Source organism: Marmota flaviventris, chromosome 1, assembly GCF_047511675.1.
Source record: "Marmota flaviventris isolate mMarFla1 chromosome 1, mMarFla1.hap1, whole genome shotgun sequence".
Classification (NCBI taxonomy): domain Eukaryota; kingdom Metazoa; phylum Chordata; class Mammalia; order Rodentia; family Sciuridae; genus Marmota; species Marmota flaviventris.
The window spans coordinates 143,860,631-143,932,030 of record NC_092498.1 but is presented as its reverse complement, the minus strand read 5'-3'; positions in this window follow the sequence as shown (position 1 = coordinate 143,932,030).

Genomic DNA, 71,400 nt, shown 5'->3' with positions numbered 1-71,400 from the left:
GGCTCTAGTATCATAGAGCCAAGTGCTCTCCCCCATGGCAACACCTGAAAGGTCAATGCCCTGACCTGATTGCAAGACCTGAATAAGGTCAGCAAGTCTTGAACTTCCACAGATTATGTTTCTAGAACATGTGTTCTAGAAGATACCATGATCATGCTATTTGACACGAAAGAGGATGTTCACAGTTAAGCACTCTCCATGAAGTGTAAGGATTTATAGCTTCTGGAGAGGACCAGCTTCTAAGGTGGGTGTAGTTCACTGCAGGGGATACCAAGAAGGTGGCCCTTAGCCAAGGCAGTAGACTGCCAGATAAGACTGCAAGTTTACACCCCAGTCACAAGTCCCCACACATCAAAAGAACTAAATGTGACCTTAGCTAAGTACTATGTATTCCTCTATGGAAATATAGGAATAGGATAAGTGGGGACACTACGTTGATTCAGAACAGCTCACAGGTACAAGCTTCCCAGTGATCAGTGCAGACATGTCCCTATGACAGCACCCCTTAAGGTGCACCCACTGGGACCCGACTAGGGCCACTCTCTGGCATGAGTTCCTGGGACTGTTTATAGGTTCAGGATTTTTCCCCAGGGTAGATACTAAGCTTAGTTTGAATTAAAATCCATTAGGTGTCTCAGGACATGATTTCCACTTGGGCTCCCAAAGTCCTCTAGAGTGGTCACAGGCCACCGCTTCTTGCAAGAAACAAGTTTATACAGCTCTTGGAAGTCATAACTAGTTTGATATCTTGCCCTTGGGACAGGAAAGCCAACTATGTCCTCCAGCAAATCCTGGCGACGCAGCACCAGGAGACTCGGAGTCCTAACCGCCCATTTAGGTGCCCAAGCGACCCCAACCAGGAGCCCAAGTCGTCCTTTTGGGGTACTTAGGTCAACCCTTAACCACTGCTTGGTTTGAGGATACAAACCATGGCTTATGAACTTGGTCAAGCCCCAGGAGTTTAGGTGGAATTCCCTTTTTTGATATGGTTCTTACGGAAGAATAACCAGGAAGACAGGTCGTCTATGGAGAGTCATCAAGAGACCAACTTCAGCCTGAATAAGGACCCTCAGGGGATACTGGCCCCAACTGCTTTAGAGGTGGAGTTCCCCGGTGGGTTCACTTAAGGGTAAGACTTGTTCTAGACGATCCTCCACAGGTTTCTCTAGGTTTCCCCAGGCACTGTGCCGAGGACCAATTATCTCATCAAGGTTGCTCTACCAGGAGACACCACCTGGTTTATAACACACAGGGGCCCCCGTTTAGTTATTCAGACAAACGGGGACCTTTCCGGTTCAGAACTCCGCATCACCCATTGTCCCCTCTGGAGCATGTGGGGGGACAAGACTAGGACAGCCTCCCTGTATCAGCATGAACCAGATAAAGATAGACCCTGGCCCCTTAAATGGGGATAGATTGCTGGGGGGAGGGGGGACACAGAGGGAAAGTTGGTTGACTCATGGCCAGAGAGCCGACCCCAGGAAACCTGGGCTTTGCCACCCTCAGCCACTGTCAGCTTTGCATCATTGATGCCAGGGTGCCCTGCAGGTGTTCTCTTGAATACCAGGGACTCCTCTTCACTGGGCTGGATGCCCAGGGACAGCATTGACACTCCCTGCAGATAGCCCGCAAGGTGAGCCAGAGGGGCGAGCTCCTTCTGCTCAGTGGGCCCGTCAGACCTTGATGCTCCAACTCCCTTTCTACAGGAGAGCCCCAGGGAGACCCTTGCCCCTGAGTTCCCTCGCCCGACTCCATTCTGTTTCCATTATTGGGAAGAGAGTGTCCCCGGAGTCCAGCGTCACCTGCTGGTTTCAGGTAGGACATTCCCCCACCCTCGCAGCCAAGGCGCCCGGTTTCAGCCTCCTGCTCCCAAATGCACTCCTGCTCAGAGCGGCTCCGGTTCAGAACACCCGGAACAACACTCAGCCATTTACTGCGCCACACCACCCCAGCACACTCTGTATCCGAGTCACAAGCCCACCCGGGTCTGGCAGCTGTGCCCAGGTCCAATGCTGTGCCAGCCCAGCCCACGGGGTACTCAGGTAAATAGGCCGTCCTGTGCCGAGCCCAGGGGAGTGACATGGGGTCTCTGTTCATGGCCCATTCAAATCAGTCTGAGGAATGGGGAGAACTCCTGAGATTCTGGCCATGTCCCTCCCCCTGTCAGCAACTACCGAGCCTGGTACTTGGCCATTCCCGCCTTTGAGAGCGATACCAGCTGTCATGCAGCATTAACTGGAGGGACAGTTTCCACTTCTAAGGGACTCAGTGCACTCAAGGATGACTTGGCATGACACATGACTTGTGCACCCTCATGACCATTGTCAGCTGTAGCCAAGAGAGGCAGGCTGAGGCAGGAGGACAGGGCCTCCACAGCCACTTGGATTCCTGCCAGAGATGACCTCCTATATGGAAGGCTATGTAACTTCCAGGTGCAGGAGTAAGCCCCCCCCACCCCAGCTGTTAGGCAGTGGAAGATGGGGACCAACAGATCAACGGTCCTTGTCGCACCTTTAGGGTACTTGCTGAATCCCAGATGGCCCCATTGGGGAGCCTCGTCGGATTAGTCCACCTTGTTTTGACATTTAAGCCACTTCCTCCTGTGCTCAAGGTCACCTTGACAAACCCGTATGCCAGACCCCTAAACGCTGGCCAGGTTTCACTTTCACAGGTCGAGATTTAAGGACACTTGCAGTAGGAGGCCAGGGCACTGGTCCCCCTCAAGGGGAAGCAAGATCCAGCATGGCAGACATTCTTCCTGTAGCTTGGAAGGTGCAGGTGACCTCGTTTTGGGATTGGTGCATTGAAGGGCATCTCCCCACCATCATAAGATTGTTCTGTGTTTAGTGGACTGTCCTGATAGGTAAGAAAGCTCACTTACAGGGCATCAGGGTTGTAGAGGGAAGTCAGGATCAGGACGTCACATGCCCACTGTGTAGTCCTGGAGGTGTTGTATGCCTAAAGCCTCAGGGGCTTGGCGTTTTCTCCAGTAGCCAGAGAAACACTGATTAATCCTTTAAATGATCCCAGCTGATTGCTAACAACTTCAACCAGGAGCCTGCTCAAGGTTAGGAGCAAGGTCAAAGATAATCATCATCCTTGACCTTTTATAAGGCCAAGGGCTACAGCTTCTTTAGGAGACAGCTCGGTTTAGAAAGATGGCATAAAATCTTAAGAGGCCCACATACCTGCAGAACCCACTCACCAGATCCCCGTGCAGCACAGGTCAGGTAGGTATGCCTTCTCATTAAGGAAAAGGCTTCTAGGATTTGAAGCCAGCTCAGCCCAGGACTTGTCCTTACTGTTTGACCTGGCATCTCGTTTTAGTGCCAGATATGAGATGAACTGAAATCCCCTTCAAGGGCTGCAATTGGGGGGAATTTATGACCTCATAGTTGATGGTCAGGAAGTGTCCAACATGGACAAGTCCCAGGCACAACCAAAATTGGTATAGAAGTCCTCACAGCTTCCTCCTGGCTCTAGGGCCTCTGTGGTGGACAGCTTTGTCCATTGCTGAGAGGTGGCAGGGCTTATGTGGAACAATTGAGCGTCCCCATCAGTGTGCAAGTTGCTTAAGAATATCCTTCCATGTGCACCCTCTTCCAATGGAGGCTGGCTTCCTTCACCATAATGAATAGAGCCCTCGCTGCAGCTGGGCATGCAAGCCCATTGTGTGATTAACCCAGTGCCTCCTGCGCCGTTATTTGTTCTAGTTAGAATAGCCAGAGACCCAGTCGAGCCCCACGATGCTGGATGGGCATCATGAGCACCCCATAACACCGTCTGTCCCATCACCGTTCTTGCCGGGACCCGATTCAGAGGGTCAGACCCGTGATCTAGAGCATTTAGAGGTGAAGATGAACCTCAAGCTTCCCCCTTGCCAAGGTAAGTTGCAGGTTTTTCTCCTGGAGCTTCTTGTAACTGGGAGTTGATCCACAGGTGGGTGGAGGGGCGAGCATGAGAACCAGCAAGGCTCCCAGGAGCTCCAGGGTTAACCCACTGCACCTGCAGGTTTGTGGTCCCCGATTATTTACTGCATGTGTGGACTTCACTAGCAGGGCTTGCAGTACTGGAGCCTTGAGCTTGGAGGAAGGCTAACACATTGACAATTAACCACTCCGCCCCCGGCCCCCAGGCCAGCTTCCCCAGGGGCTTAAGTCGTGGGGTTTGCAGCCCAGAAAGGCAAGGCTACCTCCTCCCAGAGCAGGTGCCCTGTGCCCGGCCCCCTCCCCTTCTTAGGGGAGACCTCACTTGCTGCAGGGTCCCCTGTTGCTTGTAAGTGGAAGCTTTAGTTTTGAGCCATCTTGGGCTGCCAACTCCCTTTCCAGCATATAAGGAGCTGAGATTGCAAGATGGGAGAAAATATTCAAGTCAGAAGCAAAGAGGCAAGTGGAGGGACTTAGGATCCAGCCAGGGCTTCCCCAGTAGCTGGGGTCACTGTGCAGACCCAGGAGGTGATAAAATGGCCACCTTAGGCTCAGCCCTCTGAGTTCTCCCCCAGGTTAGCTCCTGGAGGTGAAGCCAGGCCTTCCCAGCTTCAGAGAGTCAGCCCCGTGATCTAGAGCGAGACTATCATTTGAGCAGTGCTGTCACTCAGGCAAGGAAGCTAGGTACTACAGTCACTGTAGGGCTAGTGGGGGGGCAGAGAGGCGAGAGCTCTCCAGGGGCCCACGGGCAACTCGAGTTGATGCTCCAGAGCAGGCCAGCCCTCCTCCAGCAGGAAAAGCTTGGAATGTTTCCCCCTCCCCATCAGTCCCTAAGCCAGAACCGGCTTCAACTGTATCAGACTTGGAAAGAGAGATGCTTATGAAGCCAGCTTCACGGGGCTTAGGACAGACACTTTTTGAAAAAGAAAGGAACCCTGCTAACTAAACCCAGGCCAGAATCCTGCCCTGGGCCTTCTCTCTCCTCCCCCACTCCAGTTGGTGGGCTCAGAGCCCAGCGTCCCTGCAAGGGTAGAGAGCAACAGAGCTTCAAGGCAAGCTGCATGTGTGAGGAGCCCAGGCTAGGAACATGGTGTTTGTGAGCTCAGAGCACGTCACCTGGCAGATCAGCCAGAAGGGCTCCTGTTCTCATTACCCACCCTCCTGCGATATGCCATTATGTCCCACAGGGATCCTGCAGGTAGGCAAGATCAGTAAGTCCCCCTGCAGGTTAGACTTTGAGCAACTAGACTAAGAAGCAGAGAAGATGCTTTTGAGAGTTGAGTAAGAGGGAGCTTTTAGTAGCAGACTGTGACCCCCCGCCCCCCCGATGGCTCAGCTCCCTCCCCTCTTGGTCCTTCCCCCTCCCTAGACCTTGGCTCACAAGGATGCCAGAGCCCAGGGAAACTTTGCTCCAGAGACAGACCGTCCCTGCAGTGCTCAATCCCCTGGATTCAGATTTTAAACGTCCCTCCCGTCTCTAACAACCTCAGTGTTCTTTTTTCCTTCCCTGGATCAGAAAATGTTGAGCTTCTCATTTTGCCCAAGCAGTAGAACAGCAAAAGAGAGAGAGAGAGAGAGAGAGAGAGCCCAGCAAGACGACCCGCACCCAGTCCCACCTCACAGCAAGAGCAGAACAGAGACAGCCCCTGAAGCCAGAGAGGGTCCTTTTAACCCTCCCCACTGGTGTGATCCTCACGCCCACTGACTGGCTGCCCTCCTCCCAAATGCCCATCAGTTGGCCCCAGGAGCAGCTCCTGGAGGTATTCCAGCCCAGGTGCTGCTTGTACGCCCAGCTCCCCCCTGTTGCCTGTGATTGTCCACCGCATGGCCTTCCACTCTCGAACGTATTCCATGAGGACAAATGGCCCTCGAATACAAACAGCAGTTGACTGGGCTCCCCAGAGCCTGACCAGCCCCCGGCTAACAAAGCCATCTCAGCCCCTGGCTCCTTCCTGTCACCCCAACCATCATCCTCTAGCCACCTGAGTGCTGTTTGTTCCTTTAACTTAGGGTGCTCTCTGGATAGCTGGAGGTGGGGGTTTTCATCTGTGCTTTGATCTAAGTCCTTATTAAACTATCGTACTTTAATCCACACCACCCTGGGTCCAAATTCTGGCTGGGACGCTATCACTGAACTCTGGATTGGTTCGTTTGCCTTTTCTGGCCTCAGTTTCCCCATCAGGAACCAGGGTAATCCTCAAAACCTAGGGGTGGCAGAAAGATTGAGTGAGTTAGAGCAACAGGACCTGGTAATTAAGTCCTTTCTGCGGGTCGGTTCATTGCATCCTTGTATGTGTTAATTTGTTTCAGGCGGGCACCTCGAGCAGTTTCTCTTATTCCTATTACAGGAATCAAAAATGCTAAGGTTAAGACGCACACAACAAGCTCACCTGATAAGAGAGCGAAAGGTCTGGCTTTGAACTTGGGTCTAGCTGTTTCCAAAATCCTTACAATACAGGAGCTCATATTGTATTTCTGTGAAACCGCTTGAATTGCAAGGGCGTCTCCTAGTTGCAGTGCACAGGAATTTGCCCAAGTCCAGGTTTCCCCTAATTATAACCCTTCTGATTGTGTGCCCTTTGATCACATCACCTCTCAGGACATCCTATTTCTCGACTGAAGAGGGGACGTGGGGACATGATATAGTGGATGAGCCTTGTGGGTACACACCTTCCTAGAAGGTGGCTACAGATCCTTTTCAGAACTATGCAGGCAGGACACCAGAAAGGTGGCCATTCCAGTTCTCTTGTTGTTAATGATTAAACTTAAGTAGTCTCAGGAGAATATGGAGTTTAGGGGAATATGCAGTAAATATGAGAGTTGCTACGGCTGTAGCGCCGAGAAGCAGAGGTTTTCAGATTTTTTTGTCTAGTCCTTCTATAGTGCCCAGAGTGGTGCCTACACATAGTAGGTGTTCAGTAAACACTTTGTCTTGGTAAATAGCAAGGAGCCGAGATCACAAGAGATAGTGCCCCAGAAGGGATCAGGAGGTGAGCTTTGACACCAGAGAGATGTGAACTCAGAGTCGGGCTGCATCCAGGTTTGCCTGGGACCATCCCAGGGACATGGCCTGGGGAGTCTTGCATCCCAGGAAAACCCTCAGTCTGGGTATAAGAGGAGAGTGGGTCACCATATCCATGAATCACTAGATACTTGACCTTGTGACAGTTCCTTCCCTTCCCTGGCCTCAGTTTCCTAGGCTGTAAAGAGGGGTGGCAATATTAAGTCCCTCGTGGGTTACACGAGGATGAAAGGAGATAATGCCCCTTAGTGCTGAGCACCTACTAAGTTCTAACAGGTAGTTGTTGTTCACATCACCATTACTTCTACTGACTTCTGGGTCTTGGAAATGTATCTCGCTTCCTAACAGATGCTCCTGGGCCTATTTGAATTAAGGTCCTTGTTTTTATGGGAGGAGGGAATTGAGCCACAGGAAAGCCCAATACATCAGGGATGGTGTGTCTTGGACATTTCCCCTGCAGAGATGGGATCTCCCTGCCCCCAGGCTGGGCTGCGCTCTGAGCAATCATATCTGGCGGCTCTGTGCTGATTGCCAACAGATGTTCCTCTGATGAACCTCACTGTAATCTCGGGGCCTGAATATAGTGCCAGGGCGTGATAAGTTTGAAATGTCTGTCATCGTGGCCTGCGAGGACCGTCTGCTCATTTTTCAAGTCTGTCTTCCTCTGACGGTTCCGCGAAGGGGGATTTATTTTCTTCCATCCCTCCTTCGCCCCATACACCCCGAGCCCCAGTTACTGTCCAGATTCAAAGTCTGGTGTCAGAACCTCTGCACAGTGCTCGGCCTCTTCTGATGGGGGGGATGACAGAGGGAGGAGCTCGGGAGAAAGTGTGATTCAACCTTGGCCTAAAATCAAAATTTCCAGGCTGCAGGAGTGCAGATTGCTGACTTTCTGGCGAGGAGCTGACTCCTGGGGGACCCAGGAGCAGGAGGCAGAGTGGGCATTGAAGAGGTGGTGGGAGGCAGCTGGAGGCTCAGCGGGGAGCATCCATTTAAAAATGCACTGCTACATCGATGTTCATAGCAGCACAATTCACAATAGCAAGACTGTGGAACCAACCTAGATGCCCTTCAATAGACGAATGGATAAAAAAAATGTGGCATTTATACACAATGGAGTATTACTCTGCATTAAAAAATGACAAAATCATAGAATTTGCAGGGAAATGGATGGCATTAGAGCAGATTATGCTAAGTGAAGCTAGCCAATCCCTAAAAAACAAATGCCAAATGTCTTCTTTGATATAAGGAGAGTAACTAAGAACAGAGTAGGGACGAAGAGCAGGAGAAGAAGATTAACATTTAACAGGGATGAGAGGTGGGAGGGAAAGGGAGAGAGAAGGGAAATTGCATGGAAATGGAAGGAGACCCTCAGGGTTATACAGTGGAGGGGGTAGAGAGAGAGGAGGGGAGGGGAGGGGAGGGGAGGGGAGAGGTGGGGAGGGGGGAGGGTGGAGGATGGGAAAGGCAGCGGAGCACAACAGACACTAGTATGGCAATATGTAAATCAATGGATGTGTAACTGATGTGATTCTGCAATCTGTGTATGGGGTGAAGGTGGGAGTTCATAACCCACTTGAATCAAAGTGTGGAATATGATATGTCAAGAAATTTGTAATGTTTTGAACAACCAACAATAAAAAATTAAAAAAATAAAATAAAAATAAAAATGCTCTGGGGGCATGGACAGGAGAGAAGGAGCCAAGGGTGGAGAGACATTTCCAGGCCCTGTCTAGTCATGTCTGGCTCCTCTCCATGATCTCTGAGCCCCACATGGAAGGTCTTACCAGTTGGGCCAGGTCAACAAGCTTTACTGAAGATTTTCTATGTGCCAGGCACTGGGAACATAAAGTGGAGTTAAACCCAGAGCTTACCATGAGGACCACTCAAGAAACAGTTCACAGAGAGGGGGTTGGACATCCCACCTGTCATGGTCAGTCCATTGGCCGTTGGGATCCTATCAACGTGCAGCCAGATGCTGGGTGTGATTTCTCAGAATACAGGATCCCTGTCTTGAATGATAATGAGAACACAGGCTGAGCATTCCTAATGCAGATTTGACATCTGAAACGCTCCCAAACCCCAAACTTCTTTTGATTGACTTTTTAAAAAATTATAATTTTGAATGTACATTCATTGGAACCATTAATGGGTTTCATTGTGGCATTTTATACATGCGAACCTGTGCTTTGATTGTATCCACCCTTCCAATTTCCATCTCTCACTCCTCCTGCTCTCTCTGGTCCCCTTCCCCTTTCCTATGAGTCCCCTTTTACTTTTATATCATCTTGTTTTTATTTATTTTTCTCTATATTGCACCTAGCAGAGAAAACACAGTATTTTTTTTCCTGGGTCCAATGAACTTTGCTTTACATATTAATCTCCAGGTCACCCCACTTTCCTGCAGATGACAGAATTTTTATTCTCTTTTATGGCTGAATAATACTCCACTGTGCATACAGACCCTATTTTCTTTTATCAATTCATCTACTGAAGGGCATCAGGGCTATTGTGAACAGTGCCGCTATGAATACAGTTATGCAGGTAACTCTTTTATGTTTACTTTGACTCCAAAACTTTCTGAGTGACAACATGATGCTCAAAAGTTTGGGTTTTGGAGCCTTTCAGGTTTGGGATTTTTGGAGTAGGGATACTCAACCAACATGATTTTGGAGTCACTGGGCTCTAAAACCTGATTTTAACACTGCCACTAATGCGTGCATACATCCAAATGCCAGTTAATTAAATTTTCCAGTTGTTAGGATACTAGGGGAAAAACATCTATTTCCTTATAATACACTTAAAGATGATCTATTTAGCTCCACACTTAGGGAAAGATTGGAGCTGGGGTTTTCATCATATAATCAGAGCGACACCGAGAATTCAAAGAATCTGTTGCATAGAGATTTCTCATTTTGTTGGAATTAACCTGTGGTCTGTGGTCCTCCTCTCCACAATAAGCCCTTCAATCCTCTGATATTCACTTGGGGGAAGTTTAACCCAGGTAGAATTCACACTGCCCGGCAGCCACCCCAAAGAAATGACCTTAAAAGGACTTATTCCCACATGGAAATATCATTGCCTGAGATATTTGAGGACAGGAGAAAAGCTAAAAACCAAATGCTTCAATAAGGAGAGAGAACATAAATAACCCTCTTCGTGCACTTTTCATGAATTAGACCTGGGGTCGGCCATCGCTTTCTGCTAAGGGCTGCATAGTGAATATTTTAGCTTTGGGAAGCACTTAATCACATCTCTAACCCTTTTTATTTTTTATCTAGAGACAGATCTTACTAACTTACTGAGGATCTGGCTAAATTGCTGAGGCTGACTTTGAACTTGCAATCCTCCTGCCTCAGCCTCCTGGGCTGCTGGGATTTTAGGTGTGCATCACCCCCAGCTAGTGTGTATATTTTTAACCCTTATCAGTTTGTTTTTAGAGAACATAATAATTTAATTTGCTGATATATTTATTGAAATCTTGCTATTCTTTCTTATAAATCCTTCCTTTTCTTTGCAGAAATTCTTCAGAAATGTGTTAAGGGGGTGTTTGTGAGGGATACCATTCTTCAGTTTTTGTTTGAAAACATGTTTATCTCACCTGCACCACTAATCAACTGGATTTGTAACCTTAAAATGGTGATTATCTTTCCATTAACACTTTGAAGAAATTTTATTATCTCCTGGGGTTCCTTATTGCTATCTAAAAGCCTGCTGTCAGCATAAAAATTTTTGTGCTTTAATTAACAATTCAATTTGTACTCATACCTTGAGACTTGGCCAAATGAAGGAATCTGCTGTGTAGATAATCTCTCTTTTCTCACTGATTACTTTGAAGATATTCTCTTTGTGAGGATTTCATTATGTGCTTAAGCACATGATAACACTTAGTTTTTAAAGATTTGTATCTTCCCTCAGTTCTGGAAAATTTTAACACTCACATATTTGATTATTTTTAAAATTCTTTTTAATTTGACTTTCTGGAAATTCTTTCTGTCCTCTATTACACTTCCCCCCCCCCATCCTTCCTAACTATTAACCTGCCTATCAAATTTTCCATATGTCTGTCTCTGTGTGCTATATATATTCTGGTTAATTCCTCAGTTTTGTTTTCCAGTTTACTAAGTTGCTCTTTAGCTGTGTTTAATCTTTTCAGATTCCCATCCATTCAATTTTTGTGGAGTATATTTGGAACGACTCTGAGTCCCATGTTATGCTTTATCTAGTTGAGCTGTTCTTTTTTCACTGCATTATTTTATTGTGGCTTCTCGTTGTTCTTTTGTTTTTTATAATTTTAACATGTTTGTCTAATAGTGCTAAATAATTTATGACTTTGATTTATCACTACGTTGGTCTATTTTCTGCTGACTCAGTTTCATAGTGCTTTATTTTATGTGTAGATTGAAGTGGTGTGTGAGTGTGTGTGTGTGTGTGTGTGTGTGTGTGTATGAACTCATCCTCAATTGGAATTTTTTGCTCATGCGCTTATCCACCTCAGTTTCTGGATATGTGCCTACAGTGTGGATTTGCCTTTTTTTCCCTAATTCTCCAAAGTCTGCCCCATGGATTGGGTGAATTTGGACTATATTCCTACATATAAAGGATCTGATGTTTCATTGGAATTTTAAAAACATCCTTACCCAGAGTCCTAGGTAGATCTAGATCTTATGCCGCTTCCCTGGGTGGGGGCTCTGTGTTCATGGAGAACACAGCTCCCTTAAGGGCCTCAAGTCATCTCAATCCCAGCTCCATTCCCTCTGACCCTAAAAGCCTACCTCTTCTGTCCCCATGTGGCTATTAGAACCCTAGATTCAGGTCATTCTGGGCTGTACCAAGCCCAGCATCTCCTCAGGCTGCTGTGGCATGGGCTCCCATGATGACTCCCATGACTTGGAACTCAGTCTCCATTTCTGTCACCTGGCAAGGCTGGCTTCATGAGCTCAGCCATCACCCTCTTGATAGTCTGGTTAATTCTACCTTAGACTCTGAGTGAAGCCCAACAGGACCACAGGGCATGTGTGGGAGCAGAGGAGCCCCATGGAATATGTGTGCCTTCCAGGTCCTGATGCTCTCATATGGTGCTGAGAAGGCCCCGTGAGCACAGGGTTCTGTTGAACCCAGGAAGGGTCACCAGGTGAATGTGCTGAGTCCACAGCCATGGATAGCTGGAAAATGCCACATTTTTCCATGAAATAAGAAATTACATCAAATGCACAGAGAAGCCAATGGCACACTAAGAAAGAGACCAGCAAGGAAGCCCATCCTGGCCTCTGCCCTTCATATCATCCCCTGTGTTCACCAAGCACCTGTGCTGATGATGGTGACATCAGAGGAAAGGGGAAAGTGGGGCACACCTTAGTCTCTTTTCCTTCCTTCCCTTCCTCCCTTACCTGTAAGCTGAAGGTACAGGGGGTTGGTCGAATGTGCACGTATCGGGACATCAGGGCAGGACAGATGACCCACTTCTGACTTTCTGCTCCTCGGACATCTGGTGGGACGCACACACCACATGAGCTCTGGAGCACAAATTGCCAACTCAGGTGATTCTGTGGAGGATCCCCGGCTCCTGCCTCTGCATTGAAAGTTGACATCCTGTGATGTGAAGATGGTAAAATTCATGCTCATGATTTCAGATTCATTTTTACTTTTTTTTTTACTTAGAATAATATCAAATAGCAAATTTAAAAAAAAAAAAGAAAGAAAGAAAAAGAAAAACACCAACACGCATCAAGAAGGAAATCACAGAGGAAGGGAAAAGCCTTAACCTGTAGGACCTCTCAGCTTTTTGAACAAAGACCCTGTATTTTCATTATTCACGGGGTCAAGCAAATTATAGAGCGGCCTGAGCACTTTCCTGTATATTTTATTTAAATTTCTTTTTTACTAAAAATCCTTTGTCGTTCAGTCTCCCGTCAGCATTGACCTTGGTCTTTCAATTTGCTTCTGTTTCCCGCCTGCCCCCAACCCCGCTGCTCACCAAGCTCTCAGGTCAAGATCTGAAAAAGACCCCGGATGGGAACTGAGCCCAGGCTCAACTCAGGCCCCGGGAAATGCAAGGGTGGCCCTGGCAGAGGGCTGTCTGCTCCCCTTTCCTAAGGAATGGCCACCCCTTCCTGGGCCTCTGTGGTCCCCTCCTCCACTCGCCTCCCTTTCAAGAGCAGTTCCTTTTCTGGCCAGCTCTGCACCCACAAATTCAAGAGGGGGTGATCGTGAGCAGATGCAAGAGGGGGTCAGGGGCTAGGGGTGTCAGGACGGCAGCTCTAGTGGGAGTCTGCCTGAGACTTGTTGTGACTGAGTTGTCCCCAATGACGAGTCCAAGTGCCTTCCAAATAAAGGCATGGAATGGAAAGTTCTGGAAGAAACAAAGGGGAGTGGGGGAGGGGGAGGGGAGGAAATAGGAAAAATCATCCCCCCAAAAATGAGGGGCTGAATTGGACCTCAGTCCGGCCCCTGTTCCTCAGCCCAGGGCTCCTTTAAGGAGACCCCAGCTGGTCTCCAGACGCACAGGGCAGTTCCTGAGAACTGGGTCGTGCCCTAGCTCCAGGGGACCAATAACTTCTGCACCTGGAAAACCCATACCCAGCTCCAAATTAATCTATTTAATGAAAGAAGCAGGAGGAACAGGCTTGGGTCCAGCGCGGTCTCCCAGCCCCCCTCTGGGTTTCACGCAGTCCATCTCCACCTACATTTAACACGGGATTGCATCTCTGGAGTCCTGATTCTGGAACATTCCAGGACTTGACCTGTTCACATCCTGTGGACCTGGAAGATAGTGCATCTGCGAGTTCTCAGATTTCACCCCTTACAACCTTAATTAAAACTATATACCATGCCTGTCAGAGACCCTATGTCAACACTCAGTACCTCCCAGACCTCCCAGGCCCCTCCTGGCCTGCAGCGAATGACTTCCTGGGCTGGGCCCGGTCTTGGCAGGGGGACTGTGGAGTTGGACAAAGAAATAATATGCATTTGGGAGCTGGATCAACCTGAGTCTGAACCCTGAGGATATTCTCTTGTGTCTTAAGTGTTTAGGGTCAGATGATCTCGTCTCTCTGAGCCTCCGTATTCTCATCTGTAAATTTGGTCCCCACAAGACCTACCTAAAAGGGACGTCAGGACGAGGGGTAGGCAGCGTCGTGGTGAGGACAAGCTCCCTGAGGAATGGCCAGCAGGCAGCGGGCTTTGAACCAGAATGTGTCCGGTGAATGAACGATTGTGGCGTCAAAGTCACCCAAAAGCATTTCCCACCCCTTTCCTCTTCTTTACGGCTCTCCTAGTCTGAGCTGGACAGTTAGGAACCCACTGCTTCCATGAAGACACAAGACTCCATCTTTCCCTCCTTGAAATGGGGAGAAATAAGAGCGCCTGCCTCCTCGTTGGATTATGAGGGTAGCGTGACATCTGAGGTAAAGCTCTCTAGGGTCTAGAAGAATGTCCTTCACACCTGCTAGTTGCCTTTACCATTTTCCATCTGGTATGTGGAAGGGATCCCTGAGCACCTGGGTCTCCCTGCTTCCACTCTTGCCACCCACACCTACTTACTGTTTATAACAGCCAAAAAATTTCTCTGAAATTGGCTCTCTCTGCCTAAAATCCTCAAAGGTTCCCCGTGGCCCTCCTAACACAGACTTCAAGGTTTGGCCACATCTACAACTGGACCCCTCTCTCTGCTTCCCGGCCCTCCAGTTGGCTTCTCCTATACTTAGTGCCACAGGGACTTTGCATATGCTGTTCCTCTCTCTGCCCCCTTGGTCTGTGAATTCCAGCTCAAATGTCCCTTCTGTGGCAACAGGGACTATGGAAAAGTTCTCTGCTACTTACACCCTGAGCGTCACACACCTGTTCTTTGTAGTGTTGCCTCTGTGTGACCTGACATTTCATGGAGTGGTCGATGCCTGCCTCCCTCTCTGTATGATGAACTTCACGAGAACAGGGGCCATGCCTTGTTTGCTCTTGGAACCCCACGGTATTCACTACAGCTCTGGTGTGGCTGGCTCTGTTTCCTATTGTCAGGCCCTAACTCCTTGTTATGGATTCCAGGCAGCCACGAGTCGGTTTGTGCTGGTTTGGGAGGCAGAAGCTATCCACCATGGCTGGCCTAAGCTCAACCCTTTCAGATTCACTCAATGAACAGGCCCAGAGAGATCCTATTACTGCCTGGGGACACACAGTGGAGGCAGGGCAGAGCTGGGCCAGAATTCTGCCTCCTGCCTCCCTTGGATGGTGCACAAGTCACTGGGAAAATCACACTGGCTTCCTTCCAGGCCAACAGCCAGCGTTTGATGACTGAAGGACAAGGACAGCAAGAGAAGTGGTGACTCAGATGACCTGGGTATCTGCCCTCAACAAGTGGTGCTTGTCCTGCCTGGGCAGCAGGGACTGTGCCACCCCTGACCTTGGTGGGCACGTCCATAGGCAGAGGCAGGATCATTAGAAAGCAGGGCAAAGACCCTGAAATAGAGTCACTTGAGCCACTCCATGGAAGGAGTGGTCACTCAGCATGTCCCCAACTCCTCAGGGCTGTGTCCTGCATCCTGGATGTAGAGGCACAGTCTTAGAAATGAGGCTTGTGTGTGCCCACCCTGTGACCTGGGCCAGGGTCTTGAGGGACGCGGAACAGACCTGTGGCAGACCTCTGGAGAGGCCTGGGAACAGCCACACGTACTGTCCTCACACTGAGCCCAGGCGGAGCTGGTGTCCTGCCACTGCTCTGCTGCCCCAGGCCCACGCACACCCACCAGGTGACACCAGATCCCGGGGGCAACTCATTCACACTGAGGTCGGCCTGCTACTTCCCCGCGTGGTGAGTCGGTGTCGCGGTGACAACCTGTGCAGGCTGTTTACGTGCCCATGCGGGCGGGCGGGGTGATCTGCCCTCTGGCCTCAGTCCCCCGGCCGACTCTGGTGGCAGACGCATGTCCTCCTGACCTAGAGCTAAAGCACCTGTGCTGCCCTGGGAGCCGAGAGTCCCCCCTTCCCCAAACCCATGCAACGTGCTCTGTGGGGGCAGCACCTGGCCCCTCACGTGGGGGACGCCTCCTCGTTATCCCCAGCAGACAGCTGTCCCCCGCTGCCCTGTCCTCCCTGCTGAGCAGCTCACCTGCAATCTTACAGTCTGGGACATTAAGTTTTCTAACCTTCTTTTGGTGACACTGGGGATCAATCCTGGGGATCAACCCTGGGGATCAACCCTGGGGATCAACCCTTGGGCACGCTGCCACCGGGCTCCCTCCCCAGCCCTTTCCTACTTTTCTATTTTGAGTCGGGGTCTCACCACGTTGCACAGGATGGCGTCAAATTCGCAGTCTCCCTGCCTCAGCCTCTCAGGTCAATGGGACACGGCGTGCCCAGAGCCCCTGGCCTGAAGCCTGTACTCTTGTGTGACCACAGACTTACAGGAGCTGTAGGGAGGAGACCCCTCCCAGCTTCCCGAGGGGACAAGACCAAAGCTCAACCTGACCACAAGAAGGTGGCCAGCACCCCCACAATCCCAAACCCCCAGTCCTGCAGGTGCCCTGCGGGGTGGCCCCTCAGTAGGCCTGGCGCAGACAGAGGGTCATCATCAACAGGTGCCTCCCTACCCCGGCACCCACGGATCTGTCCATCTTCTCTCTGGCCACTTAGGGAGCCTTAGCCAAAGGACCCTCCAGCACGCCCCCGGCTGGGATGGGTGCTTCTACTCTGGGTGATTCTCAGGGAGCCCCCAGGCTGCCGTGGGGCACAAGGGCTGGCTCCTCCCCAGCCGAGCAGCACCTGTGTCTTTAGCCGCGCTCCTGACAAGTCACCTGGGTTGCTTCCGACTCTGGGCTGCTGTGGACACGGGGGCGCGTCCCTGCTTCCTCTCAGGGAACTGCTGCTCCTGAGGCAGAAGCCGCCCCTCGTACAGCCCACGCACACAGTGTGCCCACGAGCTTCCAGAGTGCGTGGCCAGCACCACACCCCATCACCTCCAAACCAACCCTCGACCCTCAGCCGTCCCCCAGTGTCATCTTCCCAGCTCAGAGCACCACTGAGCCACGTCCGGGCTCCAGGACTGCCTGCTCTAGACCTTTCTTTAAATGAGTCCATGCGGCCGGGTCTGTGTGGCTCTCGCTCACCAGCTTTCCAGGCTTGACGAGCTGTCAGCGCCTCTTGGTTACCGTGTACGGGTGGCCATGATCGTTGCCCACTTATTGACTGGCGGACGTGCCCATCTCTGTGGGCACACCAGGGATCACTTCTCTGGCGCCGACGCCCAGACAGCAACCCCGGGTCCTGCGGTTGGGCATGGTCACTCCCTTTCTGAATGGTTGTGTCAATTTCAATTCCCACCAGCACCATGCGAGGACCCAGCTCCGGCACGTCCCAGGCATGTTCCCATCCCCACTGACTTGTGTCCCAGACATTGCATGGTGGGAATGTGCGTGTCACTCCCAGTGCCAAGCTGGCTCCAGGCAGCTTCTGCCGAGTCAGCCGGGCAGTCCCCCGGACACCTTTGGCAGGGTGTCCAGCCCAGGTCCTCTCCGCGGATGCCACCTGGTCAGTCCCTGTTCCCTCTGCATGAGAAGCCGGCCCCCAGTGTGGTGGCCAGGCGGGAGGTGAGGCTTGGGATTCTGCCCAGCTGCACTGCACAGCTGGCTAATGGGAACCGGGGCAGCCTGAACTCCCAGTCTCCTTCCAAATAAAAACATGCTGGGCATGGACTCGTCCCTCTGTCCTGGGCCCTGTCCTTAGAGGCACTGTGTGGCTGCCCCGCAATGCGCTTCCCTTCACGGTGGCCGTCCTGTCCTCAGACTGCTCTGGTCCTGCCGGCAGGAGGGGCGCTGTGGGCCGGCAGGGCTGAGCTCCCAGTAAGCAGCGCGTGGTCAGCATCGTGGCCTGGCCTTGGTAAGCTCTGTGTCCAGCTGAGCCTCAGGGGATGGCTGAAGACAGGCACATTCAGGGGGCTGGACAGGTGCCACCTGGCACGTGGAGTGGTGAGGACAGAGCCTTTCTCAGGGCTGAGGAGCGGGGAGGCCACCTGACCCATGGGCCCTGGGTCCCCAGGCTCCGTGGGAGAGCACGTGGAATCCTGAGCACACACCCCAGGGGCCTTGGCAGGAGCAGGGCAGGGGTCACGCACACAGGGCCTGTCACACAGGCAGGATGCACCAGTGAGGATGAGGAGCATTGGCAGTGCTCCAGGGGACATGGCGGGCCTGGCCAAGGCGCCCAGCAGCCCAGACACAGGCACATGGTGCAGAGTGCAGCCCTGGCACCGTAACCATGGCTTGTGCTGTCTGGGGTCTTATGATAGGGAGAGGGCGGATGTGGGGACAGGGACAGAGCAGCTCGTGTCCTCAATGCTGACGCCTCCCTGGGGCTGTCCCATCCACTCGTGGCACTTCACTCTGCTGGCTGCACAGGACACAGCATCACCCCGGTTCCTCTCCCCACCACAGCCTGGCTGAAGCCATCTGCAAGTGTGCCCTCAAAGTGCCTGGCACCCCCGTCCATAGCTGCCACCAGCCAAGGCCACAATCAGCTCGGCCTGTGACTGAGGCTCTCAGAGACCGTCCTCCAGCGCTCTCGCTGACCTGAGGGGTGAGGCTGAAGGATGGCGGGAAGTGCAAAGGGTCACCGATGCCATGGCCACCGTGAGGACGATGCCAGGCGCCAGTGACCGCAGAGCCATGGATGGAAAGTACACGGCGCTGCATGGGGCAGCCCCTCAGGCAGGGCAGAGGCAGGGCGCAGGCCTGCACCGGCAGCCACGTGAACCCGTCCTGCAGCCACACGACCCCCTCCTGCAACCACATGACCCCCTCCAGTGGCCACGTGACCCCTGACACCATCAGTGCTGCAGGGCAGGGGAAGGTGACCTGGGAGAAAATGTCGTTGGGTCCAGTGACTGCCACATGGAAAAGAATTGCCTCTGACCTCAGCTCCGCCATGCGCCAGGATCCACTCAGGATGGACAGTGCGGCCACGCAGGAAGGGCCGGGTGTCCGCAGCTGGGAGGAGGCCAGGGCTTCCCAATCAGGAGATGAAATGACAGTGATGACGTTAAAATGAAGAGCCTCCTCATCAAAGGACGCCTGGTGGCAGAAGCTGCCCATGGGACGGGAGTCACAGCCTACAGCACACATCCGCCCTGGGACTGGGACCCAGGACACATAAATCACCTCGGTAATGAGAAGATCCGAAGGAAAATGAACCAGAAAAGTGAACTCTAAAAACCGGGCGAAGGGCCTGCAGGCCCCCCATAGACCAGATGCGGGGTCCACGTGGCTCACAGTATCTGGAAACCTCGTGAGTCCCCAGAACCACGAGTGACAAAGCCGTGCCCCCCACACAGCCGAGAGGGGAAAGCAAGCGGCTGGCGCCCCCTACACCTGGGCCGGCCTGACCATGCACCCCTAGGACTGCTCCCCTTCCCACACCTGCCTGGCGACGCCCAAGCTGAAGGTGCGACCGAGACCCACAAGCGACCCAGGCACATGTGCCCCCGTCATCTGTTCTTGCTCAGAAATAGCCAGAAACGCAAGACGCCCAAAATGCCCGTGATGGAGACCAGAGAAGAACCCCTGGGGCAGGGCCGAGGGCCTCTGACACGAGCGGTGACCCACTTATGAACCACACAGACGCAGGCAAGAAGCCGGAGGTCAGTCACAGAGCAGCTGCTCCTGGGGACAGGGCAGGGCGGGCACGGGGACACCCAGCGTCCGGGCAGGCGTTGGCTACACCCATGCAGAACGCACACAGACTGGCACCGGCACCTGCACCTGCGCCTGCACCCCCTGCAGTGCTTCAGGCGTCAACACGGAGGGCCCAGCCATGCCCGCCTCAGGACAGTGCTTCCCAAGAGGGACCACAGGTCTTGGGGACCCAATGCCTGGCCTCTGTGGGGCACTGCATGACCCAAGAGCCCTGTGTTCTGTGGCTCCTCCCAGGAGGATGGGCAGCGAGAGGGGCCAGTTCGGGAGAAATCGAGGCTAAGGGACTTGTTCTGGGCCTACAGGGGTCCAGAAAAGCCCAGGTACCTGGGCTCCTGCTGTGGTCCTATAGTGACCAGCTGGTGACCGGGGAGCCCAGAGTCCCCAGTCCTCAGCCTCCACATCTGTAAAATGACAGGGAAGAACACGGGGATCCTGGGTGGGTTCAGCCCAGCAACACAGCCCCTCTGAACACAGGGAGGACCGCAGCTGTCACCTGGCCCTTCCAGTGGGGAACACTCTAGCACCCACGACCCCACTCAGAACGCTGTCCCCTCGCAGATGCCCACAGCAAGCTGCTCCTCGGGGGTGGCCGCCTATGGCCAGCGGGAAGCCACGTGCGGGGCTCTGGGGCTGGCCACGGCTGGGTCTCTGTCTCCTGCTCTAGGAACACTGCCCCTCCCTCTTCAGACAGGAGACCAAGGCCCTGAGAGCTAGCACTCAGGACGTTGTCACATGGCCAAGCCGAGCTGCAGGAGATGGTGGGAAGTGGAGACGTCACCCGGAGGACGTGGGTCGCTGTCAGAGTTCCTGGGGCTGCAGAGCGAGCGGGAGAGCAGCATTGGGCCAGCCCCCGCCACTGCCTGGGCTCTTCTAGGAGTCTTCAAGGTCAACCTGACCGTGATTTCCACCTCTTGAGCCGACTTCAGGATTTAACCACAGAAATACGTTCTAGAAGTCCAATGCAGTCATCAGTTCCCAACCCTCTGACCCCCCAGAGCCAGAGCTGGTCCATGGAGAACCCCAGGGTTGTGTGTGGATCCTGCGAACACAGGGAGCCAGGGGTCACCCGAGGGCTGGGGAGCAAGGCCCAAGTTCACCTGCACTGCCGGCTCCATCACAGCGGCCAGTGCACCTCGGGGTGTCCCCTGCACAGCCTTTGCTGTCCTTGGATGATCAGAAGGGCCTGCACTAGGTGAGTGTGTCCATCTTCTGTGACCACGGGAACAAATGACTCCACCCCAGTGGCTTCAAACAACAGAAATTCTCTCCCAGTCAGGAGGCCAGAAGTGTGGAGTCAGGTCATCAGCAGGCTCCAGGGAGGACCCGCCCTGCCTCTTCCCGCCTGTGCAGACCCCAACATCAGGGGGCGTTCACAGGGTAGGGGTCCTCCCCCAGGTGACAGTCAGAGGTGAGCTGCCTCCTCCGCCCCAGGTGTCCCTTGGCCTGTGTGCACACTGCTCCCTCCCCTGGCTCTGGTGGCCCCCAGGGCGTCCCTCCACCTCCCTCACCTTCCCCTCATAAGGATGTGCCTCACCCCAGGAGGCACAGTGACCCAGGGCCTTGACTTAATCTCATCAATGGAGACCCTTTTATTCTCCCAAATAAGACGATTTTGGTAAAGGTCCATATCTCTGGAGGGGTCATCATTCGAGCCACTGTAGTCACCCTGGGCTTGCTGGGCATCCTGCAGGGGCCTCCTGTCCGCCAGCCCTGAGCCAGTGGCTGGAGAACTTGTGATGGGCACAGCAGAGTGGCCCCTGCCCTCACGGTGCACAGCCCACCCAGGGGCTGGTCAAGGACCAGATGATGAGGGTGCCGAGAGGAGAGGGACACGTCAGTGGCTGTAGATCCCAGAGGAAGGTCAGGGAGGGCTTCTCAGGTGATTTCTACACTAAGTCCCAGTAGGTCAGTAGTGGCCACACTGAGGGAAGGCTTTACCTTGGGGCAGCAGGAGCCCCCTAAGGTCCACAGGTAGGTGATCAGCAGTGCCCAGCTACCAGGGACTCTGCCTCCTGCCCTGCACCCTGAAGTCCAGGGGCGCTCCTCCCACCCACCTTGGGCAGCTCTCAGCAGGGACCCCACCTGGCAGAGCACAGCCCTGGCCAGTCTGAGCTGCAGAATCCTTGCCTAATGTTTGAGCCTAAGTGATCAGTGTGCAAACTAGGTTGGCCTTGACCCAGGACTGAGGGGGCGTGGCGCTCACTTGCGCTGTCACTTCTAGTTATGTAGTGAGAGACAGAAAGTTAGGTGTCCGCTTCTCAAGCAGGGGACTGGTTCCAGCGTCTGCACCAGAGGAAACACAAGAATCTGTCCCGGCAGTGGCCATCACTGTTAGGAGATGTGCTTGAACCAGGCACCAGAAACCAGGTGGCCCCCACAACAGCTGGAAGCCATGGGCTGATATCCCCATGTGACAGAGGAGGAAACAGGCTCAGAGAGGTGGTGACCTTGCCCAGGTACAGACACCAGGCCACATGTGCCAACTGGATTCGTTTTGATGGAGTCAAGACAAAATTCTGCATGGAACCAAGCGTCCCATTCCTGTCCCCACCCCTGGTTTTTGTGTCCTGGTTTTGGGTACGCTTTTATGAAGCAGATGTGTATGTTCAGCCTTAGGTCATCAAACTGTTTGCTGTAAGCATTGAATATACTTACTTCAAAACAGTCATCGTAGAAACATTTTCTTCAAAAATTTTGAGTCAAAAAGTGAAACTAACAACAGGTTTCCACTATGATGTATAATTCTAATGTGCCAATTTAAAAATGTGGAAAAATTAAAAATAGAAAAATGGTAACACAATAAATAAACCCTGAAGTCAGGTGCAGGGATGCACATCTAATCCCAGCTGTTCGGGAGTCTAAGGCCGGCACTGACGCTTCAGAGAGTAGCCAAAGCTATGCCTAGAGGGAAATTCACAGTCCCTTAAATATCTACCTGAGACTTCCAGTTCATCTTCTGTGTGTTATGTGTTGCCACAATAGTGTTGCTTAAAAATCGCACCCTGTGGTTCCAGGCTGTGTTCAGTCAGGACTGTGGAGGTGGGTGGAGTCCCCAGCTTGGCCACTCATGCTTCAGTCTTGGGCTAATGAGGCAGCTTTGCACCTTGGCTGGGCCCGTCCCCATCTCTGGGCTACTCTGATGACCTGGCTGCACCTGTCACCTAGAGGGTGCTTCCCTGCCCCTCTCCTCTAGTTACCGCCTGTTGGCCCTTCAGGTCTCAACCCCACTCTGAGTGGTCTCCATTGGACCCCCAAGACCCAGGTGCCCGCCCTCTGGCCTCTACCGGGTCTAGCACCACTAGGCACCTCCTCCCTGCACTGTGGCCTCTGGACTGTCACCAGCTGTTGGCTCCTGGAGGGCAGGAGCCTTTCTTTGCTGGCCCCTCAGTAGCCCCTCACCTGTCCCCTTGAGAAACAAGGCATTCAGAGGCTTTTCGTCACCAAAACCAGGAAGATTCTGGGTGAGAGAGAGCCCAGCCTCCACCATGACCTGTCCTCTGCAGGAGCATGCGTACTGCGAGGTGACCCAGATGGTGCTCCTCAGAGTGACCGTGACATGAAGGCAGAAGGGCCTGTGCTCTCTGGCCACCCTGCTTGGTTACTGCTTCTGAGTGGACCTGGAACTACCTGCAGGTCACAGAGTCCCTCTGACAGGCAGTGGCCAGGCCAGCAACCCAGGCTGAGCCCTCCCTGCCAGGCCAGTCGGTGACCCCGGGCAGCCCATGTGCTCCTGCCCACTCGCCTCCCCACCCCAGCCTGCCCAGATTCTCTGCGGACTGGATATGGTGCCTGTCCCCAGCTTAAGAGGTGCCCCAGGGTTCCACGGCAGCTGGATCTGGTTCATCCCAATCCTCTCAACTCAGTCATTTCACACCCCATTTTCCCTGGGAAACCTTTGAATTGAGAAATCTGATTTTGGGATTTAGCCTCATATCTCAGTGTCCTCGTTCCTCTCCAGTCCCCCAGGCCAGCTGCCCTCGCTCTGAGTGCTAAATCAGGGAGGCCCACTGCCCTGCCTGGCCCCCACCCCCAGCGGTGGCTGCCTGGCTGCCTCATTCCTGGGGGGACCTGGGAACACCGGCTCCTCCTCATTCCAGCCCCCAGAAGCCGCTAGCCTCCAGTGTCTGAAAAGCAGCCCCATTCCCAGTCACTCCCCTGGCTCAGGCGGGCCTCCTGGGGCCTGCACATGCCCCTTCTCTCCTGCCTCTGCTGGCCCCAGCCGAGTTCCAATGCAGAGGGGTCAGGAGACAGGGCCCAGCCAGAGCCGACATTTCACAGTTGACCCCAGATGCTTGGGTTGCGTCTCATCTGAGAATCTCGGCTTCTAGAGCCAAAGCCAGCAGCCTCCCAGACAAGATCACCCCTGAGGAACCTAAGTCCCTGGGTGAGAGATGAGGCTCTGCCCTTCAACCCAGAAGCACAGGCTGGGAACTCTGCCCTGCCTGGGATCTGGCCCCTGGGTTCCCACGAGTCTTTGCACCTGAGGGAATGACACCGGCCCTCCTGGGGCCTTTACAAGGACCCGGGGCTGTGCACTGAGCTCCGTGGGGAGCATCTGAACCCCTTGTCCCATGGATTTGCTGAAGTCCAGGCTCCGTGGACCCATCCCCAGACCAGTGGTGACACTGTGTGGTGTGGGCAGGGACAGTGCTGTGTGCCATGGAGGAGGGGCCGGGCCTCCTCCAGAGCAGGTGATGAGGAAGCTCCGGGAAGCAATGTTCTTGCTGCGGGGGAGACACAGTCCCTGCAGGGGACATGGCCAGGAGCCCCAGCCCCTCTTCTCTGTCCCCACCCCGCGACAGAACCCTGCTGGCACCTGTAGGGGAGGAGCGCCATCAGCCAGGGCTGCTCCCATTGAGACCCCCTGAAGCCCCAGGCCATGTGTGAGGCTGCTCATCCCCTGTCCTCGGCCGGCATCCCGAGGCGGGGATGCTCACCACTGGGGCTTGGCTGAATCCACTCCTGAATATCAATCAGGCCGCCATGCCCAGCCAGGGGACCCAGACTGACTAATAAGCAAAGCTTTCACCCCAAACTGGGTCTGGGGAAGGGGAGCGGCAGCGCCAGGCAGCCGCCAGGTGTGGGCACGACGTGACCGGAATGGGAAGACCCCCGGGAGCTGCCCTCCACAAGGAGGCCCGTGCCCAAGCCCGTACTTGCCTGGGGACCACCAGGCAGCTTGGGGAGCAGGGTCCCCACAGGCAGGCGGAGCCAAGGGAAGCCTTCAACTCGGTCCTGCCTGCGAGGGGGACAGAGGGCACGGGGTTCCTGGGGGTAAGGGCAGCACCATCTGAGCAGAGGTGGGGGTGCGGCCTCTGGGGGATGCTTGGTGCCCACCCTGGGGTCCAGCTGGCGTGTGCCATGGGGGAGCCCTGCAGAATCCTCCCCACCCCGGCCAAGGGCCAGGGTCACCTCTCCAAGCTCCTCCTGACCACAGCTGCTCGCCCGACCCGCCACCCCAGGAGAGGTGGGCTGCCTGGGCCAGGACCCTGGGCCCCCTCATCCTCCCCACAGCCAGGACTGCAGGGGACCCGAGGGCTGTCATCAGACAACTGGACCCCAGCACTGCTGCTTACCAGCTCTGTGACATCTGAAGAGCTACCGTGCCTCAGTTTCCCCTTATGTACAATGAGTTGGGGAACAGCCATCTCGGGAGTCACTGGGATGACCACGTGGCTGTGTGGCCCCGGCCAGATGCTGTGCCTCTCTGAGCTGGGTTCCCATGTGTGGGAGGGTGGACTGAGGAGGTTGGAATGAGATGTATAAATGCACGCTGGGCACTGGGAGAGGTCCCTGTCCTCACCTCCCACTTTTAGTCTCCTCCCTGTCTCCCTGCTGAGCGGCCGACATCATTGCCTGCCCCAGGTGGACACACTCATGCTCCACACCCCGCGAGTCGGGCACCTCTGTGTTCCCATACTTACTTCCAATGAGGCAGCAGAGACCCAGAGAGGTTAGGAGACTTGTCCGAGGCCACACAGCTGGTCGAGCCAGGGTGGAGCTGGGCTGGGGTGAAGCTGTCCACCCTCACTCCACAGCCCTCCGCTGGGATCAGCCTCTGCCGCCTTTCAGACACAGGGAGCCAGCCCCGCCTGTCCGCAGAAACCCCGGGAGGCTCTGGGAACTGGAATCTCCCCGCAGGCTGCTGGAGGGCCACTCTGTCCTCACGTGCGGGCAGCGGCTTTTGGACTTTTTACAGGAGCTTCTGGGGGGAGTTGCAGAGAGAAGCTCAGCTTGGAGGTTCCCCTGCCTGGTGAGGCATCTTGGTGGCTCCGTCCCTCCCTGCTAGGATGAGGTCTCCTGTCCTGCCTAACGGGGGGGGGGGGGGGGGGACGGGACACAGCAGCCGGACCACAAGAGAAGAGGTGGTTCTGCCTCTGAAGCCAAGGACTGGGACGATGACCCGAGAGGCCCCTGAGAGGTGTAGGTGGGGCTCAGGTGGGAGGAGGGTGCATCTGCCAGGGACCATGGGGACCTCCCAGCTAGAGTGGCTGGGCTGCGTCCATCGACTGGCTGCTGATCAACAGCTCCATGGGGCTGCGCCTGCCCTATCTTACAGCTGGGAAGTGGGTTTCCCGGGGTCACGCAGCCAGAAGGGGGGACATGGCACTCCGGCCAGGCCTCCAACCCCCAATGCCAGCTCAGCCCACAGACCAGGGCCTGGGGGACTCCCAGGAGAGTCCACACCCAGCTGCCCCAGGAGCCACAGACTGGGGAGCCTATGTTCTGAGGATGACAGAGGGCAGAGAGGGCTGAGCTGGGGGTCAGCAGCAGCGGCCGGTGTCTATACGTGTGGGAGGGGCTGGGGGCCATCGTGAACTTGGCCTCCGCCCGCCCCAGGCCAGCTAGTCCAAATGGCCAGGACAGGGAGGTCCCCACGGCCCCTCCCCAGCAGCACAGCATGGAGGACAGTGTAAACGCCAACAGCCTTGATCACCCAGGGAGGTGACTGGGGCAGCCACCTTCATCATGGACAAGCCACATCCACCAGCTCCCTCGACAAGGACATCACGGGATCTTGAGATGTGGCTCTAGAGAGCCTCCCCAGTGGCCCAGGCCACCCGCTGACAGTGGGCCAGGTGTGACCCCATGAGTGGACCCTGAGAAATGCAACAGTGGTGTTTGGACTCAGGTGAGGCCGGTGTTTGGGGCCCAGGTCATGCTGAGGTCAGTTTAGGTGGCCTGGCCTCTCCCTCCTGCACCATGCAGTGGCATCTCCCTCACCCTGTGAGGACACTCTGGGCCTGTGCTCCCTTCACAGAGATGGACCCATCTACTGTCACCACCACCATGGGAGGCAGATGGTGGTGTCCCAGACAGAGAGATGGCACAGAGAGGTGCTGTGACACTTCCATGACCACACAGCTCCCCTGGGCAGGATGGGGATTAGAGCTGGAGAAGTCACTCCCAAGCCCTTGCCCTGGACCACCGCATGGTGACACTGGTGTGGCATCACACGCCTGTGCATGCTCCCAAGGGAGCCCTGATCTGTCCCTCGGTTCTAGAGCCCATCAAGTAATAGGATTCAGTTGGATGCCATGGCACAGATCTGTAATTCCGGCCACCTGGGAGGCTGAGGCAGGAGGATTGCAAGTTTGAGGCCAGCCTCAGCAAGATCCTGTCTCAAAAGACAGAATGGGCCAGGGTGTGGCTCAGAGGTAGAGCGTCCTGAGGTCCACCCCGGTACAAGAGGGACAGCAGGCTCCCGACACACTGGAAAGCATCTTGTCTGAGCTCATGCAGGCCGCAGCCAGGCTTCTGCTCCGGAAGGATGAGCTGGCCAGAGGGGCCGGCTCCATCTGGGGGGAAGGACGTGGGCCAGTGTCCTCTTTCCTGACCAAATGTAAACATGGAGGGACAGGCCAAGCTCAGCGGGGAAGCCCGAGGACCTGGCTGCGGCCTGCCCTGCCCACCCCTGGGAGCTGGTGACCATGTCCAGCTTCTGAAGAGTGGGGATCCGCTGACTTAGTGACTACTGAGGGCCACCAGGCAGTGGGGACAGAGCAGGTTCCTGTCACACCCCAGTGTGACAAACATCCAGTAAGGAGGCAGACATCCAGTAAGATCTACGTGACAAGGCTGAGAGAGGATCTGGACGCTAGAGCAAGACGAGGACAGCCTTGATGGTGTGGGGACAGTCGTGCCACCGATGTCATTATGTAAGGACAAGCCAAGAGGAAGCTTGCCAGGGGCCTGTCCGCATGGTGCGTGCACACAGTAAGTGCTTAATACACGCAGCCTGCGCAGCGGGGCTGTTGGCGCTGTTCTCTGTTCTCCCATTGGTGCTAGGGCCAGCGCTGGGTCAGCCAGAGGCACCAGGCAGATGGCCAAGGTGGCAGCTCTGAGGCCCTGGACACCCTCGAGCCACCTGCCACTCCTGCTCCTGTGGACGTGGCCTCCAGGGGACTGTGGCCCCGTGCCCTGGGGAGGCTCAGCCAGGACCCTGGGCACCGCCCCCTGCCTGCTGGTCTGGTCCTGTTCCCCTCCGTGTCCCCTGGTCGCCTTCTGTGGCCGCGAACGGTGAAGGTTGCCTGCGGAGCTGGGGTCGCCTGTGTGACAGCGGGCAGTTTCTCATTTTCCCCTCGAGTGGTTTCATGGCCCCTTTAACCAGCAGCGAGGACGCAGAATGAGAGCAGGCCCAGGAGCAGAGGGGACCCGGACACTCCCTGCCCTGCCCCCACCAGAGGGAGGGTGGGTTTGCCATGCTGGCCCTGGCTGTGGCCCTGGAGTCGGGAGGAGTGTCACCAAACACGGGGGCACACAGCCCCAGCAGCCCCCCGAGACTCCTGTCTGGGAAACGGGGCAGCAAACTGCACAGATGCCCTGTTCCCACAGAGGTCTGTCCCCGGGTGGTTCCCTGAAATGTGGGGTGTGGTTCAGCCTTGGAGTTCCTTTGTCCTCTGGGGTATTCCCAGGCCCCCGCCCGAGTCTGGTCACCTTTCCCCTCGGGGCAGTGGGAGACCCGGAGCCTCCCTTGCCCGAATTCCCAGGGACAATGCCTGTCCGTGACATGTGGGTGGCTCTATGCCTGTTCTCCAGGATCAAAATTGAGGCTCGGAGAGGGATGGTGACTTGCCCAGGGTCAGACAGCCCTGAAATGGCAGATTTCAGGCTCTAAATCTGTGTGATCACAAAGCCAGTGCTCTTTCCAGAAGGTTCTCTGATGAGCTGTGGCTGTTGTGACATTAGCTTCCCTTGGGCTCTCCAGCCCCACTGCTGTCAATCAGCACCAGGATCCAGGAGAGAGGTCCTGCCCCGCCCAGCCTGTGGGTGGCCCCTCTGGGTGCTTCCCCTTCCCTCTGGGGCTCCTTGGCCTGACCAAGCCCAGCTCCTGGGAGCCTCAGAAGATCAAAGGCACCGAGACTCCACAGAAGCCACATCTTCCTCCTCTGTAGGCTCCCTGACGCCCCATCTCCTCCCCAGCACAAACACCCCCAGAGTCCTCTGTGTTGATTTGTTTATGGTCCCTTCATCCCTCCACCAGCTAGAAGGTTCCATGAGGGTGGTGTGTTACCTTGGTCTCGGCTGACCCAGACTCAGAGTGACAGAGCCCACGCTCCCCACCCTGGGCCACCAGAGCCCTGTGAGGGGCGTCATCTTGCCCCCACTTCACAGAGGAGAACACAGAAGCCCGACGGGCCCAGCACCCCTCAGTCAGCAGGGAGGAGGACCAATCGTCCACCACAGGGACACCTTGCACAGAGTCCCCAGGGCCCCTGGAGTGACAGGGCCATCCTCCAGGAAGAAGGGACCCCTGGAGAGTGGCAGGAAGCATTGCCTGCAAAACAAGATTAAAGGGAAGAAAGTTGGGCAGAAGTCGGGGTGCGCTGCGCTGCTGCGGGGTCTCTGGCCGCCACCCACGCCGAGCAGGAAGGGCTGGTGGCCACGGGGCCTGGGCTGCGCTGGTGGCAGGGCCTGGCTTTGTGGAAGGCAGGCTGAGATCCTGCCTTCTCTCTGATGGCCCCAGTGATTGACACTTACAAATTACCCAGCCGAAAGTGTGGAGTCTCTGACCCCTGAGTAACATCTTTGGCAAGCTCGAGATTTCCAGCATTTTGTCATCTAATTACTACAAATCCCTTGGAAATTCACTGGCTGGTGAATTTTTAATGCAGGGCAATTTTAATGTGATGCACGGCCCAGATGGGCTCCCGCGTTCTCACCTCTCTCCTCTCCTCCTCTCTACGACCCTCCCTCCCTCCTTCTCTCTCTCTCTCTCTTTCTTTCTCTCTCTCTCTCTTTTCTTTTTTTGGTCTCACAAACTTCTGAGTGAACTTACAGGACCCAGGAGTTGGGCAGAGCTGTTGCAAAGTCTCCTCTGTCTGTCTGACCACTGGGCCGCCACCTTTGGCCGCGTACTCTCAGACCAGGAGCCTGCGGAAGGCCTCTCTCCTGCACCCCATGTAAGGCTGGTGTCCCCCTGCCCCTGCACATTGTCCCCAACCAGTGTCACAAGCAAGGTACACCAGTCAGGCCCCTCCTGCAGGACCCACCTGGCTGGTGGTCACTGTCCCTGGGCGGGCGGGCTGGTGACTATCTGCAAGGCCAGGGACATCACTCCACTCATGGGGACAGCGAATGTTTGGCCCCTCCATACTTTAGGTCCCTGAAGAAGGCTGCCCAGAGCCGAGGCGTGTTTGCACATAGAACACTGACACAGCTGCCGGCCCCTCCCACCCCAAGGAGGACAATGGGGTCTTCAGCCCAGAGGAAGCCAGACCTGCCGGGATCCTGCAGAAGCAGAATGATATCCAAGCCCCAAGTGGGACGTGGCCCCTGGGTGAGAAACGTGGGTCCCCTCTCTGAAGTCACCCATTCCTGCATGGCTTGAACTCTTCCCTGATCTTCATGTCTAAGCTATTGTCTGTAGATCCAATTCCTATTTCTAAATGCAAAAAAAGAAAAAATGCCTTCTAAGCTCTGTACCCAGACCGCCCCCAGGAGGCCTTTCCCATTGATGGGTCTGAAGTCCCTGGCCCTGTGCCTCCCTGAGGTGACCCTAGGAAACGAGGCCCCGCCCCCCGCCCCCCCCCCCCCCCCCCCCGCCTGGGAGCGGGCCCTGCCTTTCAGCCAAGTTGCTTACCCTTGTAGGCGGCTGATAAACCGCTGGCCCCTCTCCCCATGGACCCTCTCTTACAGGAACGGCTTGTAAGACAGCCACCGACCAACGTGGACGCGCCTCCTGGCGATGGCGGGGGAGGCGCTGGTCCTCGTTCCTCTTCTTCGGATTCCTCCTTTGGTTTTGAGGTTGCACCGCTGCAGAGAAAAGGCTCTGGCTTCCCAGGCTCTGGCAGAGGCCTGATGGATCCCTGGAGCAGGTGCGCCCAGGCACCACCCATCACCCATGGGCGTCCCCTGGGGCCACCAGACCTGCCATAGAGGCGGTCCAGTACTTGTGCAGAGCAGGCTGCCTCTGCAGTGCCTGACAGCTGCCCTCTGCACCCAGAGACTCCCCACCCCCGGGAGCTGGAGGTGTCCTTGACCTCCTGGATGCTCAGAGGTGGGGCTGGAGAAGAATCTGGACCAGGGACAGCTTCCGAGGAGCAAGCGTGAGCTGGACGTGTTGGCGCACACCTGTGATCCCAACGGCTGGGGAGGCTGAGGCAGAAGGATCGCGAGTTCAAAGCCAGCCTCAACAAAGCGAGGCCCTAAGCAACTCAGTGAGACCCTGTCTCCAAATAAAATCCAAAACAAGGATGGGGATGCGGCTCAGGGGTCGAGTGCCCCGGGTTAAATGCCTGGGTCCACCGATCTTGCATCACCAAGAGGAGAGGCTGGTCGGTCCTTGTGCATAGACAGGAAGGACACCAGCCTGCTGCTTGGGGTAGCCCAGGAGGAAACGGGGTGGAGAATTGCCTGGGCTTTGCCCAGAGGCCCTGGAGGGGATCTGCACAGCACCTTTGCAGAGACTGGCCCCAGCTTACCGCTCCACACACTCCCACCCCCTCAGTTCTTCCTTCCTGTGTAACTGATGAGCTCCAAGCCCAGAATATTCCAGAGGCAAAAATGGAATAAAGGAGGATTTGCAGGGGTTTGGGAAAGAGACGTCCCGAGCTGGCAAAGAGGAAAGACTGGTGGAAATGACCTCCTCAGGTAGGTGTCCTGAGAGGGAGGCCTGCAGCCAGGAGCTGCAGGGGTGAAGGGGGTGGCCCAGGGCTGCTCTGTGGCAAACCCATGTGTGTTTTGTGTAAAGCACAGTATGGTCCCCTCCATGCAGTGGCCCAGGCCACAGAAGCTAGTAATGTCACCGTCCCACTTGACAGCATCTCTAGCGCTAAGAAATGTCAAGAAAAAAGTGGGTGTAGACCTCATTCAGGGAAGAAAAGGCATGTTTTGGAGGAGGTGGACCTCGAGCTTAATCAAGTGGAGAGGGGAAGGATAAGCAATCTGGCGCGGAATGGCATGAATGGAGGCACAGAGGCAAGTGGGCTCAGTGGCACGATGGGCGCTAGCTATCTCTCTGGGCCTAGCCCAGCCCTGGGGGGACCCCTCCCTGGACCATCTACTACTCTTCCCCTCATCACACAATCTTTTTATGTCCACCAACTATCAACTGCCACTCTGCATGTCCGCCTTCTGGTTCAACCCAAAGCTCCCCAAATATCACGATTGACATCACTTTCAAACCTCACTTGGGTGGAGGGAGGCCCCTGGGGCTCTGCTTTCCTGCCTGTGCACCTGCTGGCTGCCCTTCCAACTTCAGCCTGTGTGACCAGCAGGAGGCGCTGGTGGGCGGAAGAAGCTGGTGTGGCCCCTGCCGGTGATGCGCGGTAGTGCGCCCTGCACCCTGGTTCCCTCGTGGAGGCCAGGGCTCCCGACCACTCGTTTGCACTGCAGTGAAGTTTCTCAGACTTCTTCTTGACTCTGTCCCTCAAGGAGATTTTTTGGATTGTTTCTTCCTAATCCCTTTCCCCTGTGAACCTAATGCCACAGAGACCCTGAATACCTCCTATGTTCTGTTTGCATTTGTGCTTCATACATAAAAGGAGTGAGGGTGGCCTCATCTCCGGGAGGCAGTTTTTGCCCCCTGCAGGGGTGGTGTCCACCCCACTGAGAAGGCGTGAGCTCTGTTCCCCCCCAGGCCTCTTCCAGGCAGAGGCAGCGATGGCACCAGCTGTCACTAGCCCCCAAGGTGCTGTGCTTTGCTCTCTGGGGTCTCTGGATGCGCACGTTCATCCCTTCATCAAACCCTCAATACCAGTCCTTCCCGGTGGAGATTCAGTGACTGTGCCCAGATCACACCACAGGAATGTTCTGGAATGTTCTAGAAGCAAGGACTGAGGGTTGGGAGCCATCCTAAGAGTCCTCTGATAGCTGCTCTTTCCGCTGGACGCTGGAGCCCTGCCTGGCTTGCTCATAGTCCTGCAACCCTGGGGCCCAGCATGGGGGAGCCCCAGAATCCGTGGATGCATCTGCACTAGGAACCCACCTCTCCCATGGCCACTGCCTCCCACGGAGACTCGTATTCACCTTCCTGTGGCCCCTGAGGACGGTTCTGGCATCTTTTCCTCATGGGGCATCTCTGCTCTCCCTTGGGACCTGTCCTCTTAACAATGTCACAAGCTCACTCTGATGACAATGAGGCTCTTTCCTGCCCAGGAGCCATTATTTGCCTCGTTTCTGGTCCCACATGCGTCTACATTTTCTCCCTTTGTAATCAGCCTAGTTTTCTGCCCAGTATAAACACGTAATTTGGTGCCTCTCTTTGGTGCAAAAAGATCCACTAAAGGAATCCGCACCCTTGGAGGATGGCAGGAAGGCGCGCCCCCTAGTGGCCATGCTCAGCGGCTCCACCATGAACTGCAGCAATTCCGTTTTGGCTGGGGACTTGCTGGGAACACCAGCCTTGCCCAGACCCCAGCGCTCTTGGCTTTAAAACTGGTGTGTGGGTATGTTTTGTTTTAAGCAGGAGAATTGTTTCCCCAAACAACTCACAAGATGTGAAGCCCAAGAAGCCTGGTCTGATTAAATACTGGGTGGGAAGAGTGCATGCTGACCCTCACTCTCCTCCACCCGAGGTCCCCAATGGAACAGAGACCCCACTTCACAGTCTGTTACTCAAAAAGTAATAGCTGATGTTTTCTGGACTCACTGTGGATACATTGCACTCTTTGCTAATTTATGTGATTTTTACTGCAGGCTGCAATAGGTTAACTGAGCCCATCCTACAGACAAGGAAATCCCAGCGACTCGGGAGGCTGAGGCAGGAGGATCAAGAATTCAAAGCCAGCCTCAGTTACTTAGTGAGACCCTAAGCAACTTAGTGAGACCCTGTGTGTAAATAAAATACAAAATAGGGCTGGGGATGGGGCTCAGTGGTCCAGTGTCCCTGGTTCAATCCCCAGTCCCAGAGAGAGAGAGAGAGAGAGAGAGAGAGAGAGAGAGAGAGAGAGAGAAAGAGAGTTAATGAACTTGCCTAAGGCCATATAATAAATGTAGTGCTGAGTGAGGATCAAACAGCTGAGGGTGTGTGTGTGTGTGCATTTTTAAAATTTTGGTTTTGCATGGAAACTTCTGGGAAAATGGAGACCTCAGCAGTGGTTACCTAGAGAGCGGGGAAGATAGCTGGATCTGTCCTTGGTGAACCACTTCTTGTAATGTTTGAAATCTTAATTCAGAAAGAGAAAGTAGATTAAAACTGACCTCTGCTTTGCCAACCTGTGGAAGGCCCTGGACATGCCTGTGTGAATGGGGAGGGGACAGAAACTTCCAGAAAGCCACAGACTGGGCGCCAAGATCTCCCCGGGCACAGCCGGATGCAGAGCTAGGGGGTGCTGGGTACCTGCCTCTGTCCCAGGATCCTCTAGGTCGGCACCCACAGGTGGGGACCTTAGGAACACTCCCCCCATGGAAAAAAAAATATCTGGTGGGAGCCTCCAGCCCCAGAGCCAGCTGGGCCGGGTGCGGCCCACCCTAGTGCTCCCCACCCTCCAGCAGGTGCAAGTCACCCCCACCCCGCTTCCCCGAGTTCACAAGACGGAGATTCTCATTTTCACCAGGGAGACAGCCTGTCTGTGGTGGCTGCGGCCGGGAGTTACCTTCTACTTTTTCCCTGAATGACAATTCCACCCCCTTTTTTTGTAGCTGAGAGTCACCAGCTGGTCCAGATGGGGAGGGGCTGTGCCGTGAAGGGATGGGAGGTGATTTCTCCAGGTCGAGACATTCTCACTTGTCATCCATGGGCAGAAGCGGCAAGGGAGCAGGAGGTGCCGGGTGGGCTGAGGGCGGGGCGGGAGCCCAGGCCATCACTGTCCCTGCACCCCCTGGGGGGCCACCTTCCTCCCCACCAACAGCCAGACACGCCCACTTCCCACTGGGGCTCAGTGTCCCCACCCAGGAGACAGGTAAGAGCTCACTGCTCTGCAGGCCACCTGCGTCCCAGGAAGCTGCAGGGCCCCGGGCCAGGAGAGTGGGTGGTGCAGGAACTGCGTCCTTGGTCACCAAGACACAGGAGGCCAGCAGTCTGGACGCCCCAACAAGCCAGGGTTCAAATCCCAGGGCTGTGCCTAGGAGGGCTGGGGCCACTCACACCCCTGTGCCGGCCTCAGTGGGGCCATCTGTACAAAGCAGGTTGTGACACTTCTTCAGGCTACTGGGATTGGAGTCCCCACGTAGGACCTGCCCAGGACAGGGGATCACAGGCACCCCAGGCTCTTTCAACCAAGGGCTCCGTGTGAAAATGTCTAGTTTGGGGGCCAAGGAGTTAGGCAGCCATGAACAAGACATAAACAAGTGGTGTCCCCTGTCTTGAGAATGCTGAGTCACAAAAACGAGCTATGGTGACAGGGGCCCGTGGCCTAAGGGAGCAGGAGGAGGCTACCCCAGCAGCACTCGGGAGCCAGCCTTGCTCCTGGACGCTGCAGCATTGGGCCTGGGGAAGGGAGGTCCCTGTCCCCTCTCCTTAGGCTGGCACTAGAGTCCTCCATGACCTGTCTCCAAGCACCTATCAAGGCCCCATTTCCTGGCTGGGCTCTGTGACCTCCCCAGAACTTTGTCCCTTGATGTCATTCCTGGTGAGAAGGCTCTTCCTGTTTTCCTGGCTGGACAGTTTGGAGTTGACCTTCAAGAGTTGGCGCAAACACCAAGAATGACCAGAGAGCTACCTAAAGCAGATACAGAGAGCCCGCGTCCCCCCAGTTCCACTCCTGTGCCGAGGCAGACATCACTAATCCATCAGGACTATCTCCCTGCATAGGCGGCCATTGGGTCAGGCTGAGTGGCTCTGGCGACGAAAGCTAGCTGCCATCCAGGCTGGACAGGGAGAGAGGATGGCCGCTCCGGGGCTGGTTTCTGCAGGAGTCCTGAGGTCTGAGACAAAGTGTCTCCAAAATCCTGTCACCATGCCAGGAACTTTCCAAGAGCTTCAGAAATGGGTGCTCTCGTGGCCACTGGCTCCACCTTGGGCTCCTAATGGCCTCCTTGGGAAGCTCTGCGCTCAGACGGAACAGGGTGGGTCCTGCAAATCCAGAGAAGCTCCAGAGGTGGAGGCGGTGACCAGGATCTTCAGAACCCTGCTCCCCATGTGGGCCAGGAAGAGTGGGAAGGTGCAGCTGCCATCTTCTCAGGGGTGGGGGTGTGAAAGAGAAGGGGGGCAACCCCCTACGGGGCTCCAAAGGCCTCCTGCAGGAGCTTAGCATCTGCTGTTCCCTCTGCCTGAAATGCCCTTCCCTGCCCTCCCCACCTAACCGATGTCTGCTCATCCTGCCGTCTCAGCTCAGGGGTCACTTCCTGGACGTCTCCTAATGCTGCTGCCCCTTCCTTTGATTCTCTCCTTGAAACCAGACTGAGCTGCGGCTCAGCATCGTCTCCTCCATGAGAGCAGAGAGGGCTGTGTGTGTTCATCCCTCCTCTGACTCGTGCATTCAGCAAGTGTTTAGTGAGGACCTACCACGTGCCCGGCTGGATGGCTGGGAGGACCCAGGAGCAGGTGACCACTGAGGCCTTCCTAAGGGAATAAAGGCAAGGAGGCAAAGGGAGGGGGCTGTGGGAAGAGAGGCAGGCGATCCAGAGGGAGCTGGACTCATAGGGAAGCCCCTGGAAGCTGTATCAGTCAGCAAATGCCCAGATCATGCTGGGAAACAAAACACCCTGATACTTTGTGGCTTCAAATTAGCCACCAACATCCTATGGACCGAGTCAAGTCAGGAGAGCAGCTCGGACTCAAAGCTGGGAAGCAAGTCCAGCTTTCATTGGGAGGGGCTGCAAAGGCCACGTGCAAAAGGGGCGGGCCCAGCAAGGGTCCGCACTGCAGCCACAGATGCCAGGTCTCTGGGCACCACGTGGGGACAGATGAGGGGAGAAGAACTCGCAGGCAAGGGTGGAAAAGGGGCCAGTCTGTCCCTCCTCCTGGGCTCCTGGGTAATCACACAAGCCAGGAGGAGCTCAGTCTCCGATGGCCAATGTAATGGGGCAGGATGGCGGTGGACCCCTCGGGCTGAGCAGAGTGGACTGCAGGGGGCCGTGGTCCCTCCGGGGGCCCATTAGGAGCCCCTGTCCTCCCCACGGAGGAGTGATGGGCCTCGTTCTCCAAGTTTAATTAAGAGATCTGCCTCCCAGGCTAATCCTGTTATCACTGCCCCAGCTGACCACAGGGGAGGCCCGGCTGACTGCAGGGGAGGCCCGGCCTGCAAACCCTGAGGGCCTGGTGGGGCCTGAAAGCCGGAATCCAGGAAAGGGAGGGGTGGAGCCCAAGGCTGGCTCCCCCAGGGCCGAGATGCCCGCTTTCCAGAGGTTGCACAAAGGGCCCAGCTGGGCTTCAATTCCATCCCGGGAGGGGGTGGGGGTCCGCTAAGAAGCTTCAGGCTGCGGTGGACTTTGGCTGCTGCCCATCCGGGCACCACATTCCAGAGTGAAAGCCTCCAGGCACCCCACATTCCCTGCCCCCACACTCCCTGCCCGCCAGGGACAGAGGGCGGAGGTGGACTGTCCCTCACCCAGGCGCAGGGTTCTGGATAGGTGGAGCTTAAGTTTGGATTCTGTATTATATCAGCCATCTCCTGTGTGACTTCAGGCATGTAACTTTACCTCTGTGGGCCTCCCTGGGGGGACGGGAGGATGGAGCAGCTGTCCTTGTGTGACTGTCAGGCACAGAGTGTGGGCAGAGCAGCCTCACCCAGAGCCAGCATGAGACCAGCGGGTTTGGATTCTGCCACTGTGGTCTGGAGAGGTCACCCAGAAATGGCGGCCCCAAAGCACTCCATAAAAATCCAAGTGGTGGTTAATCCAGGTTCTGAGTGATAGGGAATAATTAGTGCACTTCCCACAGAGAGAAGCCCAAATGTCAGACAGTGCTGGGGCCATTAATGCTCTCCTCTGCTGGCAGCAGGTCCCACCTCCCTGCTGACCTTTTCCAAAGCCGGGGTGGGAGGAGCCCGAGGGCTGGGGTCAGGGGTGGGGCCAGGAGCTGGGCTCTGGGCTACACAGGCTCCAGGCCAACCACCCCCAGCTAGGCCTCTTGCCAGGAGGTTTGGGACAGCCTGTCCTGTCGGGTGCACAGGGCTTCCCCCGGGGGGAACGGGGCCGCAGGGGCGGGCAGGGGCTGCTGGCTCACCCCGTCCAACCACGGGAGCAGTCAGCTCTGCCCAGGGGCACTGCCAGAAGCAGGTTACTGTGCCTGGTAGACACAGGGTCCAAAGGCCAGCCCCGTCCGCAAGAGGCAGCAGGCTGAGGCTGGACCTGGAGGAGACCAGATGCCTCCCCTGCACCTACGGTCACCCTCAAAGACTTGGGGTGACCCCTGGTCTCAGGCTCTGCCTACAAGGTCTAATGAAGATCTTAGATGCTCAATAAAGGCTCGTTGAATCCACCCACTGTCCGTTGTGCCAAGACAGCCAGAGAGGACCGTGCTTATGGAGAGTCCAGTGGGGACAGACCTGGGTTCAGATCCTGGCTCTGCCACTCACGTGTGGCTTTGGGTGTGGGCCTCTCTTCTGAGATGGCCCTCCTCCTCTCAAACATGGGCATGACCTTTCCCAGCCAATGAGGCCCTGCTCTAAGGTCCTCCCACTTCCCAGGGGCCAGGGACCCACTACTCTGAGCTCCTCCCACTTCCCAGCCAATGAGGCACGGCTCTGAGCTCCTCCCACTTTCCAGCCATTAAGGAAGGGCTCTGAGCTCCGCCCACTTCCCAGCCAAGGACGCTTCCTCTGAGCTCCACCTCTGCTTCCATTACTTGGGCACAGAAGACAACACGGGAGTCTTGGTTTCCATGTTTGTCAAATGGGCTTCCGAAATGGATTCTATTTTACAGATTTTTCGAGGATTAAATAAGATAAGGCATGTAGATTGGCGTCAGTGCCTGCACAGCAAACACGCCACACATGTGAACTCATTTGATTACATGGAAGCTCCAGGACAGGTGTACAGGCACATCTTTTCTGCCCTCCCTCTCTTCCTTCGTCTCTGACCTCCCTTCTGTCCTCTTTTTCTCCCTTGTTCCCTCTGTCCCTAGCACAAGGGCCTATTCATATGCACCAAATCCAGTGCTGGAGGACACAGAACCCAGAGCCCATGGATGCATGATCCCACCAAGAGTTAATCCCTGCAAACCAGGAGCCCAGTCTCTTCTGTCCCACCAAACACACCCCAATCATCATTAGTCACGGCTTGTTGGACAGGAGGCTCCTCCCTGGCGCTTATCTCCCTGGCTTCTGTCCTGGGCCATGCGGCCATATTTCACATTCTGAAAACAGATGACCCCAGGGTCGGGGAAAAGAAAGGCCCATTCAACAATGGGCCGGGGAGTCCACCAAGAAGGAGGGTGAGAGTCAGTCGGGCAGCCCTGGGCTGTGCCCCAGGGAATCTCCCTCTCCATGCCCAGGTCAGACAGACCATGGGGCAGGATGGGGTAAAGCATCCAGCAAAGGCAGGGCCTTGAGGCCAGATTTGCGTAGTTCCTGCTCCCATGATGCCCTGCTACAGGCCTGTCCAGCTGGGCTCCCAGGATGGGATTCCAGTGAGAATGGGTAGCTGGGATTCCTGCCCTCCTGGGTTTACCTTCCAGGGAGGAAGGGGACACCCATAAACATGGAGACAAACAGATGAGACACATTCAGAGCCATAAGTGCTATAAAGAAGGGTATATTATAAAATATTGCAAAGGGGACAAAAATGACTTGAGGGAAATTACTTTTACATTTACTTACAGGTAAATGATAATCATGATAAAAAATAGTAGCTGCATTTATTGGGGGCATTTAAATAATACATGTAAAGTGCCTGGCATTTAGGGGTGGTATTCTTTACCTGTGAGAGGCTGGTATCCCTCTTACTCAGTGTGGCAAGCATCGTGCTGAATATTGACACATGCCATCTGTCTTTGTGTGGATACCCCAAAGCTTGAAATGGGGACGTGGGTACAGGTGGTTTATTTGGGAGGTTATTCTGGGAAGCAGAGGTATGGAAGAGAAAGAAGGGGACAAGAAAGTTGGAGGACAACAGACATGTGACTAAGCAGGTCACAGCTCTGGATACCCCAGCTCAGCTGCCTGCAGCTCCTCCGAGGAGCCAGCTAGAGGGCACCTGGGAACCTTCCCAGAGAGGGATAGGGAGGCCAAGCCGGCTGCAGCCAGGGAGAGCAGACAGATGGGGCCACCAGCCAGCTCAGGACCCCTCCACTATAGCTGAGGGTGATCTCAGAGTGGGTAGAGGGGTCACGGAGCAAGGAATCTGCAACTGCCTCATTTGTTCATGAAACTCTCTTGATGGCATCATGAGGTGACAGAGGTTAGGATCCCCTTTTGCAGATAAAGAAACTGAGGCACAAAGAGACCCACTGATTTGCCCAGGACCCCATAGCTAGAATGAGACCTGAACCCAAGTTTCTCAATTTTCTGTGTCCTGGGCTTTGGGACACCCTGAAGCCTCATGTCCCATGTTAAAGGAATAGGCTCTGAAGCCAGACCTTTCAGACACAGATTCCAGTTCTGCTGGCTGAGAGTTGCAAGACTTGAAGATGCTGTCCAGTCTCTGCACCTCAGTGTCCTCATTTAGTTGTTCTGGGGATTCAGTGATTTCATATTTGAAAATAACTTAAAACAGATAGATCTTGGTATGCAACAAACTCCCAGTAAGTACACACTGCGATTTTAACCCCGGGGATCTCCAAGAAGAGTCTCCAGACCAGCCGCATCATTACTAGAATGTATTAGAAATTTGTGTGCTTGGGCCTGCTCTCAGTCCAATGGAGTCAGAAGTTATAAAACCTGTGTTTTAACAATCCACCAGTCACTTGAGTCTTCTACATGTTCAAATTTTTGAGCCCCCATCTTTATGACTCCCTGGCTCTCCCTCCTCGCAGAATGCAGGTTAGCACCATTGCATGTGACACTGTGGTACTGCATGCCCCCCAAAACATGGTTAAAAGGCACCAGACGAGACTTCTACCTACTGCTGTCTGTCCTGTTGGCATGAAAGCATCTCACCTGGGTGTTAGAGTTCCAATGCAGAGATACCTAGCGAAGGTCAAGCTATCTGTGACTCACGCCTTAGTCCGTATTAGCAGATGGTGGTGAAGCTTCTTTGAGAACAGGTTACATTCAAGGAGAACATGGAAGAGGTTCAGAACTGAGGCTGTGGGGACAAGATCAGGTGCTCAGGGAAATGGAGGATGGTAGCAGAAAAGAAGGGAATGACATTGAAGACCATCCTGACCTTCACAATTTAAAAACTGGGCTAAGGAAGGAGACCATCCATACCAGTCAGGATCTACTCAGGAAAAGAGAATGAAACACAGCAGAACACTCCAGAATTTTTAAGCACAGAGAATCTAGTAAAAGGAATTTGGTTACACAGTTGATAGAGGACCTTAACCTTCCCCAAATACTGGCAGGAAGAAGCTACTTCTGCCCTTGGGACTGAAGAAACAGGAGGAGGAAGTGGTATTACCATAATCCAGAACCATCCAGAAGGATCTGGGAACAGTGAGGGCTGCTGGGGCCAAGGAGTGTGGGCTGGGAGCAGAGAGATAGGTGGGTAGAAATGCTCCTCCCATCCACCACCAAGGCCTCCCATTGGTCAAACCTATGGAGCACAAAGGAGCCTGGGAAATGTATTATGAGATGCAGAGCAGCCCAAGCAGGTTGGAATGGAGAGTTCCTTCTTCTTATCTCCCTCCCTCCTTCTTTCCTTCCTTCTGCCTTCCTTTCTTTTCCCCTTCCTTCATTCCTTCCCTGTTCCCTACTTCCTTTTCTCCACTGTCCTCCTTTCTTTGGTGCCATCCACACTGGTAAATAAGAGCATCATGATAAACTGGAGGATCGGGATTTTACAGTCTGTGGCTGAGAGGATGTCCCCTCTTTGTGCCTGAGGAGAGGCAGGATGGCGGGAAGGATGTCAGCTGCTGGGCTTCAGACACCAAAGATGAAGCGCTGGTTAAAAGGGCAGCCGGGGTCTCTTGGGACAACAATGAGGTCCTGCAGAGGCCCCTCGCTCAGCCAGCCTGGCTTTCCTCAAAGGCCGGTTCCTCTGATCTCAGAAGACTAATGAGGCCAGATTTGTCCAGCTTCAGGCAGGCAGTTCCATGTAGGAGAAAGGTGGCTCAGGGCCTGCCTCTGACAACCCTCAAGCGCTTCTTCTAGAATGTCGGTGTTTTTAAGAATGAATCAAAAAATTGCTAGAAATCACCAGGAAACCCAACTTTCAACACGTGGTTTGCTGTTGTTACAATAATGCAGTCATATAATGACTGGCATCAAGAGAGGAAAAAGAAAAAGCTATTGTGTGCCCAGATGGGAGAGGTACAGCTGTGTGGCTCCCTCTTTCTGGGGAGAGTGTGTGCATGTTAATGTAGGGTGCCTGCCCTTTTTTGTTCACAACCAGCAGTTGCAAACAGCTGCTGTAAATTATTTTGATTGTCCAGCAACTTGCTGATTTGAGTCTGGCTTCCATGCTGAACAGTGCTACTGGCCAACAGCAAGTCATTCCCACCCTTCCTCTTTAGTTCAGAGGCAGGATCGCCCCTCTGAAGATATCATTGCTCTGCTCACACCCCAGACCTCTGTGTCACTGTTGAACACACTTCACCCTTTGTGCTGTCCCTCCCATGGCAAGGCCCTGATGGAGCCTCAAGTGTTGGAATCTTCTTGGCCTGAATTCTCAGAGAGCAGAAGTGTCTGGAAACTTCCATTCCCCAGGGGTTGTGGGAAGCCCCAGCCTCTGCACTTCTACCCAGTACCAGGGGATCCCAGTGCTGCTCATCTGGGGACCATATTTTGAATATCAAGACTTTAACAAAACTTAGCCAGGGGTGTGACATCTAGCAGGTGCTCGATCCTTATAATTGCTTCGATTATTATTGCTGTTGTGATTGCTGTTATGTCCGTAATTAATGTCTCAGCCTCATTGTCTCTAAGTGACAGTATCGAGGCATGTTCCCAGCACAGGGCAAGAAGTCAGGAAGTCAAGAACGGGTGGCACCCACTCGACCCTCCTCCTCACAATCGATGGTGACAACAGCAAGTAATATAATTTGAACACATTCCGTGCCAGGTCTTGTGCTGTTTAATCTCAACGAATCCTCCTGTTGGCCCCGGGAGGTGGGGGTCTCATTAATTTCCTTTTACATAAGAGGAGACAGAGGCTAAGAGAGGTGAAGTGTCCCCCCCCCCCATCTAGAAATGAGCAGAGCTGGGGTTTTGAACTCAGGCACTTGGATGACAAAGAGCAGACATGTAAGCATTTCTCCATGCTGCCCTGATGGAGGGGTGACAAAGAGCAGTCACTTCCAACCCCTGGGCCAGGCACATCACAAGCCCGATCTGAGCCCTTTCTATGTCTAGGCCAAGCTTGATACATGGCAGAGGCTCAGTCAGGAACCACAAAATAAATAAATGGGGAGATGGACACCTGCTCTCAATCTGCTCCCCAGATTCCTAGCCATGTACTGGGGTGAGGCCTCCTCTCTCTGCCAGCATTTCCATAACCTGGGCTGCAGGAGAAGAAATTCTGTCTATCCAGCTGCCTTGTGGGGGCCAGAGTCTCCCCCATTAAGCCTGGACTCCACCCCCACTCTAATCCAGAGGATGCTGACTGCAGAGAGAAGCTCAGAGCTCAGTAGATGACTGTCTCCCTCAGGTAGAGATGATCAGGGCCACCTCTTACCACAGAGTGGACATTTGTCCTTGTTTTTTTTTGGCTGCTTGACCAGTGCCTAGGGAATCTGCACTGCATGATCCTCAGGCGTCTGAGACCACCACCCTCATAGGAAATGAGTGGCAGATTCTGCTCCAGCATCTCTTGCCAGCAGCGTGCTGACCGGTGACCCTGGCACTTTTCTGATCACACGTCCCCAAGCTGAGCTTTAGATGAGCACGGAGATGCAAGTTGCAGGGATCAAGGAGTTTGGGACCCCTCCTCTTCTCTCCCTACCTTTCCTGTAGTTGCTCCAGATGTAAAAGTGTCCAAAGCAAGCCTGGCAGCCATGTCCCTCAGCCAGAGTGGCAGCAGAGTTTCCAGCAGGCCAGCTCTGTGGCTGGTCCCTGGCCTCCCCCTGCCTGCTCACCCCTCAACCTGGCTCTCTAGGTAGAGGCCAGAACCTCTGGCACTCATTGAATAAGCCCATTTTCTGCAGGGTTGACTTCTACGCTTGCAACCCAGAAATCTGTTGGATAGAGTCAATATCCTGATCCATATCAATAAGGGTTGCAAGTTAAAAGAGATAAAAAAAAATCTCTCTGTGCTGTGGACACAGATGCCTCCTACTTCCCCGTGGAGGATGGCTCTTCTGTGAGCCATTTACAATATGGTCAGCAGATGACCATCTCCCAGAGTCTGCTGTGTGAGGGCCCCTGTGGCCCTGGCCATGCTTTTCAGAGGTAACCTTTATCTATAACTGAGCAAGGAAGAGGTGAAAAAATTCATTTTCTGTGACATAAAACCCTGCGATAGACAATATTTACTCCAGACAGTTCTCAGGGTTGGCCAAAGCTGTGTCCAGCTAAGAGCACAGTCCACCTTCTCCTTCCCTCAGTCCTGCTTTCTCCTCTTTTCACAGATGGTTGAACCTGAATCCACCCCACTTCAAAGTCTCTCAAACTCTCAGCATCCTTTACCTCTCTCCTAGTCTGAGCCGGAGAGTTAGGAACCCACTGATTCCATGAAGACTCGAGACTCCATTTTCCCTCCTTGAAATGGGGAGAAATAAGAGTGCCTGCCTCCTCGTTGGTTTATGAGGGTAGCGTGACATCTTGGGTAAAGCTCTCTAGGTCTAGAAGAATGTCCTTCACACCTGCTAGTTGCCTTTACCATTTTCCATCTGGTATGTGGAAGGGACCCCTGAGCACCTGGGTCTCCCTGCTTCCACTCTTGCCACCCACATCTACTTATTGTTTATAACACCCAAAGTATTTCTCTGAAATTGGCCTCTCTCTGCCTAAAATCTTCGAAGGTTCCCCGTGGGCCTCCTAACACAGACTTCAAGGTTTGGCCACATCTACAACTGGACCCCTCTCTCTTTGCTTCCCGGCCCTCTAGTTGGCTTCTGCTGTACTTAGTGCCACAGGGACTTTGCACATGCTGTTCCTCTCTCTGCTCCCTTGGTCTGTGAATTCCAGCTCAAATGTCCCTTCTGTGGCAACAGGGACTATAGAAGAGTTCTCTGCTACTTACACTCTGAGCGTCACACACCTGTTCTTTGTAGTGTTGCCTAGGTGTGACCTGACATTTCATGGAGTAGCGCCCCACGGTTCCCCCAACCCAAACCCAACATCCGGGTCACAAGAAGCTCCTTGCTCTCATGCCACATGCTGCGTGGTTCCACAACCATGTTATCTGAGACACTTATTGAGGCCTTAATGGGTACCAGCCAGACACGGGGCTGATCTCAGAGCCTGGATTTACTCTTTGCATTCTGTCTGGTTGGCAGGGGCCATTACTGTCCTTGTTTGATATAGTCACTCAGGCAATACCTGGAAGGAACACGGCTCAGTTCCTTTAGTCTCCATACTAAATCAGCAGGGGGGTCCTGGAGTCAGACCTGGTTTCAAACTCTGGCTTGGTCTCGGGCTGACATTTGCCGAATGCTTCTTCTATGCTCAATATCTTGGAGCAAATGACTAAATCTTGCCCTAGAAGGGGAATTTATTCACTGAGGCTGATCTGAGGGGGCTCCCTGGGCCAAAATTGGAGGTGAGGCTACATCCTCTTCCACTGTGGGAGAGAGTTCCGTGAGCTGCATGCAGTAGGTAACGGCACTGCAGAAGCTTTGGACTGATGCTCCTTATTAGGGTTATTCATTGATATTACGCTTCAGATGGAAAAAAGCTTATCGCCACCTTGCGAGGTAAGGTCACCAGGTTCAAATCCTCCCGATGGTTCATACCAACAAATTCAGGGGCCCACCATCTATCTGTGTTTGTAAACAAAGTGTACTTGACCCCCAGAGAAGGGTATTTGTCTATACCTGCTGTTCCCTCCCAAGGAAACAGCCCAGTAGTTGCAGTCTGGACTGTGTTGGGCTTCCCAAAGCTAAAATATTCACTATGCAGCCCTTAGCAGAAAGCGATGGCCGACCCCAGGTCTAATTCAGGAAAAGTGCCCGAAGAGGGTTATTTATGTTCTCTCTCCTTATTGAAGCATTTGGTTTTTAGCTTTGCTCCTGTCCTCCTCAAATATCTGGGGCAATGATAATTCCATGCGGGAATAAGTCCTTTTAAGGTCATTTCTATGGGGTGGCTGCTGGGCAGTGTGAATTCTACCTGGATTAAACTTCCCCTGAGTGAATATCAGAGGATTGAAGGGCTTATTGTGGAGAGGAAGACCACAGACCACAGGTTAATTCCAACAAAATGAGAAATCTCTATGCAACAGATTCTTTGAATTCTTGGTGTCACTCTGATTATATGATGAAAACCCCAGATCCGTTCTTTCCCTAAGGGTGGAGCTAAATAGATCTTCTTTAAGAGTATTATATTTCCTAACAACAGGAAAATTTAATTAACTGGCATTTGGATGTATACATGCATTAGTGGCAATATTAAAATTAGGTTTTAGAGCCCAGTGACTCCAAAATCACATTGGTTGAGTATCCCTACTCCAAAAATCCCAAACCTAAAAGGCTCCAAAACCCAAATGTTTGAGCATCATGTCATCACAAAGGAAGTTTTGGAGTCAAAGTCCACATAAAGAGATACCTGTATACCTGTATTCTTAGCAGCACTGTTCACAATAGCCGAGATGCCCTTCAGTAGGTGAGCTGATAAAAGAAAATAGGGTCTATATGCACAGTGGAGTATTATTCAGCCATAAAAGAGAATAAAAATCCTGTCATCTGCAGGAAAGTGGGGTGACCTGGAGATCAATATGTAAAGCTAAGTTCGTTGGACCCAGGAAAAAAAAATACTGTGTTTTCTCTGCTAGGTGCAATATAGAGAAAAATAAATAAAAACTAGATGATATAAAAGTAAAAGGGGACTCCTAGGGAAGGGGAAGGGGACCAGAGGGAGCGGGAGGAGTGAGAGATGGAAATTGGAAGGGTGGATACAATCAAAGCACATGTACGCATGTTTAAAATGTCACAATGAAACCCATTAATGGTTCCAATGAATGTACATTCAAAATTATAATTTTTTAAAAAGTCAATCAAAAGAAGATTGGGGTTTGAGATCATTTCAGATGTCAAGTATGCATTAGGACTGCTCAGCCTGTGTTCTCATTATCATTCAAGACAGGGATCCTATATTCTGAGAAATCACACCCAGCCTCTGGCTGCCAGTTGTTAGAATCCCAACGGCCAATGGACTGACGGTGCCAGGTGGGATGTCCAAACCCTCTCTGTGAACTGTTTCTTGAGTGGTCCTCATAGTAGGCTCTGGGTTTGACTCCACTTTATGTCCCCAGTGCCTGGCACATAGAAAATCTTTAGTAAAGCTTGTTGACCTGGCCCAACCAGTGAGACCTTCCATGTGGGGCTCAGAGATCATGGAGAGGAGCCAGACATGACTAGACAGGGCCTGGAAATGTCTCTCCACCCTTGGCTCCTTCTCTCCTGTCCATGCCCCCAGAGCATTTTTAAATGGATGCTCCCCGCTGAGCCTCCAGCTGCCTCCCACCACCCCTTCCTGTCCTCAATGCCCACTCTGCCTCCTGCTCCTGAGACATCTGCCTTGGGTCCCCCAGGAGTCAGCTCCTCGCCAGAAAGTCAGCAAATCTGCACGCCTGCAGCCTGGAAATTTTGATTTCAGGCCAAGGTTGAATCACACTTTCTCCCGAGCTCCTCCCTCTGTCATCCCCCCCATCAGAGGAGGCCGAGCACTGTGCAGAGGTTCTGACACCAGACTTTGAATCTGGACAGTAACTGGGGCTCGGGGTGTATGGGGCGAAGGTGGGACGGAAGAAAATAAATCCCCTTTCACAGAACCATCAGAGGAAGACAGACTTGAACAATGAGCTGACGGTCCTCGCAGGCCTCGATGACATACATTTGAAACTTATCACGCCCCAGCACTATATTAAGGCCCCAAGATTACAGTGAGGTTCATTAGAGGAACATCTGTTGGCAATCAGCACAGAGCCGCCAGATATGATTGCTCAGAGTCCAGCCCGGGCTGGGGGCAGGGAGATCCCATCTCTGCAGGGGAAATGTCCAAGAGACACCGTCCCTGATGTATTGGGCTTTCCTGTGGCTCACTTCCCTCCTCTCATAAAAACAAGGACCTTAATTCAAAGAGGCCCAGGAGCATCTGTTAGGAAGTGAGATACATTTCCAAGACCCGGAAGTCAATAGAAGTAATGGTGATGTGAATAAAGACTACCCGGTAGAACTTAGTAGGTGCTCAGCACTAAGGGGCATTATCTCATTTCATCCTCCTGTAACCCATGAGGGACTTAATATTGCCACCCCTCTTTACAACCTAGGAAACTGAGGCCAGGGAAGGGAAGGAATTGTCACAAGGTCAAGTATCTAGTGATTCATGGATATGGTGACCCACTCTCCTCTTTTCCCCAGACTGAGGGTTTTCCTGGGATGCAACACTCCCCAGGTCGTGTCCCTGGGATGGTCCCAGGCAAACCTCAGCCCAACTCTGAGTTCACATCTGTCTGGTGTCAAAGCTCACCTCCTGATCCCTTCTGGGGCACTATCTCTTGTGATCTCGGCTCCTTGCTATTTACCAAGACAAAGTGTTTACTGAACACCTACTATGTGTAGGCACCACTGTGGGCACTATAGATAAAATAAGAGAAGGACTAGACAAAAAAATCTGAAAACCTCTGCTTCTCGGAGCTACAGCCGTAGCAACTCTCATATTTACTGCATATTCCCCCAGACTCCTTATCCTCCTGAGACTACTTAAGTTTAATCATTAACAACAAGAGAACTGGAAGGGCCACCTTTCTGGTGTCCTGTCCCACATAGTTCTGAAAAGGATCTGTAGCCACCTTCTAGGAAGGTGTGTACCCACAAGGCTCATCCACTATATCACATCCCCACGTCCCCTCTTCAGTCTAGAAATAGGACGTCCTGAGAGGCGATGTGATCAAAGGGCACACAATCAGACAGGTTAAAATTAGGGGAAACCTGGACTTGGGCAAATTCCTGTGCAGTGCAACTAGGAGACGCCCTTGCAATTCAAGCGGTTTCACAGAAATACAATACGTGCTCCTGTATTGTAAGGATTTTGGAAACAGCTAGACCCAAGTTCAAAGCCAGATCTTTTGCTCTCTTATCAGGTGACCTTGTTGTGCTCATCTTAACCTTACGATTTTTGATTCCTATAATAAGAGAACCTGCTCGAGGTGCCCGCCTGAAACAAATTAACACATACAATGATGCAATGAACCGACCGGCAGAAAGGATTTAACTACCAGGTCCTGTTGCTCTAACTCACTCGATCTTTCTCCCACCCCTAGGTTTTGAGGATTACCCTGGTTCCTGATGGGGAAACTGAGGCCAGAAAAGGCAAATGAACCAATCCAGAGTTTAATGATAGCATCCCAGCTGGGGTTTGGAGCCAGGCTGGTTTGGATTAAAGTACGATAGTTTAATAAGGACTTAGATCAAAGCACAGATGAAAACCCCCACCTCCAGCTATCCAGAGAGCACCCTAAGTTAAAGGAGCAAATAGCACTCAGGTGGCTAGAGGATGATGGTTGGGGTGACAGGAAGGAGCCAGGGGCTGAGATGACATTGTTAGCCGGGGGCTGGTCAGGCTCTGGGGAGCCCAGTCAACTGCTGTTTGTGTCTGAGGGCCATTTGTCCACATGGAATACGTTTGAGAGTGGAAGGCCATTTGGTGGATAATCACAGGCAACAGGGGAGCTGGGCTTACAATCAGCACCTGGGCTGGAATACCTCCAGGAGCTGCTCCTGGGGCCAACTGACAGGCATTTGGGAGGAGGGCAGCCAGTCAGTGGGCGTGAGGATCACACCAGTGGGGAGGGTTAAAAGGACCCTCTCTGGCTTCAGGGGCTGTCTCTGCTCTGCTCTTGCTCTGAGGTGGGACTGGGTGCAGGTCGTCTTGCTGTGCTCTCTCTCTCTTTTGCTGTTCTCCTGCTTGGGCAAAATGAGAAGCTCAACATTTTCTGATCCAGGGAAGGAAAAAAGAACACTGAGGTTGTTAGAGACGGGAGGGACGTTTAAAATCTGAATCCAGGGGATTGAGCACTTGAGGGACGGTCTGTCTCTGGAGCAAAGTTTCCCTGGGCTCTGGCATCCTTGTGAGCCAAGGTCTAGGGAGGGGGAAGGACCAAGAGGGGAGGGAGCTGAGCCATGTGGGGGGGTTGCACTCTGCTACTAAAAGCTCCGTCTTACTCAACTCTCAAAAGCATCTTCTCTGCTTCTTAGTCTAGTTGCTCAAAGTCTAACCTGCAGGGGGACTTACTGATCTTGCCTACCTGCAGGATCCCTGTGGGACATAATGGCATGTCGCAGGAGGGTGGGTAATGAGAACAGGAGCCCTTCTGGCTGATCTGCCAGGTGACGTGCTCTGAGCTCACAAACACCATGTTCCTAGCCTGGGCTCCTCACACATGCAGCTTGCCTTGAAGCTCTGTTGCTCTCTACCCTTGCAGGGACGCTGGGCTCTGAGCCCACCAACTGGAGTGGGGGAGGAGAGAGAAGGCCCAGGGCAGGATTCTGGCCTGGGTTTAGTTAGCAGGGTTCCCTTCTTTTTGAAAAAGTGTCTGTCCTAAACCCCTTGAAGCTGGCTTCATAAGCATCTCTCTTCCCAAGTCTGTTACAGTTGAAGCCGGTTCTGGCCTAGGGACTGATGTGGTGGAGGGGGGACCTTCTAAGCTTATCCTGCTGGAGGAGGGCTGGCCTGCTCTGGAGCATCAACTCGAGTTGCCCAAGGGCCTCTGGAGAGCTCTCACCTCTCTGCCACTCCACCAGCCCTACAGTGACTGTAGTACCTAGCTTCCTTGCCTGAGTGACAGCACTGCTCAAATGATAGTCTCGCTCTAGATCACGGGGCTGACTCTCTGAAGCTGGGAAGGCCTAGATTCACCTCCAAGAGCTAACGTGGGGGAGAACTCAGAGGGCTGAGCCTAAGGTGGCCATTTTATCACCTCCTGGGTCTGCACAGTGACCCCAGCTACTGGGGAAGCCCTGGCTGGATCCTAAGTCCCCCCACTTGCCTCTTTGCTTCTGACTTGAATATTTTCTCCCGTCTTGCAATCTCGGCTCCTTATATGCTGGAAAGGGAGTTGGGAGCCCAAGATGGCTCAAAACTAAAGCTTCCACTTACAAACAACACGGGACCCTGCAGCAAGTGAGGTCTCCCCTAAGAAGGGGAGGGGGCCGGTCATGGGGGCACCTGCCCTGCAAGGAGGTAGCCTTGCCTTTTTGGGCTGCAAACCCCAAGTCTTAAGCCCCTGGGGAAGCTGGCCTGGGGGCCGGGGGCAGTGTGGTTAACTGTCAATGTGTTAGCCTTCCTCCAAGCTCAAGGCTCCAGTACTGCAAGTCCTGCTGGTGAAGTCCACACATGCAGTAAATAATCGGGGACCACAAACCTGCAGGTGCAGTGGGTTAACCCTTGAGCTCCTGGGAGCATTGCTTGTTCTCATGCTCGCCCCTCCACCCACCTGTGGATCAACTCCCAGTTACAAGAATCTCCAGGAGAAAAACCAGCAATTTACCTTGGCAAGAGGGAACCCTGAGGTTCATCTTCACCTCTAAACGCTGTAGTTCACGGGCTGACTCTCTGAATCGGGTTCCCGCAAGAACAGTGATGCAGCAGATAGTGTTGTGGCGGGCTCATGATGCCCATCCAGCATCCTAGGGCTCCGCTGGATCTCTAGCAATCCTAACTAGAACAAATAATGGCACAGGAGGCACTGGGTTAATCGCCCAATGGGCTTGCACGCCCAGCTGCAGTGAGGGCTCTAGTCAGTATGGTGAAGGAAGCCAGCCTCCCCGTGGAAGAGGGTGACCATGGCAGGACATTCTTAAGCAACTTGCACTCTGATGGGGATGCTCAAATGTTCCGCATAAGCCCTGCCACCTCTCACACGATGGACAAAGCTGTCTACCACAGAGGCCCTAGAGCCAGGAGGTAGCTGTGAGGACCTCTTGACCAACTTTGTGTGGTTGTGCCTGGGACTTGTCCATGTTGGACACTTCCTGACTGTCAACTATGAGGTCATAAGTTCCCCCAATTGCAGTCCTTGAAGGGGATTTCAGTTCATCTCATATCTGGTCTAAAACGAGATGCCAGGTCAAGCAGTAAGGAAGAGTCCTGGGCTGAGCTGGCTTCAAATCCTAAAAGCCTTTTCCTTAATGAGAAGGCATACCTACCCCACCTGTGCTGCACGGGGGTCAGGTGAGTGGGATCTGCAGGTATGTGGGCCTCTTAAGATTTTATGCCATCTTTCTAAACCAAGCTGTCTCCTAAAGAAGCTGTAGCCCTTGGCCTTATAAAAGGTCAAGGAAGACGATTATCTTTGACCTTGTTCCTAACCTTTAGCAGGCTCCTGGTTGAAGTTCTTAGCAATCATCTGGGATCATTGAAAGGACTAACCAGGGCTTCTCTGGCTACTGGAGAAGTGTGCCTAAAGCCTCAGGGCTTGGTGTCAACACCTCTGTGACTACACAGTGGGCATGTGACGTCCTGATCTTGACTTCCCTCCCCAACCCTGATGCCCTGTAAGTGAGCTTTCTTACCTATCAGGACAGTCCACTAAAACACTGAACAATCTTATGATGGTGGGGAGATGCCTTTCAATGCACCAATCCCCAAACGAGGTCACCTGCACCTTCCAAGCTACAGGAAGAATGTCTGCCATGCTGGATCTTGCTTCCCCTTGAGGGGGACCAGTGCCCTGGCCTCCTACTGCAATTGTCCTGATATCTCGACCTGTGAAAGTGAAACCTGACCAGCGTTTAGGGGTCAGGCATACTGGTTTGTCAAGGTGACCTTGAAGCACAGGAGAAAGTGGCATAAATGGCAAAACAAGGTGGACTAATCCAACGAGGCTCCCCAATGGGGCCATCTGGGAGTCGGCAAGTACCCTAGAGGTGCGACGAGGACCGTTTATCTGTTGGTCCCCATCTTCCACTGCCTAACATCTGGGGTGGGGGGGGGCTTACTCCTGCACCTGGAAGTTACATAGCCTTCCAGATAGGAGGTCATCTCTGGCAGGAATTGAAGGGGCTGGGGAGGCCCTGTCCCCCTGCCTCGGCCTGCCTGTCTTGGCCACAGCTGACAATGGCCATGAGGGTGCACATGTCCTGTGTCATGCCAGGTTGTCCTTGAGTGCGCTGAGTCCCTTAGAAGCAGAAACTGTCCCTCTACTTAACGCCGCCTGACAGCTGGTATCACTCTCAAAGGTGGGAATGTCCAAGAACCAGGCTTGGTAGTTGCTGATGGGGGAAGGGACGTGGCCAGAATCTCTGCAATTCTGCCCACTCCTCAGACTGATTCGAATGGGCCATGAACAGAGACCCCATGTCACTCCCCTGGGCTTGGCACAGGTCGGCCTATCTGTCCAAGTCCCCTGTGGGCTGGTATCTGCAGTGAGTGTCAATGCTGTCCCGGGGTGTCCAGCCCATGGAAGACGAGTCCCTGTTATTCAAGGGAATGCCTGCAGGGCACCCTGGCATCAATGACGCAAAGATGACAGTGGCTGAGGGTGGCACAGCCCAGGCTTCCTGGGGTCAGCTCTCTGGCCATGAGTCAATGAGCTTTCCCTCTGTTCTCCCCCCCCCAATCTATCCCCACTTAAGGGGCCAGGGTCTACCTTTAGCTGCTTCATGCTGATACAGGGAGGCTGTCCTAGTCTTGTCCCCCCACATGCTCCAGAGGGGACAATGGGTGATGCAGAATTCTGAACAGGAAAAGTCCCCGTTTGTCTGAATAACTAAATGGGGGCCCCTGTGAGTTATATCACCAGGCGGCGTCTCCTGGTAGAGCAACCTTGACGAGGTACTTGTCCTCGGCACAGTGCCTGGGGAAACCTAGAGAAACCTGTGGAGGATCGTCTAGAACAAGTCTTATCCTTAAGTGAACCCACCGGGGAACTCCAACTCTAAATCAGTTGGGGCCAGTATCCCCTGAGGGTCCTTATTCAGGCTGAAGTTGGTCTCTTGACGACTCTCCATAGGTGGCCTGTCTTCCTGGTTATACTTCTGTAAGAACCGTATCAAAAAAGGGAATTCCACCTAAACTTCTGGGGCTTGACCAAGTTCATAAGCCATGGTCTGTATCTCCAAACCAAGCAGTGGTTAAGGGTTGACCTAAGTACCCCAAAAGGATGACTTGGGCTGCTGGTTGGGGTCGCTTGGGTGCCTAAATGGGCGGTGAGTACTCCGAGTCTCCTGGTGCTACGTGGCCAGGATTTGCTGGAGGACATAGTTGGCTTTCCTGTCCCAAGGATAAGATATCAAAGTAGTTACAACTTCCAAGAGCTGTAAAAACTTCCTTGTTGTAAGAAGTGTGGCCCGTGATGGCTCTGGAGGACTTTGGGAGCCCAAGTGGAAATCGTGTCCTGAGATACCTAATGGATTTTAATTCAAATTAAGCTTAGTATCTATCCTGGGGAAAAAATACTGAACCTGTAAACAGTCCCAGGAACTCACGCCAGTAAGTGCCCCTTGTCAGGTCCCAGTGGGTGCACCATAAGGGGTGGCGTCATGGGGATATGTCTGCATTGATCACTGGGAATCTTGTACCTGTGAGCCATTGTGAATCAACGTAGTGTCCCCACTTATCCTGTTTCTATATCTCCATAGAGGAGATAGAAGCTGGTCCTCTCCGGAAGCTATAAATCCTTGTACTTCATGGAGAGTGCTTAACTGTGAACATCCATGTTTATTGTCAAATAGCACGACCATGGTATGTTCTAGAACATATGTTCTAGAAACATAATTAATCTGTAGAAGTTCAAGACTTCCTGTCCTGATTGCAAGACCTGAACATGGTTAGCGAGTTGACCTTTCAGGTGTTGGCATGGGGGGAGGGCACTCAGGTCTATGATACTAGAGCCACTGACCACTGTGCATCTGGCCTTTCTGAAGACTTCTTCGAAATGCCCATCTCCAGAGCTGCTCAACCCCAGCTCTCAAGAGGTAACTTCTAGGACTGGACTACAGTGGGGTCGATCTAACACCCTAACAAGACAGCCTGATATATCCTCCCTTCCCCTGTGAACCCATGTTGACCCTTCATAAACTGCCTGAATTTGGTGTCTGAACCTCATGACTTTGTTTCAAGGTTAACTTCGAGGCCTTACTAATCAGCACAGTTTTCGCAGCTATTGCACTCAAATTTGGCCACAACTGGCTCTTTTTGGAGAAAATAACAGACTAGTTGGGATCACAATTCCTGGATTAGAACCCCTGAAGCTAAGCCCAGACCTCACATGCCTCAGTGAGGGGTGTTGGAGGCTGGGCCAGACCTAGCTTGGAATTTATCAAATACACCTTAATATTAGTCCATGAAGAGGCTCTTTCCTTGTCCAATGGGCTTTATTTCTTGAAGCCTTGGAATCCATTCCAATAAAAACCTGTCCTTCCCACAAACCCTCAGTTGTCTTGGACTCGGGTGGATCATGTAGCCGGGCAGCCATTGGTCAGGGATTAATGCATGAGCCCCTCTGGCTAAAAACTAACCAGAAAAATTAAGCCACTTGAGACGCAAGCTTACGGTGGGGGGAACACTTCAAGGAAACAGCGTCAAAGCCTGACTCTGCCATGTTGGCGAGCCACAAGCCATCAATATATCAGGATGCTATTAAGCTGTCACTTAAGTCCCAGGCTAACGCATTATCAAACGAGTATGAACTGTCCCTAAAAGGACAGGTCCACACAAAGTCCAAGGACCGCCACCCACCAGAACATCATGCAAGGGACTCCTTGTGGGTAACGGGAGGCACACCCACAAGGCCCTCCCTCCGAGGAGAGCAGCTGCTTGTCTGCACTCAGCAGCTTTATAGCCACAAGAGGACTCTCACTAGCTGCTCGGGAGTCTGAGCTGGGGTGGGGTTGACAGCAGGCACATGCGCTCATGGTCAGCCAAGCAGCCTTGCTTCGGAGTCTAAACTTGGAACCCCCAGATAAAACGGCTCGTAGAATGGCAAATGACCTAAAACGGCAAACCTGATGCCGATAATCCCTAAATCCAAAGGCAACACCTTTGAGTGTTTGGGGTTAACTTTGGGATCTTTGCTTAAACCATCTGGTCTAACCACCTATGGTGCACTAAAAGTCCTTCAGACATCACTTGGGATACCTGGGGGAGTCCAGGTATGGATTAGGATGACGGGATGCTTCACTCATGGCCTTGATCCCGTACAATGGGATGTTCCACAGACTTCTTGACCAGGAAGTTTAAGGAGACGGACTTGAGTAAAGCTGATGGTCTATTTTTGCAATAGGAACCGTAGTCCGAGGTTCTGGCTTTAAGGGATGTCATCTCTACACACACCTCAGGTCTTAAGCTGACCTGGAAACGTGTCACTAGCATGCCCTGGGGGGGGGTCTTAGGGTCACCCTATGTGCACCCCCAGGAGGTACACTGAGAGGGCTAGTGGATGAGGGACTGCCCTGGAGACACTTCCATCTGAACTTGGCTTCCAGATGAGATGCTTGCTCTTAGCTAATCCTTTTTCTAATGGGCATGAGACATCCTGGGACACAACTCGACACTTTCTTGCAAGTAGGGAAAAGTGAAGCCACCACCTGGAAGCTTACCACCTACTGCTATAGAACGCCCTTGACCTAAAGAATGATCCAGGCTAAGTCAACACACAACAGGTGGCTCCAGTGTTGATCTAGCTTCCTGACATGACTGTCAGGTCACACTCCTCCTCTGGAGCAGTTTGGGTGCTAGGGTCCACCATTCCAGTCACCATCTCTCAGCGTTGCCAACAGGGCCTCTAGCCTGAGTTGCCACTCAGAAGGTCTCTAGCAACAGGGACAGCCAATAGGAGTAGGTGATCTAATGGGACCCAGGGCTATCTGACCTCCAGACTTCTAAGGAGGCCCTTCCGTAGGGTCACCCCCAAATGTTGTCCAGCCGACTCTGGCTCACTCCTAGATACCCTAAAGATCTCGTGAACCAGAGTGGCAATAATTCTGTCCCTTCTCTAACTTTTGTAAATGTCTTTGTCTGGGCCAAGACATCCATGGCTATCCGTCTTTCGAGCTGATCTCTGCAGACACTCTCTAACCTGGGCTTCACTACCACAGACCTGCATAGCTTCAGCTAAGCAGGTAAAGGGTCCCAGCCACTCCTACAACACCCACAGCTGTCCAGCCAGAGTGAGAGCCTAAAGTGGTCCCTCCCTACCTTGAATGGCTACCTAGGGTGCCGTGAGTACACACATCGGCCAACTCCCTCTTGAAATCCTGGCCTCATTTCTAGTGCAGTAACGTGTTGGGACTAGCCGCTTTCTAGATAGGGGGGAAAGACGAGCCTAGTTTCAGGGATTCATCCAGATCTTATAGAAAGAGGGGCATATGCCACAAGAGTCTCTCCAGTAGGTATTCTTCGAAAGGGAGAATGACCATCAGTTGTTGTGGTCTCGAACAAAACCTTGCTGGAGAAGGTGGGGGTTGGCTTGTTGGAAGATGTCACTTAGAAGGTGTTGGTGCATAAGGGTCAAATGATCCTGAATACATCTGGTACGAATTTGCAAGACTTGGTCACCTAGAATGCTCAGAGACGTCCCAGCACTTCGAGTACTGCCAGGCTTTTGTAAATGGGACCCTTCCCCAGGGAAAGCTCAAACAATCCCCTGCTGTGTACATGGGGGATCAGTCGTGGTGAGTCGGTCAGGCGACAGGCCCCTCTGGTCCGCTAGAGACGGCTTCATATCTGGTGTGCTGACTTGAACAAGGATTGAAGTGATGTGAGGGAGGTTGCAGGGAGAGGAGGCGAAAGGGGAGACACGGCAGGGGCCCTACCTGCAGAGCAAAAGGAAGGAGTGGGCTCCAGGACCTGGAGGCTCAGACCAGTGTATCCTTTGAGGACCCGTTTGTCCTGCTTGCATCTGGGTTCTGAGCCTAGAACCTTGCATATGGGGATGGCTTGCATCTGTGTTTTGAGCCCAGATAAGCCCTGTCCTTGGCAGAACGCAGTCACAAATCACAAACGATGCTGGACACTAGGTTTCAGCTGGTAATGGCAACGAAACTGAGTCGGGTGAGCAAACATGCAGCCAAAGCTTACTGGGGCTCCCATTTAGGAAGAGATGGCTCACACACCTTCGGGCGGCTCCCTGGAAAGAGCTTTCTGGTTTTCAGGGGCAGAAGAGTAAAGTGACCTGGGCTGCATTCAGGCAGCTCGCCCTGTGCTAAAGAGGAGTTACTGCAGCCATTTGCGAAAATACCTGCAGGGCACCCTGACAATGACCCAGTGAGGGTCACACACCGGCCTTCTGGGGTCAGCTTTCAGGACACGAGCCAAGGCCTGCAAATGCATCTGCCCTGTTCCTCTGGGCCTTGACTCAACTGGGCCGAGTTCCTCAAGAACAGGAAAGTCCAACGTGACAAGTGGTACCAGACTGGCCAAATGGCAGTCCTGATAAGCTCAAGGACAAAGGGTGGGAATTGCTTCCCTACAGACTGGGTAAGGGGAAGACCAGGGACTGCCATGTCCAGGCATCTGTAGCCACCTTACTCCAACTAGAACGGGCCATGAAGCAGACCCAGGTCGCCTGCCCTGTGCTCATCCTAGGAAGGTCTATGACCAGTAGTAACCAGCCTGAGCCTTCAAGGGGCTGGAATAGCACAGAACTGAACCCAGGACAGCCACGCTAGACTGGGGTGGACACATGACTTCAGACCACAGATCCGTGCTCGGGTGGCATGGTGTGTGTGCAGTAGTGGCCAAGCGGCTCTCTGGAGTTCCGAATTTGGAACCATTCTGAGAGGTAGCGTCTGGCAGACTGGGAAGATGACCTAGATGAGTAACCCAGGTGGGTGGGCGGGTGGCAGGCTGCAGGGACAGAGACCAACCTGCCTAAAACAAGCATCAGGAGCCAGATGGCACCAAGAGGGTGGCCCCGAGTACTGCATCAGCTCTTGAACACTCAAGTCTGAACACAGAAATCCTGTCTTGCCAGGCGCGGTGGCACTTGCCTGTCCTCCCAGCGGCTCAGGAGGCTGAGGCAGGAGGATTGCCAGTTTGAAGCCGGCCTTGGCAAAAGTGAGGCACTAAGCAACTTGGCGAGACCCTCTAAAATACAAACGGGGCTGGGGATGTGGCTTAGTGGCCGAGTGCCCCTGGGTTCAACCCCCAGTACCCTGCCAAAATCCTTTACTTTTTTAAGTAAAGGTATCCAAGTAGGCCTGGAAGGCAAATTGAGCTGTGGGGCTCAGACGGACGTCAATCTGACATGAAATGTAGTCATCCATCATGGATCACTCATGTCGTGAGCCACATGGAAGGACGTAAGCAAGACTGACATCACGGGTGTCACCCTTGACACTGTTAATCAGTCAAAACAAGTCAACTCGAGGCTCTGGGGAGATTTTCCTCCTGAGTAGACCTACAGCCCCTACCTGACCACCTGGCATGTCCCAGGCCCTCACCCGTCTGAGCATCTGCACAGTCAGGCCAAAGCTCTGCACTGGATCCTGTGGGGATGCACTATCAAACCTCAACTCGTACCTCATGAAAACCTAGGTCTCATCCCTGCTGGACTTGCCTTGGGTATATCCTAGGATAACCATATCAACCAGGCGCACCGTCCTGCTGAGGTGCTTGGGGACGGCACCGCCTGCCTTGGGTCCTGCATCTGCGATGGGCAAGGCATGGACCGACTGACCACACGGAGCTCAATGGCCTCACTAGCCTTCAAGTTCTGTGCCTGTCAATCTCCAGGCAGAATCGCAGCTTGATCTCTGTCTTGCCCTCAAACATCTGAACAACGGGTTCTCCTGGGCCGGTCAAGTCCTCAGGGCTCCTGATGTGGGGACTTGGCCTGGTGGTGTCACCTGCTGTTTGCCTTCTGTCCTGCCGACGGCACTTAACCCCCTCTTCTTCCCTAGCTAACCTGACCTCAGTCTAACCCGGGCTGACCCGACTCCCGGGCCCATGACCTTATTACCAGGTGCAAGGTGTTTGGAGCAACTTCAGGTGGTTGGGTTCTCTGATCGGGGAACTTTGCCCTTAGTAGTTGAGTCAGGCCACCAGCTCGGGTGCTGCCACAGCCTTGAAAGCTTTCAGCCACCAGATGTGACAACCGAGGACTTGGAGCCCTTGATGACGGGGACTTCTGGGAAGTTACCAAAAGTAACTCGGGAGTCAGGCTGCTCTTAACCCTACTAGGGCCATTGCTGGACTTGGAGGAGCCTGGGTCTCTCCCAGGGCTGACCTCTATCAAGTCTCTTGACCTAACTTGGATCGTCTTCAACTCGGGTCTCAAATGGAAGCAAACCACTCCAGAGACCAAGTGAGGGCAGGAAGTTGAACCTCAAGCACCAGCTGCATGCCAGACTTGCTGGGAGAACCATCAAGCAATAGTCTGAATCATCTAAGCCTGGACTCGGGCTCTGAGATCTAGTGGTCCTTGCCATTTGTGTTTTGATGACTTCTGGAATGGGCCTCGTTCATAACAGCTGACTCGAGTCATCCCTCAACTAACAGCGTCGGAAGCCCTAAGCTTGACCCGGGGAGACCTGAACAGTGACGCCTTGGCTGAACCCGGCATCTAGGCAAAGGTGTCAGAAAAGCAAAGTTCAGACAGCCCATGCAGAGATGCCAAGGTGTGGAAGCTGTTGGAACAAAGGACCCAGCTGAGGCACAGGAAGCATGAGTGGCAGGTGGGGAACGAAGGCTATAGCTCCCAGCTCAGTGCTGCCACCATCTGCTCAGCCCAAAGGCACCAAGGGTGCCTTCCCGGAAGCATTACTGAGACTGGGTGACAGCTCACCCAGGCTGCACGCCCACCACACAGCCATTCCTGAGGCGAAGGTGGGGATGGGGGTCTGGAAGGCCATAGGAAGTGAGCATGCAGGCTGCCATAGCTGGCACAGGGGTCCCCCGGGATGAGCATAGCCCATAAAGGGGTAAGAGCTGAGGGAGCTCCCCACCACCGAAACTTCACCCCTAGCCACTGAAGAGCTCTACAGACTCTGGTGCAAAACTCAAACCCAAAAGGCCCAGAAGTCCATGTGATAGCACCAGGTTATATAAAAGAGGTTTCTTGGAGGTGGACCAACAAGGAGGTGGAGGCGCATTCCCAGCTTTTTATGATGGGCCAGTAGCAAAGGATGGAAGCCTCAGGGTGAGAAGTGGCAGGGACTGATCCTAACCCGAGTTTCCAGTCCCTTCCACTGGCCCTCCAACTGTAGAACAGCCCCCCTAACCAGAGTAAGGGACCCTTCTCCAGGTCCTGCTGTAACTTGTGGCTTCATGCTCAAGGTCATGTCTCTGCTTCTCTTGGAGTTTACCGGACACTATGGGCTACGTTCCCAGACATGACTCCAGCAAGGCCCAGGCCTGGTACACCAGGGGGCCACTAGCAGCCTGGCACTGTCCCTGGACTAGGCCTGGATCAGGACCTCAGCCAGCAGGGGGTCTCTGTGGGCCACATCTCCTGCACCCTGAACTCTCTAGACTTCTGTCCCTGTCATGGAAATGGATGGCACATATTGCTGTCTCATTACCCTGACTTCTGTGTGGTTGAACCACATAACCCTTTCTAGGCAGGGGGTCCCAGACCGAAATAGCTGAGATTTATAATCTAAGTCCTGAGTAGAGAAGGCTGGGAGCTGCCATTTTGTCCTCCCCAAACTTTTTTTTTAATGAGCATGAATTGCTTCTACTGAAGTAGATCAGTCCTAACCCCAGGCAGAAAAGTCTCAAGGTGTGCTGATCACGGTGAGCAGATTTAGTCGCCTCTGGGTGAGTGAGTCATTCATACAAAAGCAACAGCTTTTCCCAAATGACTTCTGGGGGCGCCTGAGCTAGTTAAACTAATTTCAACTGTCCTAGCAACTCCTAGCTGTCCTGGGAACAGTTCCTGGAAACTCCCTACCAGTCTCTCAGATCTGAAAGTCCTTGAGCCATCTGGCCTGATCCCTTTTTGTACCAAGAAGAGAAACCCAGGCCCACCTGGGGAGGCAGCCTCTGGGTGTCTGGGCTGGGACTGCCACCCAGATCCTGGCTCATCAGTGTTAGCCTTGAATCTCTAGCTCCCCCCTTTTCTCTTCTTGCCTGAGGAAGCATCTGTGTTGATTGATTGGTGCCTTGAGTAACTCTAATTCCATTAGCAATAAATAATGCACTCTCCTCATTCTGAGGAGCATTGATTGGGGAGGAAGGGAGGGAGGATGAACAGCTGTCTGGCCAAGTTAGAAGGCACTGGCTTAAGTACATGAAGGCACAGGCACCCGGGCCTTGGCAGAGGCAGCCTTAGACTTGGCCCTCTATGTGAGCCTTGTTTTTTAGCATTGCTACAGGCTCTCACGAGGTGTAGCCCTTGCTCATATCTTCTAGAACTCGGCATTTACCATGCATCAGTTACTGAGAAATCCCAGCCTCAGTAGCCAGACATCCCTTTGACCAACGTGTAGCCTGAGGATACGTGGTTCATTGTCTACCAGGACTTGGGAACCCATAGGAGACCTATGAAGGTTTCCACAACCTCCTCCCTCTTAGCCAAAGACTTGCTGTACTAAATCCCAAGAAGTGACAGACCTGAATGCTCTCTAGATAGAGGGCCTGGGGGCAGATGGAGCAAAGCCTGGAGCAGGGAAGCGGGCAGATGCCCTGGTCCTGCAGGGGTGTTCAGCACCTCCGTGGAATGGGACAACTGCACTTCCTGGATCGCGATGGGCTTTAAGATCACGTGTTGACTTGTCTCCAGGTGAATGAACACAGGTGGGCTGGCTGGGCTTTCTCAGCACTAAGCTTGGCAGGAACAGTGATGTCAGCCAAGTGATCAAGCCAGAGATCCTTGTTTCCCCTAGAGTAGAAGGGAGAAGCTCGAGGAGCCAAGCCTCCAGGAGAGGCAAGAAGCCTCGGCTACTCCGCTACAGAATGGAAGGAGTCTCTTGGGATAGACCACAGCTGCAAGTGCTTCTGCTGTGTTAGGTTTGGAGTTAAAATCTTACACTCGCCCACATGCAGTCCTTGGGGTCAGCTAGAGTTGGCAAACAGACCGCAAGAGAACCCTAGCATTCTGGGGAACCAGAGACCTAGAGGACTTAGCTAGGTCTCCAGGCAGCTCTTGCCCCATGGAAGAGATGCCAGGTGGTGTCCGGTGTGGTTCATACCATATGGAACCCTCCCTCCCTCCCTCTAAATCTTCCATGTCTGGATGCCCATTGAACTAGCTCACACCTTCTGGCTCCACGGGCACACAAATGTGGACCTTCACACTGGGTTTCCACCTATTGGACAGGTCCTTCTAAGGGGACAAGTTCAAGTCTGTTCAGCCACTGAATGGCAGGAACTGAGGAGAGGGTGAGCTTCTCTCAAACCGGAGAGATGCCAGCCCTAAACACTGGTACCAAGAAGGTTTGTGCAGTCCAAGTCGCCCAGACCTGGGTGAATGAAGACGGAGTTGTGGTCGAGTATCGGTCGACTGAGGTATCGAGTACCTAGTCCCTTTCCCCGGGGGCCTGGATGAGTGGACCCGACTCATCCCTGAGCTAAAAGCCTGGCTGTGCTTTAAGCCTCTGTTCCCATTCCAGCAGAATGGAAGCCCTGGCTTCCGTGATCTGCATTATCCCTAAGGTATTACCACAAAGAGATTCAAATTGCCACGGCCAAACTTGGGGTCACTTGTGTCAGGTGCTGGGGAGAAAGAGGCAGCATACATGACCCACGGCCCTGGGCTCCTCTTGCTGCACCACACACTAGCAACTGAAGACCGAGTTCCACTCTGTGGGCTGTATTGTTGGATTCATGCTGGGTCTGGAGCCTTATTCTCAATGGCTCTTATCCTCTGTCACTTAATGTCTTGGAACCTCATGAGGAATGAGCCTATTTCCTCTGTGACTCTGGGCTGGTTGTGCAACCTAGGTTCACAACGGCTGAGACCTGGTCTCCCAAAGATGAAATCGAGGTGTTTTGGCTGCCTCAAATATCTCTGGGTGATGCCACTCCTAAGCAATCCGGTCCATGCAATGAATTACTGGAATACAACCCTGGCTGTTGTTTGTGGCTCATCAGCCCCTAAAGGCCTGCGAAACTTCTGCCTGGCCTGCCCATGACCTTCAAGCCACCAATGGCATACTGAGGCCTCCTTGGGCCTTGGATCTGCCTTCCTGTAACATGTAGACAGAGAGGGATCTTGAGATGAGGTCAGTCCAACCCTGGGCAGTCTTTGCCTCAACCGTGTATTGATCTCATGCACAGGTGCTAGCCCACGCCACTCGGGGCATGCGCACACAGCGGGGAGCCTCTTCCTACCACAGAGGCAGCTGGGATCCCCTGCCTGAGGATGGGTCTTCTCTCCAACTGTACCCATGATCCTGTAATACTGGGCACATAGGAGAAGGTGGAGCTCTGGGGACTTGAGTCTTGACCCCTTGGACTAATCGGGAAGGGATGAATCCTGCTTCTCGATTCTGCATCTTGCGGGGGTGGGGGGGTGGCTTCAATATGCCTTGGGATGGGCGCATGTGTTCCGACTGCCAAGGGGACTGAATGCCTTCGCTCCAGTTCTGTGCGATGTCCGGTGCAGGTGCAGAAGCCCCGCTTCAGGCTCTATTGTTGCTATGTGCAGCTCGCGCTGCAGGCACCAGAGGATTCCATGCTCAGAGCTTGTCCCCCTGTGGATGTGGCTCTGGGAGTAACTCAACAATGGAGTTTGAGTGGGGATTCTCTTCAATCCCTTATAGGGAAAGCCCTATATCGGGTGGGTGCTGCCCCCTGTGGGTCAGACGGGTGACTTGGGCTAGACTGTATCCCTCCCTCCCTCCCTCCAGTTAGGCCAAGCACCAAGGTGAAAGTTGGTTGAAGAAACATTTTTAGCCTAATGATTCCATGATGGATGGGAAAATGACACTTTGTATCATAAAGCATGCAATGGTAACTCATCAGCCGATGACTTTGCGTCCCTTCCTGGGAAGCTCCCAGGTGGATCAGTGTCTGATGCTTGGGCTGCGCCCACTCTCTGACCTTCATGGTGGACGGCTGGGGGCAGTCCTAGAATCTGCAGCAGACATTACTAATCCATCACAGCGCTCCATGAGCTCCTGAAGATGCTCAATCTCTCAACACAGTCCAACATAGTAGCGACTTCGGGTTCTCTGAGGATGGTTTGTAGTAAGCTTCAGTCCTGAATTACCCATGTGGCACTTGCTAGAACAATAGCTCTGCTTCGCAAAATTGGGTGCAATCTCCCTCCCTGAGAACTGCACACCAGTGCCGGGGGTAAAAAGGGTCTCGGCTAAAGCGCATGCCCTGAAGTTCAGGGTGGATAAGAGGTTAGAGGGGAAAGTTGGAGGATGGCGAAGTTGCCATAGGCTTTCGCATCAAAGTTCTGGGAAGTTATAAGTGGTACCACTTGACCTGAGGTCAATATCTTCCTGGGTCCTTATTTGCAACTAGGTTCTCCTAAGACCTGTGCTGAATGTTGGATTCATGCTCGGGTCTGGGCCTTGTTCCCAATGGCTCTTATGAGGTTCCAAAATATTAAGTGACAGGATGAGGAATAAGCCTCTGCCAGTGGTTGGCTGCCAGGTGAGCATCTGAGCTGAGTCAACCTCTTCACCTTGAGGTGAATGGATTTAGTTCCTGTGGAGTCTTCCTCCTCACCCTCAACCTTCTCTGCTTACGTAGGTCATTCAGCCCTTGGGGGGTACTGTTCTCTGGCTGCCATATCACAATGAGTAGTGACTTTGAGTGGATGTAGACATTTCTGAGACATCGAAGGGCATTGACCTGGAAGGTGCTGCCATGGGTAGTGACGGGTCCTTTACATACTACTGCTCAGGCACCTACATCAACCACAACGTTTCAGATGTGCTTGGGCCCTGGTTTGCATCTCAATCTGGGACTACAAAGACTGGGGTGGAAAACGGTCAAATTGGGGCTGGCATCTAACCACCTCCCCCCAACTTCCTAAGCCTTTCACATCATGAAGGCTTAAGTTCTGGGAAACACAAATGCATCTCAAACTTCTTGATGCCTGGAAACGCCTAAGTACACCATTCAACAGCAAATGCCTGGGCACCAGATTCCTAGGTGCTGAAGATGTGGCAGAGAATGCCCTTGCTTGCAGAAAGTTTTCAAGACCCCACTGAAACATTGGGTAGTGGCATGACCTATGAAGGAAACTGAAGCCGGCGTATGGAGTGAGCAGAACTCGGGAGTCGTGGGCTCAGGTTCTGACCTGCAGTCTTGGCTAGACACGGAAGCCCTTGATCTGCAAGACATCCCACTGTCAAACCTTAACGTATGCTTCCCCTCAGAAGTTCACTAGATGCTCCTAAAGGAGTAAACCTTGATTCTTAGAGATGAGTCTTAAAAACACTAGCTAGAAACTCAAGGTAGTGAAATAGAGGTCTGGGGAAGATGGGTCTGGCTGTAGCATCTTCCCAAGAACTGCCCATGAGACACAAAAAAGTCTCCCAGTTGGTACTTCAGATGAGATAGCTTTGGGGTTGAAGAGCCATCCTGCTGGCTTCCTACTGAAATGTGCGTGGTGGACCTTAGTTTCCCTGAGGTCCCTTCTAGGGGTAGGTGTGCAGACCTCGGGTCAGATTTCACTTGGCTCCAGCAACTGTCATTGGGTTGATGCCGGATTTGGATCCTGGCACCACTTGGTGTTTGGAGGGAAAAGCTTGTTTGCTTGTTAGGGGGAGCAAGAGGGAGTACTGCAGTATGTACGTGTGCTGGGTCATAACTGGGCAAACAGAACATGAAAGTACGTGGGCTACAAAAACCATGGAGTGGAATATACCACGAATGTGGAAGAGATTAAAAACCATAAACCCCTGCAAGTTAATAGGGACAGATGGCCGGCACAACAGATGGGCCAATAAATGGGGGCCTTCCCTGACCCGTCAACCCATCTTGGACTCTGGGCTAGCCGGAGTCTCTTCTCCTAAAATTGGCTGCAGAGGAAATGGAACAGTTTCCTAACGAAAAAGCAAACCTCCACCCTAGCCCCAGGAGGGAGGGGGAGATAGCCCTGGAGCAATTGAACTAAGGAACTTGGCAAATCGTAAGGATGTTGCCATCTTATTTTTGCTCATAAAACACAAAGGCCCTGCTTAGTGGACCAACATGGTGGCTTCTAAAAGCACACCTTGTAGGACATGTGTGGCTTGGGTTGACCCTCCACCATTCTAAAGAATGGAGGTGGACATGGTCCACCCAAGTGAATACTGGGTGACTTGGGCTTGGAATTTCTCTCTAGGGGGGACTGATCTCTCCCCCTCAACTGAACGGCTAGTCTAGTGTCAGTTACCAGTCTAACAATTGTGTACATGTGACTGTCTTTGGCTAGCCTTCCCCCAGGGACTAGAGACTCTGGATTCCCTGACACCCATTGTTGGCAGTTGCTTCCTTTGAGGGAAGAAGGGGAAATGAGCACATGAGCCCCAACTTGGGCTTCCCTCGAGCACCTGGTACACCCACGTTCTCCACCTCACTAAAGTATACTGTGCATGACAGTCTCTGCACCTGGAAGACATAAGTCCTTGCCCTGGTTCTCCAAGGTGGTAGTATAGAACCTCATTAGGTGGCATCTCTGGCCATCCCCGGAACAAGGATAGCCTCTTCCTTCTTACCAGGGCCTTGGTGCTCCTGGAGAGGCATTTCTCAACCTCCCCATCTGGGATACAGGCCAGCAAATGGGCGTCTGCAAATGTTCCTGAGCCTTCTCTTTCCTTAGAGGTTGGAATCTAGGGACTCTGAGCTGGAGTGGGTGGCACTGTCCACAGGGTTGTGAGCCTTGTGGGGAGGGGGGAAGTACACTAGCAAGAGGTTGACTTCTAGGTTAGTGGTATAAACTTAAAGGTTGGACAATCGTGACTCAACAATGCTTAAACATCACCATTGGCACCCGAGTGACAACTTGTGGTAGAGGGCATTGGGTCCATCTGGGGTTACCACAAACCTCTCCTGTAGCCCCGCCTTCCAATAGTCAAAGGTACTAATGCAAATGCTGCTCACACTCTAAGGCTTGTTGAAGCAAAGCACGGGTGGGCAGGGGGGACACTGGGTAGATGCAAGTGAGAATTTGAGGCTCCTATCGGGGTGACTCTGGGCTGACCGGCTAACTTGAAGATTCGGGTTATTCTGTCCCCTAACGATCTTGTACACGTGGCTGCCTGTAACCAGACCGAGTTCTGCAGGGACTAGGGACTTGAACCACTCAATCCGCCGAATCCTGCGTGGGCCATTGACAAGTAGTGAGTAGGTTCTAGCTAGATTTGAAGACCTGAGAATCATTTCCCATATCTGAGTCTTAAGTTGGCCTGAGATTTTACTTTGGAAGCCTGAGGATCCTTCCATGAAATACCATCAGTTTGTGTTTATAAAGGAAGCAAACTGACACCCCCAACTTTTCCTGGGCTCTGGACTCCCATTTGCAAGTGCTGAAGTTCGTTCTCAAAGAGCACTTGTGACTTGGGCTATAACATCTCGCTATAGCTTTGTACCCAATAAAAAGCTACCTAAAGGGAAATAAAGATGTTCACTGGGAAAATAGGTGGTGCCCTTGTAAGGGGAGCCACTTGCTGAGGGCTTCCAAAAGTTGAATGAGGCTCTGAAGGGAGACCTCTAAACATGGAGACTTCATAGCCTACCATGATGGCAGGCGGAACACTTCTACATGCCTCAAGTCTTAAACCTAGAGCCAAAATGTCCTGTCACCTGCCTGTCCTTGAAACATCAAATCTGGAATGACTGCTGTCCTACTCGCAGCCTGTCCTTCCGGCCTCCAGCTGATCGGACAAATCTAGGGGAGGGAGGGCGGCACTAAGTTGCATCTGACACCAAGCTCTGTTGCTGAAACCTTAAACCCAAGCCCTTGCATGGCCCAGGAAGGTAAGGGCTGAGAGCAGACCAGGAGGGGGCTGGACAGTAGACACACAACTACTTGAAGCATAGCTCAAACACCTGAGACAGTGGGAGGGCCAACTCTGCTGCCAGGACTGTCCAACAGGTGCTAGGAAACTCGAGTTTCCATAAACCTCACGTGCAGGGCCCAGACTGCTGCTTCAGGCCAGGTGTGAACACAGGCAGAAGCCTGCGGACACTCCTTGGCTTCTAGCACTGGCCATGTAGGCAGAGTCCTGTACCTGGTACCTGCCCATATACCCAATGGTCAGCTCTTCCAATGTAGAGAACATCAAAATAAAAAAGCACTAAATCCAATGCTGTCTTGCATGTGCTCCCTAGACCCCATCCCCAACTTCCCTTATGGGTGAGCCTGCAGCCATTAGCATTGCCCAGGAAGTACTCACTTATGCAAGTGAGAATTGTCCCAGCGTACCTCTGGGACTTGATCTTGACAGCTCCTCTAGAAGCTGAGGACCTTCGGAGGCCACCCACTATGGCTTCCTAGAACTTCAGTTTTTATGGACAACGGGACAATCCATCTAGTCAGATGTGCTCTGTGACCTACAAGTCCTTGTGTTATACACAGTCCACCGCAAGGTCCCCATTAGCTTGGGAGACCAAACATGGAAGGGAAGACGAGATACACCTATGCACTGAATATAACTCGCAACATGTCAGTGACAAATCTCCAAGCTTACCCAATCTCTTGGGTACAGCTTGGCTGAACACTCGAATTCACTGGGAACACCACTATACCTTAAGTAACGTTCTTGGTCTCGGCATGACTAAACACACCAGTACGTGTCTAGGTCCATGCTAAGGTTGCCATAAGATGCCATGATGTAACGATAAACCACTTGAAGTGTCTCAGCACTTGGTTTGGCTTACCACCCCTGACCTAGAAGTCTACATTCTGAATGCTAAATCAAACTATCTTACAATCGCATTCTTTCCACGAAACTGCATGAAATGGCCTTAGTAGGGAGACTGGGGATCAATACCTTGTTGCTCAAAAGATGAATAAGGATCTAGACTTGTGCCCTTACTTCTTGTTGAAGCGACCGGTATTCAAAGCACCTCACAGCAAAGCCAGTCTTGTCAGCGGAGCTGAAATTGACCTGCAGTTGGACACCAGGATTTGTTACACTCTGTGATGCTGACGGAGCTAGGAAAGTGCATCTTGGCTTCTTGGCTACCTAATGTACCCTCAGCAGGGACTTCCTGCTGCCACATTTCCACATTGATTGCATTCTTAAAGCCTCTTTCCACCATGAGTTCTGTGGTGGAAGTGGGTCCCCAAGACACAGGTTCTGAGTTTCTGGGCTTTGAACTTGGATGTGAGAACACTGTCAGTGCCTCTGGCCTCCCTCAGGAGGGAACTCTGGAATCATGCTACAGAAAGGCAAAGGCACAAAAGTCCTCTGTTTGGAGGACTCCCACAGTAACCCACTGTGGTCACCATTCTGGGTCAGACTGGTCTTCACTCTAACTCCATGACCCTAGACCTAGCCTCACCTGTGCAATGGCAAGTGGTAGGAAGGCGATTATATGAACGTGCCTGGCCCTAGGATGCACTCGTGGGAGGGCTAATGCTAACCCAATGTGTTTTCTTGGGGTCTAGACTGAGATGATCTCAAGTGTCGGAGTTGGCCTGAACCTGCTGTGTGCTTCCCCATCTGCCAACTTGGCCCAGGTCCCGTGACTATCCACTGCTGACATCAAACAGATCTGCTTTAGAATGAAGTGGACTGAAGACCTTCACATTCTAGGGGTGGGTGCATGAGGGCACTCTTCCACACAGTTAAGCCAATGTAGCTGAAGAAGATATTGAAACACAGGCTGCATCCTGGGTGAGGCACATCCTCTAAAGGAACTGAACTGAAGTGGTGGCACTCCTAAGTGGCACATGGGAGGCCTTGAGTGACTTTAGCATGATATCATTTAAATGATCTCTGAATCTCCCAGTGAAGCATAAGGTCCACCTGCATGCCTATCGCAGAGGTAGGAAGCCAGGCGGAGTCCCACGACTCCGCGACCCAAGTGCGTGCCGCTCACATCTCCTAGTCATGCCAGGTTGAGGAATCTCAATCTGTCAAGGTGCTTGACTCTCCCCATTGAGATTCCAAATTGCTGCAAAAATGCAATTTGCAACCAATCATGTGAACGGTCTCTTGATGTATTTTAACCTCCATGTGCATCCTGCTTGACTCTGCACCCTGGTTGATGGGGTGGAAGGTGGCTGTGTCCTCTATGTTCCCAATATGGCAGACCCTTGTAGTTAAGGGGAGTGGCACATGACAGAAGTGTGCTAATGGGCTCCAATATGGACAGACCTAAGCACGGAATTGCAAGTAGAAGGGAGTGTGTTGAGGGTC